The 69085-nt window shown below is 34.7% G+C and overlaps 9 protein-coding genes and 3 long non-coding RNA genes across 40 annotated transcripts; 4 read left to right on the forward strand and 8 right to left on the reverse strand.

Moving 5' to 3' along the window:
- The first annotated feature begins 752 nt into the window (after positions 1-752).
- On the forward strand, positions 753-1277 carry LOC104747797 (uncharacterized). Its single transcript, XM_019236971.2, has 2 exons — positions 753-1032; positions 1123-1277. The coding sequence occupies exons 1-2, from the start codon at positions 827-829 to the stop codon at positions 1169-1171; spliced, it is 255 nt and encodes an 84-aa protein (XP_019092516.1). The 5' UTR covers positions 753-826; the 3' UTR covers positions 1172-1277.
- Positions 1278-1812: 535 nt separating this feature from the next.
- On the reverse strand, positions 1813-4280 carry SUR1 (Tyrosine transaminase family protein). The gene is made up of 7 exons (XM_010469486.3): positions 3840-4280; positions 3206-3545; positions 2859-3077; positions 2711-2770; positions 2462-2617; positions 2184-2277; positions 1813-2094 (listed from the first exon to the last, which is right to left on the reverse strand). The coding sequence occupies exons 1-7, from the start codon at positions 4181-4183 to the stop codon at positions 1919-1921; spliced, it is 1389 nt and encodes a 462-aa protein (XP_010467788.2). The 5' UTR covers positions 4184-4280; the 3' UTR covers positions 1813-1918.
- Positions 4281-14239: 9959 nt separating this feature from the next.
- On the reverse strand, positions 14240-16166 carry PIA1 (PP2C induced by AVRRPM1). 2 transcript variants are annotated; one of them, XM_087488920.1, is made up of 5 exons: positions 15917-16166; positions 15229-15471; positions 14832-15108; positions 14593-14747; positions 14240-14500 (listed from the first exon to the last, which is right to left on the reverse strand). In XM_087488920.1, exons 1-5 carry the CDS (start codon positions 15947-15949, stop codon positions 14363-14365), a joined length of 846 nt encoding a protein of 281 aa, XP_087345046.1. In that variant the 5' UTR covers positions 15950-16166; the 3' UTR covers positions 14240-14362. The 2 variants fall into 2 exon arrangements, with proteins under 2 accessions (XP_087345046.1, XP_087345047.1); XM_087488921.1 differs by having other exon boundaries at positions 14832-15105; positions 15917-16077.
- A 3908-nt stretch (positions 16167-20074) lies between these two features.
- On the forward strand, positions 20075-23478 carry LOC104747792 (mitotic checkpoint serine/threonine-protein kinase BUB1). The gene is given in 15 exon segments (XM_010469484.3): positions 20075-20234; positions 20353-20440; positions 20442-20501; positions 20687-20844; positions 20962-21052; positions 21192-21287; positions 21384-21471; positions 21703-21806; positions 21903-21974; positions 22051-22140; positions 22227-22384; positions 22508-22562; positions 22644-22778; positions 22868-22989; positions 23092-23478. Coding segments are annotated over 15 exon segments (1581 nt in total). The 5' UTR covers positions 20075-20160; the 3' UTR covers positions 23282-23478.
- Positions 23479-23594: 116 nt separating this feature from the next.
- LOC147927438 (transmembrane E3 ubiquitin-protein ligase FLY2-like) lies at positions 23595-27534 on the reverse strand. Its single transcript, XM_087489125.1, has 13 exons — positions 26861-27534; positions 26490-26562; positions 26258-26385; positions 26049-26164; positions 25891-25951; positions 25695-25761; positions 25540-25617; positions 25270-25430; positions 25126-25185; positions 24941-25034; positions 24579-24746; positions 24162-24490; positions 23595-24065 (listed from the first exon to the last, which is right to left on the reverse strand). Exons 1-13 carry the CDS (start codon positions 26981-26983, stop codon positions 23847-23849), a joined length of 1677 nt encoding a protein of 558 aa, XP_087345251.1. The 5' UTR covers positions 26984-27534; the 3' UTR covers positions 23595-23846.
- A 422-nt stretch (positions 27535-27956) lies between these two features.
- Positions 27957-28828, forward strand: LOC147927439 (uncharacterized). Its single transcript, XR_015582576.1, has 2 exons — positions 27957-28061; positions 28423-28828. It is a non-coding gene; the product is annotated as an uncharacterized LOC147927439 (long non-coding RNA).
- A 1103-nt stretch (positions 28829-29931) lies between these two features.
- LOC104747790 (uncharacterized) lies at positions 29932-31625 on the reverse strand. Of its 4 annotated transcripts, none has more exons than XR_015581501.1 (4): positions 31270-31625; positions 30857-31054; positions 30561-30655; positions 29932-30416 (listed from the first exon to the last, which is right to left on the reverse strand). It is a non-coding gene; the product is annotated as an uncharacterized LOC104747790 (long non-coding RNA). The 4 variants fall into 4 exon arrangements; XR_015581500.1 differs by having other exon boundaries at positions 30857-31122; XR_015581502.1 differs by having other exon boundaries at positions 30554-30655; positions 30857-31122.
- A 340-nt stretch (positions 31626-31965) lies between these two features.
- On the reverse strand, positions 31966-35065 carry LOC104747789 (dihydroflavonol 4-reductase). 10 transcript variants are annotated; one of them, XR_761244.3, is made up of 7 exons: positions 34784-35063; positions 34589-34642; positions 34307-34439; positions 33783-33837; positions 33503-33651; positions 32785-32927; positions 31966-32379 (listed from the first exon to the last, which is right to left on the reverse strand). XR_761244.3 is itself a non-coding variant. In XM_087489127.1 (7 exons), exons 1-5 carry the CDS (start codon positions 34902-34904, stop codon positions 33631-33633), a joined length of 345 nt encoding a protein of 114 aa, XP_087345253.1. In that variant the 5' UTR covers positions 34905-35065; the 3' UTR covers positions 31966-32347; positions 32785-32927; positions 33503-33630. The 10 variants fall into 10 exon arrangements, 4 of the variants coding, with proteins under 4 accessions (XP_087345253.1, XP_087345254.1, XP_087345255.1 ...); XR_761243.3 differs by having other exon boundaries at positions 31966-32347; positions 34546-34642; XR_761242.3 differs by having other exon boundaries at positions 31966-32347; positions 34784-35041.
- A 639-nt stretch (positions 35066-35704) lies between these two features.
- On the forward strand, positions 35705-38619 carry LOC104748909 (phospholipase A2-beta-like). Its single transcript, XM_010470488.3, has 5 exons — positions 35705-35764; positions 35865-35901; positions 36012-36131; positions 36560-36764; positions 38568-38619. Exons 1-5 carry the CDS (start codon positions 35705-35707, stop codon positions 38617-38619), a joined length of 474 nt encoding a protein of 157 aa, XP_010468790.3.
- A 5110-nt stretch (positions 38620-43729) lies between these two features.
- LOC104747788 (uncharacterized) lies at positions 43730-45634 on the reverse strand. 16 transcript variants are annotated; one of them, XR_015581332.1, is made up of 8 exons: positions 45429-45634; positions 45258-45306; positions 45071-45148; positions 44715-44751; positions 44527-44565; positions 44303-44365; positions 44128-44214; positions 43730-44029 (listed from the first exon to the last, which is right to left on the reverse strand). It is a non-coding gene; the product is annotated as an uncharacterized LOC104747788 (long non-coding RNA). The 16 variants fall into 16 exon arrangements; XR_015581328.1 differs by having other exon boundaries at positions 43730-44046; positions 44527-44607; XR_015581324.1 differs by having other exon boundaries at positions 43730-44046; positions 44527-44611.
- Positions 45635-46302: 668 nt separating this feature from the next.
- On the reverse strand, positions 46303-48044 carry LOC104747787 (uncharacterized). Its single transcript, XM_010469480.2, has 3 exons — positions 47647-48044; positions 47274-47505; positions 46303-46926 (listed from the first exon to the last, which is right to left on the reverse strand). Exons 1-3 carry the CDS (start codon positions 47875-47877, stop codon positions 46499-46501), a joined length of 891 nt encoding a protein of 296 aa, XP_010467782.1. The 5' UTR covers positions 47878-48044; the 3' UTR covers positions 46303-46498.
- Positions 48045-55473: 7429 nt separating this feature from the next.
- Positions 55474-55794, reverse strand: LOC147927440 (uncharacterized). The gene has a single exon (XM_087487456.1). It carries the CDS (start codon positions 55792-55794, stop codon positions 55474-55476), a length of 321 nt encoding a protein of 106 aa, XP_087343582.1.
- Positions 55795-69085: the final 13291 nt, after the last annotated feature.

Consider the following 69085-nt stretch of genomic DNA (forward strand, 5'->3'; position numbering starts at 1 on the left):
AATTTGTGTAAAATTGGCACTTGTCATGATCTTATGAGTTAGTAACTTTTAAAATTGACATGTAATTGTTTTGTATAAATATAGTTATTGTATAAGGATTTTCTTTAGGAACTACTTCTTTATTGTAAGATTAGTTTTATAATTTATTTTATGATTAATAATTTTTTATTTCTTGATTTTTCTAAAGATTTTTTTTTCTTTTAAAAATAGAAATTTGTGTAATTGACACTTGTCATGATCTTATGAGTTAGTAACATTTAAAATTGACACGTGTCACAATATGTGAGTTAGTAACTTTTAAAACCATATTTTATATAATAAGATTAATTAAACTAACAAATCTCTAAATTAAATACTATTAAATTATATTGAAATGTTTTATATAAAAACATACAAATGATTAAATAAATAAAAAATGAAGTGATAAAATTGTAATTAATTAATAAGTCTATTTTATTTTCTTTTGTTAAAGGCTAACCATAAAAATGATTAAATATAAAAATGAAGTGATAATTGTAATTAATTACTAAATCTGTTTTTATTTTCTTTTGTATTAAAGGCTAAATTTATCTATATATAGTAAAAGGAAAAGGAAAAGAAAAGTGGAAAGGGTTAAACAAAGTGTTTTCATTTCACATCATTTTTATTAAATATGAAGGAAATTAATAGATTATATCAATTAAAGCTACAGCAAAAAAAATCTACTCAATTTTTTTTGAACATGTATTATAAATAGAGGTTATATTCTTGAAACATAATACAAGAGTCATAAGATTATTAAAAAAAAACAAATTTTTGCTTTTCTAGGATTCTAAGACGGTCAAAGATGGCAAAATGGAATGCCATTGTAGTGATAATGATGGTAGTGATTGTTGTGATGGCAGTAGAAGCAAAATGGAGTATAGAAGAATTTAAACGCTGTTTTCGCAATTGTTCAAAGTCGTGTCATGAACATGACGGTAATTGTTTCGAACGTTGCAAAATCAAATGTGGTGGCCCAAACCCTCCTGGCCCTCTCCATGGTTCCTCACGGTACTACAAGTTTATAACTTAACGTGTACTTGTACTTACGTATTGTTCTAATTTTATGATAATGTCTATCTGTATATGCATGGATCATAGAATCTCACATGGGGTTGCAGCTGTGGAACTTCGTGGAAGGGAAGAATGATACAAAATAATTTTCGTAGTAGATTTGTTGTTGATCATGTCTACCGTTTATTTAAGTTATGTTTATGTTAAAAAATTGAATAAAAAAAAAGACAATATTGATAAAACGAAGACACAGAAAACTTGTCTGTTTTTACAGGCTATCTAAAGTCTCAAAGACTAATAATAACTTTTGTTAAAAGGAAACAAACCTAGAAAGTTACATACAAAAATAATAATGAAATAATTTAATTATATTATAATACAAAACTAGTACCACTAATTAAATAATTGGTTTTAATAACTTTTAGAATGGTTTTTTTGGAGATTATGCGTTGACAAGCTTTTAGTCTACCTCTTATGTAACTTGTTACACGTTCTATTTATAAGAAATGTTACAAAACTTTAAAATATGAATGTATGAGATGTACAAAAATATGTGATATATTGTCTATATATGCATATACTCGTTTATTTTATAGCTTGTAAAATAGATGAGTTTTGGATCTATTTCAAGATGACGCAAAACTCAGTTTGTCATAATTTTCCGATTCTTAATTATATTCTTCAATAGAAATTGTAGTTTGACAAATTGACCATTAGCCTTATGAGAAGAGTTTGTGTCCAAATTAATACCAAATTTAACATCTGAACTTGCTAATCTGCACAAACGAGTAGCATAAATGTTAATATCAAGAAAATAGCATAAGAATATTGTTTTGGACATAGACCACACACACCCTCTTATGTTTTATTCATTGTATATGTCTTATATGTCGACATTATTATCACTCAGTTTCAAAGCTTGAAGTGAGTCAGTATCTGTCTCTGTCTTCTTGGTGTGACGTGTACAGAAACCCTTTAGTCTCTCAAGTGCATCCTCAAGCATATGAGCTTCGACTCCGATGGTTATCCTCATCCAGTTCTTCAAACCCAGAGCCTCTCCTACAAAACGTTCCCCCCACAAACCCCATTTCTCAGCATCAAAACAACTCAAATCAAGATTCATGCTGCTTGATTTCCATTTACTTTACCTGGAAGAAACAAGAGATTCTCCTCTCTGGCCAGCTTCATGCAGAAATCAGTGTCGTCCTTGATGTTATCCATCAATGACAGCTCCAGCTTTGTCTGCAGTATGTGAAAAATGTTAAAACGGATATATATATTTGAATAAAGAACTTGGAGTTTTATGTATGATAATGGCTACTATATTCATCAGATTGAAATACTAGTAACGGTCTGAAATGGATCAAGAATCACTAGTCTAATCTTAACTACGTTAATGGATGTATTTAGGTTACAGAAGTTTTACCAATAAGTAAGTGCAAGACTCAGGTTTCTTGGGACAGGAGACACATGGGATGTCCTTGAGCCTATCACACACCAAATCAACATTATGTTTGAGTATCTTGTTCTTCTTTGCAAAGAAGTTTTTATCCGCTTTCTCCAGGATCGCAGGAAGTGCAGCCTATATATCAAAGGAACAGACAGACAGTAGTGTGTCATGAACCCAAAGTCAAAAGACGAGTTATGTAAAACATTTCTGAAAACACACACAAACCTGAATTATAGTGGAAGGGTCAGGAGTTATGTCAAGACTCTGTCTGATGGATTGAGCCACCTATCCAGCAAACAAAATTTAGATTGCTTGTCACACAAGAGCAAGGGATGATCGATGATCTTAAAAAGGCAAGTAGCAGTAAAGAGACCTTGGTGGTTTCGAAAACGCCCTCCGGATCATTCAAAGCGATCCAGCCAATTTTCCATCCGGGAACAACCCATCCCTTAGAGATGCCTGCTAGTGTCAACACTGGGACGATCGATCCGAACTTCCCCATTGGAACGAATGGATTGTCTCCGAATATAGTTTGGTCATATACTTCGTCTGAGATCACCATTATCCCCAGCTTCCGAGCCGTCTCTGCAACCTAAAAACGCAAGCTTTAGCGAGCTAAGAAATCAAAACTGGCTCAAAGTTTCAAGCTTTGGCTCAGTTATGGATCAGAGAGATGAGCTTTTTTGTTTTTTTTGTGCGTAATGATACAAAAATACAAACCTTTTTGAGATGGTCGTGAGAGTAGACATTGCCACAGGGGTTGTTGGGGTTAATCACAACCACTGCCACAGTGTTCTCGTCCGCAATGGCTTCGATACCTTCAAGATCAATCTCCCACTCTTTCTCGGGAAGAAGATCAAACTTTCGAACCTCGAGACCACTGTAAGCAGCTCGAGCGTCGTAGTGAGGGAAGCCAGGACGTGGGAGCAAGATGTTTGCGTTCGGTCGGGCCAATGATTCGAACACGATCTCTATCCCTTGGTTGCATCCAGCAGTCAGGAATATATCCTCCGGCGTTAACTTGTTCGGAAGATCTCGGTTCAGGTAATCAGCAACGGCTCTGTTTCACAACAGAGCAATCAATATCAAACAAAATGTGGATCAATATAACACATTAAAAAGGTACGGGGTATAATTGGGAAAGATACTAAAATGTAGGGTCTAAACACAATTTTAAGATTTTACACGAGTGTGCGTGACTCTGAACTGAAGGAAAGCTTTAAAGTTGACATCTTGTAGAAATTGATCCGCCGTTGACTCGGAAAGGACTCCGATCACGATCAAATTCGAAGAACCCAGATCGTGAATTGGGTGATTAAATTGAAAGATCGATATTTTGAGTGATTAAAGTTACCGTCTTGCGGGGAGAATCCCAGCTCCGGGACCGTAAGAGTTGCATTTGCCGGAGCGGAGGGCGTCAACGACGGCGTCTTCGGCTTCGATACAGGTGCGGTAGCAAGGGTAGACGGAAGGGTCACCGTGGCCGAGGGGTAAAATAGTCTTTTTGACGTCTTTGTTGCAGTTGCCGAAGAGCATGTAGATGACACCTCTCAGCGTTACGGTGGAGGCTTTCGCCGCTTTATCGCTTCCGCTGAAACGCCAAACGCTACTTTGACCATTCTGTGTCTGCGTTTTGGGATCTTTCTCAGTTTTAAACGCGGGTACCACTAGGTTGGCGTGAGGTTGTTCTTCGCTCATCTCTTTTCTCTTTTGAGTTCTTTGTTCACAGTAAAAAGGCCAAACAAGCAAACAAAAGTATTTGAAAACAAACTTTGAATGCGATAGGAAATATTATAGTGCAAAGTTTTGAAATATGAAACGTGATAAAAATAAAAAAAATCTTGGTGAGACCTAACACAAACTTATATCACGTGTCACAAAAGTAGTCCAATTGGTGGGACTAGCATGGTTAGTATACCAAAATTAAAACCGGATCGGTTAGTTAACCGAGAAATGTATATGGTAGAGTACAATTATGTGTATAGTAACCAAATTAAGGAATATCACAATTTCTTTGTTTAAAATGTGTGTATCAATGAGTACAGTTTGAAATGTGTGTACTCAGATTTGTCTTATCATTACATTTAAACCCAATAACAAACTCAATATAAATGTCTTAACTATATATTAGGACATGTGCTGGACCACGGGTTGAAATTTCTTTTGTTTATATTATAATTTTAGAATAATATATAACTAGGGAAGAACTCCTTCTACAGCACGGGATTATATATTTTGTTAGTAATTTTGTAATTTGAATTTTTGTAATGTAGTTTTTGTTTTCTTGACTTATTGAGTTATTTTCTTTGTTTATATAGTGTTGATTTTTATATTTGGTGATATATGGTAAATTGGAAATCCAGATAGAGTAAATTGTTTAGAGAATGTAACTTTTCACGGAAACAGACACATCGCAATATCGAATAGTAGTTTTTAAAGAATATGTATTTTAAAGGAGTGAAAGAAAGGGGGTGAGCCATCATTTTGTTTTACTGATATAGAAATGTAGTTGTAATTTGAGACATTTCAATGGTTAAGAACTATTGTATTTATAAGATTAGGTATATTTAGATAAATATTTGATATCTCAAATCTTCAAAAAAATATCTTGTTTTTTTTTTTGTTATAACTAAAATATGAATATTAAATGTGTAAAATTATCTCATAAGATTGTTTTCGATATCCAGTTAATGAAATCTTGGCAATCAAGCAATTTTGGAAGATACAGAAATTAAAATATATGGTTTAAATTAAAACCATTGAAACAAATCAGTGGCCAAGATTTAATTTCATTTTGATAATCAACAGTGAATATTTGAAGAGAAAATCAGTGGCTACAGCACGGGATGACACATGTTGTAAATAATTTATGTACATTTCAAATGCATAAAATGTTTTGGTTTATGTGTTTTTTCTAATTTTGAAATTTTAAATAGAGTTGAGTAGTATATTTGGTTTACTTACATGGTAAAACCATATTTAGATAAGTACGTTATCTAGACATCGTTAATCCTTTGCATGGTAACAGATATACAATGATCGTTTTACAGTTTTTAAACGATAACGGTATGAGTGTTCAATCCAAATATCAGATTTTAATTTGGTTTTAGTTTGGATTATTGCACATATATAACCTACATGTAACTATTTTAGTCTGATAAAGACATCTCGTCCCATCTCGTCTTGTCATGTCCCGTCCTATTTCATCTCGTCCCTACCCGTAAATTTTTTTATGTCTCATAATTGTTCTCTATTATTTTTTTTTGGGCTTTCATCACATTTTTTACATATAATTTAATTCCTTCTGCAATAGAAGATTTGTTCATAGTAAATAAATTAAATATCTACTTATTAATATTCAATTTTGCATAAATATATAGTAATACAATATAGTCAACCAATTGTAATTATTAAATTTTAGAGTTTTAAATACTTATTTTTGGGTAATTACTATTTAGATATACAAATATAAATTGAAATTTCTTTGCTTCTTTTTTTTTTTGTTTTTTAAAAATGAATTTTTTATATTTTTTCTTAAACAACAAATGTAATCCGTGAAATAGTTTATTTTTATAAATATATATTATTTTTTTATGATTACAAAATATATTAGTTACATAAGATCTTTTTGAAGATATTTCTTGCATATCTTGTGTTTTAGAGAGTATTTACAAATAAGTTTATTTTAGATATATTTTATATATCCATTAAATTAAATTTGAATTGATTTTTACTAATTTTACATATCTTATATATTAATTAACTTTAAATTATTAAGGCTATCATGATTACTTTACTATTTAAAATACCTTGTAAAGTAATTTAATTTTTATTTTAAATTGTTTTTCAAAATTAAACTGGATTTTTTTTTTCTTTTTTTTTTCGTCGAAAGTGATGTTATATTGATGATTGAATAAAGTCACAATACAATTGGTTTTGGAGCCATTTTGGCGGTAAAAACAGTTAGAGTAGAACTGAGAAGAAATACAACCAAACTTTGCAAGTAAATGAGCTACATTATTACAACTTCTTCTTGTGAAATTAAACTTAACATCTTTAAACTTCTTAGCCCATTCTCTTATGTCTTGTAAAATGTTCTCTAATGAGAGATCTCCATCCTTGTTTGTTAAAATCCTTGTCAATATCTCTGAATCTCCTTCAAAACAGACTGTAGTGATTCCTCTTATCCATGTTTGCTGCATTGCTGTTAATAGTGCCTTTGCTACCGCTTCTAAGGGAGATGATGTTAGTCCAAGAGCTGTAGCACCCCAACCATTACTTATAGCATTCAAATCACGTAGAATCCATCCCGCCTTTGCCGTTGAAGTAATATAATCAAAAGCAGCATCATAGTTACATTTAACAGAAGTTGTAGTAGGACGACTTCATCTCTTGTTTGAGTTTTGAGGTAAATGTAACCGTTGATGATTTGTTTGGAATTCTGATTAATCCAGTCTGCAGCATCACCTTTGGCTCTTAATAATACTGTTATTGGTTTGTCTTGAATGGAGTTGAATGTGAAATTATTTCGAGTCTTCCAAATATGTCAAAGTATCCAAAAGGGTAATTGTTTAGTGACTGGGGGGATATCACTGTCATATGTTGAATCCAAGAATATTGAAATGAACTGTTCGCTAGTGAAAGTTGCAGGAAGCAATAAATGGATTGGTATGTTGGAGAGTTCCCAGATTGCTTTAGCATGCGTACATTGAAATAGAATATGATCGATAGTCTCATCTGCTTTGAAACATCTTAGACAAATAGGATCCAGATTCATACCACGAGTATTCAGTCTGGTAATTGATGGTAATGATTGGATTTGATTTATTATGTATTTAAATGTTTTCCTTATTTAATTCTGATGTATATGTTTTTCTTAACTAAATATTCTAACCGATTAAAATTTAGGTAAGATTATGTTGATTTAATACATATTAAATATATTTGAAGAGAAAATCGGGTCAAATAATCGGGTATTAAATGACCCACGCGAGATCCGACTTAATTTAACTGATTAGAGAATTTTAATGCCAAGATATACTAATGTATTAATAATTATTGAATACTAACTATTTTATTTAAAAACTAGCAAAACAAAGTTATGGTCCAAAAGTTAGTCCATGAGTATTACTGCTTTAATAGTATAGATTTATATGATTGTTTTAAAAAGTTTTTTTTGGATAAAACATTATGCAATAAAATCATATGCTAAATATGATGGCTTGAAAAAAATACATATTTTGTAAGTTTTATATTGTTAATTTTGTAATTTTATGTATAAGAAATGGTTATGTTTGTTTGTTTTTATTTTAATTTTTGAACATGTTTGGTGAAAGTTTTTTAATATGACCCGTGCTTAGGTAAGATTTTACTTTCAATTACACAATAAGATTTCGGAAATCATTATTAAATGTGATAAATTACCAAGATTTTATTCCTTTTTACGCTTAACAGTATATTTTAATGCCTAGAAGTATATATTATGTAACAATGCATGAAATACTAAAGATTTTATTTTAGAAATTGTATAAATCATTTGAATATTCTCTTTAAGAGAATTCTTTGGAATATTTTTAAGTGTATTCATATAGCCCACATATTGACCAATTAATCTGTAATCTTCTTTGTAACCAACATATATTTAATTTATAACTTATTTTGTAATCAACTTATAAAAATTATATAGGGGATTTCCATTTTATTATATAGGGGATAAAGACACTTTAGACCTAGTATCTCACATTCTTCAAAAACGTTACTTTACAATTTACTTCTTCTGTTCCTTAAAAATTGATATTCTGTAAATTCTTTTCATCCCACAAAAATTGATGTTTTACTAATTTTACTTAATTAATATTAAATTTTTGTAAATTTCAAAAAGTAATCATTAAAAAAACTTGAAAATTTGAATAGTCATTAGTTTATAAATATATTGTAATTTTTAGTAAGAAAATAATATTATATTTAAAGTTAATAATTATTATTTTTTAATTTGTGTAAAATCTCGGAAGAACAGAGGGAGTATGTCTTTTAACTTAAGACACTCTCTTAGATTTGTCTAATAGAGATGGTCATAGTGCGTGGTTGTTTTGTTTTCAAATTATAGTTATTACGGATGCATGCGGTTTCTCTAATGGGCAAGGTGACAAAAACGAGGAAAGTTATGTTCTTCCGAGATTAACCCATGTGATGATTTCAGAGAAAAAACCTACATAGAAATCTTGATTGATAATTTACATACATACACATGAACAAGTTGACTACGACACTAGGAAATATTTTCGCAAGCCAAGATTACTTGTAGAAGCATCTAGAATATTCTACAATCATTTTTGAATAAATTTCTAATAATTCTATCATTTATGTATTTTGTACGTATTAAGAATCTAGGTTAATCAGGTTTAACATTCTCCTCTCTGTCATCATCTAATACTTATAGGAAGGACGTTTAACTAACCAAGTTCAAGGGTTAGGAGATAAAAAGAAGATCTAAGACTATGAAGACGAGTAAGTAAGTTTCGTCACATTTAGCGTATGGTAAATTGAGACATAATAAAAAATTTGAGGATTGGTTAACGGAGAACTTTGGTGTATGGCACAAGTCCAAGTGTCCAACATATTTAACTTTTGCAAGAGATGCATGCACTAGTGGTCATTAATACTAACGGGTTTTTTGGGATATCAAACTTGCAACTGTTAATAGAGATTCTGACATAAAGGTCATCTCCAATGCAAAGAGACTTAGGCCTTGATTGGTAGTGTATATAAGTGAGCATATAGATTTTAGAAAGCCAATCACGTTTTGTTTAGAAAGTAAAAAGGGAGCATAAAAAGCTTTTAAATGCTCTACAGCTCAATGCTCATAAATGAAGCATTTCCCAAGCATAATGGTTTTAAAGTTATTAAAATACAATTTTACCCTCATTAATTATCTAGAGTTTACTATATTTGTATATTTAAAATGGCTAATTTTGTAATTTTATGTCTAAATGCTAACAGCTGTACCAATCACATATCATTGTTAATAAATAATACTCCCTCTGTCTCACAAAGATTGAAGTTTTAGAGAAATTTCTTTGTCTCCCAAAGATTGATGTTTTGAATATTTTTAATAATTTTTGTTTTAATGATTACTGATGTTGTAGAGTGTATGGAGTGTAAAAATGAGAAAGTGGAAAAGTGAAAATAATAAATTATAAATTAATCATATATTCCCTCTGTCTTAATATGTGTGTAAAATACTAAACTTCAATCTTTGTGAGACAGAGGGAGTAGCATACAGCTTATGCAGCATACTGCTCATGCTGCATAATGATAATGTTTCACTAACAGTTGTTCCAATCAAGGTCTTATATGATCTCTCAACATTATTTTAAATAAAACTTGTTTTTTTATAAGTTAAGAGATTCTTTAATATTAGAGAAATTCCCCACAATAGCACTAATCTAAATTTTTCTTCCAATTTTACCACACACTCTCCATTTTTTCCAAAAATATCGTTTATGTATATTAAGTTTATTATTTAATTTAAATAACAAAAATTAAATATAAAATTATCAAACTTACGTTTTGATAGGTTTCGTGAAGATTTCGACGAAGCTTGCGGTGAAACTTTCCGCGATGAACCTTCCGACAAAGCTTCTTCTTCTTCTTCTTCTTATTCTTCTTATTCTTCTTCTTCTTCTTCTTCTTCTTCTTCGTGTATTTCTTTTTAATCTCAGATTTTGAGATTTTCGGCAAGATCGTGATTCTTTATAGCTTTTAATTGAGGGATTAGGAAAATTTGTCATATTAAGGCTTCTGAATATAGTTAATTGTCATCACCAGTCTGATTCATAATTGGATTTGTAGCTCTGTTGTTTTTTCCTTGCCAAGTGTAATCAGATGAGCTACTATGGTCTGGGTTTATATCTGCGGAGAAGGAGATGAAGGGAAGAAGAAGAAGAAGAAGCTTTGGGTATTGAAATTGTTGAGTATTAAATGAAATCTTATTATGAAATATGAACTGTTGGGAATTGTTGGTTATTGAAATTGTTGGGTACTGTTAAATATTGGAACTGTTGGGAATTGTTAGGTAATAAAAGAAATTTGATTATGAGTGGTGGCTTGAATTGTTGGGTAGTGGAATTTGAACTGTAAATAAAATGGAAAAGCATGGGTAATCTTGAAGCTGGAATATGTATTTGAGTGCTATCTTCTCATCTTTGGACACCAAAATTGTTGCATACCAAGTGTTTGATAGAATGTCAATGAGAACAAAGAAGTTGGTAAATTGTAAAAAAATTAGTTAGTTTTGATGTCTTCGGCTTCTTCGGATTATACTTCGTCGATTATGGAGTTGGCTAGTAGTGTTGATAAGCCAAAGTACAATGGGGGAAGATCTTCTCGTTCTGGTCATAACCATTTTTGGAATTTATGAATATTCAGGAAAAGCTTCCTAAATTTCTGGATATTTAGGAAAAGCTTCCTAAAATTCAAGAAAGTCTTCCTAAATATTATGAAATACTTCCTAAACATTATGAAATTCTTCCTAATTTAGAAAAATGAGTTTTTTTTTTGTTTTCTATGTTTTTCTTTTATGTATGAGCTTGGTTCTCTTGTTATAAATAATGATTGGAATAAGAAGCTTCACATAATCTTTCAACCATTGTGTTTATGAAGACTATCCTGAATTTTAATGAGACGTTCATGAATATTAATTCTTCCAAAATTTGAATGAATGTGTTCCTAAATCTCTTTTTTTTTTTGTGGGTTTTGCTTCAATGTATCAAATATTAGAAGATTAATCCATTAGCAAGGGTGATGATTTCATTTTTGCGCATGTTCTGATATTAGGATATCTAAGCTTTTTTAAAAAAATTCAAAAAATCTTTCCTTGGTTTCATACAATCCTTCCCAAATTTCATTTAGTCCTTCCTTATTTTCATATAATCCTTCTTGAAGTTCAATCACATGACATTGTTATGATGCAGAAACATAATACAAGTACCAAAAGAATCTTAAAAAAAAGATACAACATGTTATTAGTAATAAGACAACCGAGTTTCTTTTAATAAAATGTTGTATTTGGGCAAGGTTCAAATCTTATGGTAAACATGCTTAAGATTTATAATTAGGTAGCATCTAAATCTAACAACATAAAAGATAAATGCTTAACTAATGGGGAATGCTAGGCCTAACTCAACAGAATCAACCACAGTCTCATAAACACCCAAAGCAGCCTCAATTTCTTTGTTACTCGAATAACCATCAAACAGAAGGTGAAAGCATCTGGTACAAACCTCTGATCCTTCATTTCCTTCAAACATTCTATGTATCTTCCACCTTCTCAGCTTTAAACAGTCCCACAAGTGTTGAATGGTTCAATGTCATTTGCTTTCATACTTTCACTCACCTTAAAACTCTTTTTCAGATTCCCAACTTTACAATCCATCAATCAACGTGTTATATGTTATCAGGGAGGGAAAAATCTTCTTACAAGCATTTTGTCGAACAACTGTTCTGTGTCCTTCATCCTATTCGCTTCACACAACCCATCGATAAGAAACATTGTAAGCAAACACATTAGGAGAGATCCGATCATGCTTCATCTGATTAAACAATTCTAAACCCTTACCTACATCGCTCAATTTCACGACTGCTTAAATTGCTTACTCATACATGAACTTGCTTGGACAAATCAACAAAGAGAGAACGCCACGAACTATTTCGATTTGATTATGCTGGAGAAAAAGTCTGAGATTTTGTAGCTTACCATGACTTTATATGAACTTCCCCCCTGAAATTAACCAAAATCTAGTACTCGTTAGTTCCAATAAACATCGAAAAAGTAGAAGAAAAGCTTACAAGAAAATTAAACATGGCGTAGGCTTACTAGTTTCAATCGGACAAAGCAATCAGACTTAAGAATTGAATCCAGATCCGATAATGGAGAATCGAGATTCACATCCATAATCCAAAATCAAGCATGATTTGTGTTTAAAATCTGAGATTGAAGAAGTGTTGCAACGAGAGAGGAGAAGCCGGGAAGGAAAGGGAAACTTTTTAGTTTTGTGTATAAGGAAGACGATGATTGCTGCGTTTTTTATATATTTCTCTGTTTTATTATTTTTAATAATAATTCTCCAAAATATTAAGTTGTGCTAATTTTGTCATATTAAAGAGTGTGTGCTAAGTTTGGAACAAAAACTAAAACTGGTGCTATTTTTGTCAATTGTCCTTAATAATAATATTAAGTACTTTTTTCTAACTTATATACTAGGTTAGGATCCGCTCATCGAGCGGATTTTTAAAATGTCTACTAAAATAAAATTTTAAAAGAATTTATTAACACTTTTTTAATGAAATATATTTTCCTGAAATAAATATATATATATTCTTAGTTAAAGATAAGTTTTTACTTTAATACACTAATTTATCTTTTTATATTTTAAAATTATTATATAATTATTGCAATAATTTAAAGTTATATTATCAGCCACCAACTTTTTTTAAACATTCATCATTACGAATATTATTATGGAAAGTCAAACCCAAAACAAAGTAGAGAAGTAGGTAGTCAACCAAAGACCAATATTGTCAAATTTCAAAAATGTTCCGCAACTTATTCATGTTTTACATGGATTTAACCCGTCAAAACGTCATCTTATTAGAATCCATGACAATTTTACTATATGTTTTACCACTAAAAATATGTTCTTACATCCAAAAATATTTTATTGTTAACGTTTGCTCTTTATCACCACCTATAAAATTACTTGTGAAAAAATTAAACCAATTTTTGTTCATTTACTTTCAATTTGACGTAGTTCTTTTTCACCACTAAAATTTGTTTGTGACAGTTTGTATAACCACAAAATATTTCTTTAAAATTTTTTACTCAAAACATATTGCGGATATAAAAAGAAAAATATCTACATGATTATAATGAGTTTATGATCAACCCAATAAAATTTGAGAAATTAAAAGATAGTTAATTTGACATAATAAAAATAAAAATTGAAAATTATAAGCACGATGATATATAAGTCTTAGATAACTTAGAGATATAAAATATAAACTAAAAAATTATTTAAAAACTGCAACATTTAAAAAAATAAAGAAAACCCAAACATTGATATTAAATATCCTTAACTAAAGAAAAAAATTCAAAATAATATAAAACGATATTTTAAAATCATCAAGAACTTCTAATAAGAAATCAAATTTAACTAAATAATATAACTAAAATCTAAAAATATTATAACATAACTAAATTAAAATATTTTTTAAAAAAGAATAAACAAATATTGATAGTTAGTATATTGGAGGATTTTCAAAAATACCTTTTCATATAGTCTATTTTAAAAAATATCTATTTTCTATGTATAAAATAACTAAATTTTAAGCCCTAAACTCCAAATACTAAAAATTCTAAACATTAATTTAACATGTTGTAATTGTGTAAAAGGGGAATTTCTAACAAATTCTCTAGTATATTTCCTGTTTACAATAGGTTTAGAAATTTTACTTTTTAATTTTTAGTTTTTTATAATGTTTTAGTAAATTTAGAATTGACACATGTTTTTTTAAATATTTTAGTAAATTTAGAATTGACACATGTCAACATCTGATCAATATAAGTAACATGTGTCACGATCTTGTTAATTAGTAATTTTGTCATTAAAGTTTATATAATAAGATCTCTAATCTCTTCTGTGTAAATAGACCCCCTTACTTTTAGCGCTTTCATACTATGAGGAGGACGATAGAGTATTTGGATCATGAACCAAGCATGGAACAACTCTTTCACTTTTGGCCATATGTTTTTACAAGAGCTCTTGGGCGTTTATATCTTTTGTTTCTCTCTCTCACACACTGGATTGGTAAAATTTAGACTCACTGGAACCTTACAACTATACAAGAGATGTCGTCTTTGCTTTTCTTAGAGACTGCTTCTTCTATCAACTCCTTGGCTGCCGCTTGTGGATCTTTTATGCTTTTGATCACGTCCACAGCTTCTTGGTTCGTTATCACCTGTTAAATACAATACTCGTCAAACAACATTGTATTAATCAATTCCATCACGTACTATGATGATAAGATGCAAAGAGATCGATCTTAAATACCTTCCAAATTCCATCACTCGCAAAAACGATGAACTCAGTCTCATCATCGATTGTCTGGTGTGTTATGTCTGGTTCTGAGCTAAGATGTATCTTTAAGCTCTTGTCACCAAACGCCCTCGCAACCGCTAGCTGTCCATCGACTCTTGGAACATCCCCTGATACATTCAAGAATCCTCTCTATCAAAATTCCTCTTCACATCTTCTTCTTTATATATTTCTCTTAATTCAAAGACACTTACCTGGAATATTTGAAACAAAGCCACCACGGCTCTCAATTTCCTTTTGTTCTTTGCTTGGTTCATGGTCAACAGAGAGTTGATAGGCAACACCATTCTTTGACATCACTGCCCGTGAGTCTCCAACATTAGCAACCACTAGCATCTTCCCATCTATCAGAATGCCTGTCACAGCCGTTGATCCGCCTTTGCCAAGTTTAAGTGACTGCTCTAGTATCACAGCATCGGTTGATATGTATGCATTCCTTATAGCGTTTTCCGTATCAGTCCAAAAATCCTTCTGAGAAAAAAGTGAAACAGCAAAAACATTTACACAACTAGCTAGCTAGAAATTAATTGACAAAAACCAAAAAAAACAGAATCATGCCTTAAAACATGAGAGTTATAACAAATTACGTACCTCTTTGAGAATGTTATCAAAGAGATTGGTCTGCAAGTACCTGGCCACATCATGCCCCAAGTGACCGTCAAAGATAGCAAACAACCCCAAATCATGGCCGTCTACTTTCTTGAACTCAGACACAACATAGTCCTCCATTGGATGGCATGCTTTGCCTTTCACAAACTCAAAACCGTGTGCGACGTTCTTCCACATCTTGCTCTTACCTCTTCCCGTCTCAGATCCACAGAATCCAGCTTTCAGCTATCCTCACACCAAAAAAAACAACAACAAGTTAAAGAGATCCATGGTACGCATGTTGTATAATAAACACTCTGGAGTACTCTTCAAACGAAAATCACATGCATAAATCCAAAGTTCTGTTGTACCTAAATATATAATATGTCTAACCAAAAGAGCTAGCATAATAGGAAATGCACAAATATCACGAGATTAACACAAGCTTTAGTAATTAACATGTCAAATGCTTGGAAATTTGGTTCCTTAAAGCGGCTCTACGTAGAAGTTAGAACAGAGAAGCAAAAACATATATAAATAGGTTGTGAAACAGAACAAGACATATATAGAAGTAGAAGGATCAGATCACAAAATCAAGATCCTTGAGTTGACCCCCTTGAAACTTTCTCAATTAAGTACGCTATTAAAAGAAAAATAGAAAAGACTTGTTAGAGTTGAGCTGAAGCAATACCTTCATCTTATGGAGAATCTCTCTGCCTGTCATTGTGAGAAGGATTTTGTTATTTCTCTGCGTTTGTGAGATTATGTTAATGATTCAAAAGACAGACAGAGAAAGAGAGATGAAGTTTATGTAATAAATGACTTGTGAGGTTGTGTCACATGTGAACCAGCCGATGACGCTATTATCTCATTATTGGCTGCTTGCTACCTTACTTTGGTCCGCCGACGACTTTTCTTTTTTTAATTAATCCATGTTAATCAATCCAGTAAATTAAACAAATTCTCTCTTCAATGATCTGTCTATTATTTTTATTATTTGATGGATTCTCTCACGTTGCCGACAAAAAAATAAAACATTGTTTTGACATAAAAAAATGTTAGTTGGTGAAGTGATCTTAGTGCAGTGGCAGGAGGTAAGTCCATTTGTAGAAGGCACAATCACACCAGGGATCGAGTCCCGCTTCCTACGAATGTAGGAATTTGGCTAATGGGCCGGCCAGTTGTGGCCCAATGGTTGACAAAAAAAAAAAAAAAAAAAAAAAAAAAAAATGTTAGTTCGTACACAACTTCATGTCATTCAAAATATTATTGATCGGAAAAAAACAAATCAGTTTGAGCTTTTCAAACTATGTATCCGTGTTTTCTATAAAATTTAAGTTTTTTTAAAATATTATTTTATTTATAATTATGATTATTGAAAATAGCAATATTATTATAATTATTTCTGAAACTAACACGAATTTATTGATTATTCATATTTGATTTAACTTTTAATTGTAAAATATACAATTATTTGAATCATTTCTTAAAAATGATATCATAATCTTAACATCAGCTATTTAGAATTGACATCAATATTTAACATCACTTACTATAGTCGAAACAAAATATTAAAATCATTTATACTAACTGATACAAAATTAGTATCATTTTTTAAAAAACTGATACATTATAACTTCAATTATAATAATCGATACATATATTTGTCTCAACCGATGCAAATTATTTGCATCAACAAAATGTAAATCATTTATTAAAGTGATGCAGATTATTTTAGCATCATTTAAAATAAATACATTAATCATTTATTAATGTAAATCTGATGCAAAAATATAAAATAAATGATGTAATACTACACTTTTTTTTGTAATGTCTGTTTTGCTTAATTTGGTTGCTAACCGTGGCATGGGTGGAGATACAGTGAAAATGGTTTGGGGTCAGGTTCCAGAAGAGAAGAAGAGGGAAATAATGGACCAATGGAGCATCTTGAAGGCCAAAGAGGATGAAGTTTTTTTACAAAAATTAACCTTTGTCGATGACATTGTGTATCTTATTTATCAACGTTGAAAAGCATCCTATTTGCTTGTAAAAATTTGGATTTGGTTTTATGGTTTTTGTGGTCATGAATTTGTTTTGGCAATGTTCATCATGTTCATCTTCAGCCACTTAGTGTCCTTTCTAAATTGATCTCTCTCTTAACTAAGTTTAATTAATGTTCATGAATAGAAGAGTTGTATGTGGAGTTACATACGGTTTAATTAATGCGCGCTTTAACAATTAGTAAAAACATTTATCATGATAAAGTTTTTCAATCCATTATGTATGATTTAATAAGTCAATACATCTTTATCTTTTTGTACTATAATGTTAAATTTGATATTTATTTTCTTTAGTAATGATATGATTAAATTCAATTAAAGAAAAAAAATGTATTTAGAATTAAGAAATAATACACATGTAAAAAGAAGGGACATGCAATCACTTGAACTTCTTATAAACATACTAACATGAAATCTATACAAACTAAAACCAACATTTGCTTTCAAATCTTCAAAAGTGATATACAAAAAATATTTGAAACACCATTAGTTATATTGAGAAATGATGTTATATATAGAATTTTAATTTTTATGAGAGATTTGTTATATGATGGTGATTAGTAGGTGTTTGCTATTTATAGGGAAATTGTTGATAACAAATGTGTAGGTCATGTACAATTTTGAGAGTAAGTTACAAAACTAATTTGATCTGATTGTGTAATGCATTTTGTTTTGTTATATAAGAACAGTATAGTTAGTGCAATGAGTTAATTGTACAATTAAGATGTTTGAAATTAGAAAGATTAATACGCCCTCCGTTTCAAAATATAGGATGTTTTAGAGAAGTTTGTTGTTTCATAATATAGGATGTTTTCAAATTTCAATGCAACTTTTAGATTAGTTTAGTAGTTTATATTATGCATTATTGTTTCTGATTGGTTAAACTTATTAAAAGTAAAGTCTTCTTAATCTGCGTGTTTTGCTTAAAACATCCTATATTTTGAAACGGAGGGAGTATATAACTTATAAATCACCAAACTACATATTCTAATATAACTCTCTATATATATATAAAGAATAAAAATTAAAACAAATTGTTCATAACAAATTACTTATATGTTATTTATGTAGGTAATTCACATCTAAGTGTGTTAATTGATTAGTCAACCATTAACATAGTGGAGATAATGTTACCAAAATAATTTAATTTAATTATGTTTAGAATGCATATAGCTAATGTGAATTACCAAACATATAAAATAAATGATGTAATACTACACTGATGGTGGAGATAATTAAATTATGTGGAGATAATTATGTGTATGACAAAATAAAAAATAAAAATAAAAAAAAAATCTTATATGTTTGGGAGTATTCATGGGTAAATCTGTTTGAAAGAGACAGAGAGAAACAATCAGAGATCAAGCCTAATTATGTGTTCAAACAAGAAGAACACAAAAGTATAACGCAAAGAAGAAGAAGAAGCTTTCTTACCAGTGGAGACACAGAAGTATAACCCAGAAGAAGAAGCTTTCTTACGGTGGCTGAGAGAGACTTACGGTGGCGGAGACATTGAATCGATTTTGGAATTTTAGGGGGGTGTATTCAAACCATGATTTTAGAGAATTTGATGGGATTTAGAAAATTTAGAATTTTGATAGATTTTAGGGAAGTTCATATGATTTTCTGTAAAACTCTTTCAAATCCCACCTAAAACCATGAGATTTGGATTTCTGTATTTTTAACTAAACAAATCCTCCAAAATCCTCCAGAATCCTAAAAGTTATTAAAATCCTAATCCACAAAACTGTTTTGAATAACAGTGGATTTTAAAGTAGATTTTTAAATCATCAGTTCAATAACAAATGATTTTAATGGATTTTAAAGTAGATTTTTAAATAATCAATTCAATAACAGTGGATTTTAATAGACTTTTTAAAATCCATGATTGAATAACATAGAATTTGTAAATTTCACACAAATCACTTAAAATGTCAAGTTGAATACACCCCCCTTTGTTTTAGGATTGAGTTAACTATCGAGTGTCGACTAAGGGGGGTGTATTGAAACCATGATTTTAGAAAGTTTGATGGAATTTAGAAAATTTGGAATTTTGAATGATTTTAGGGAAGTTGATATGATTTATTGTAAAATTCTTTCAAATCCCACCTAAAACCATGAGATTTGGATTTCTCTATTTTTAACTAAACAAATCCCACCTAAATCCTCCAGACTCTCAAAAATCATTAAAATCCAAATCCACAAACTATTTTGAATAACCGTGGATTTTAAAGTAGATTTTTAAATCATCAGTTCAATAACAGTGGATTTTAATAGACTTTTTAAAATACATGATTGAATAACATAGTATTTATAAGTTTCACACAAATCACTTAAAAATTCAAGTTGAATACACCCCCCTAAAAGAAGAGAAACGACATCGTTTATCACATATGATTTTTTTTTTTTAAATCTCATGGGTACCCATAACCCAATAAGATAAACCCAAATAAGACTCTCTAAATTGGGTACCCGAACCATTTAAAACCCATGAAATTTTAACATAAAAATCAGATCTTCGGGTTTCTTATTTTTCATGGGTCCCGAGTACCCATCGGGTAAAAACCCATTCTTAACATCCCTACCCTCCGATTTGGGTTTTTTTTTTTTTGCATAAAAATGAAAAAGACATGCAGCGCGTGGGTCGGGATTACTCATTTGTGTCTCACTTGATTGATACACGGGCCAATATAACACACAACAACACAGAGGCCCATTTACACTATTGGGCTATATAGAATCGATCCAACAAAAACAAATTTTGAATTTCGAAACTGATTTTTGAAAAAGCTTCACTCCCTCTTCTCTCTCTCTCTCTCTCTCTCTCTCTCTCTCTCTCTCTCTCTCTCTCTCTCTTTCTCTACGACTGCAAAAAATGACAATTGGTTACAGAGACACCGCCGGTGAATCCAACACCGCCGACGACGACCCGCTCTTCCCGTGGGTTTTGTAAAATACTACTTCACCTCTCTGCTTCTCATCTAATCAATTGTGAAATTATGTGTCAAAAAGGGTTTCTGATTAACTTTTGGGATGTTGTGTGTTGTTTTGGGGTTTGTTTTCACAGGAAGATTAAAAAGGCGACGGAGGATCTCTACTCTGGTAAAACTTCCGGAGAAGATCTCGATGAGCTTCTCCATGATTGTATCTCAACTTGTTAAGCAAGATGCTCGGTACCGAAACGACCTCAGATTCCTCAAGATCTGGTTCCTCTACGTAATTAATTTACTATTAAAACCCAAATTGTTTGAGCTTTTCTTCGAATTTGTTTTTGTTTTTGTTTTTTGATTTCGCATACTTAGGGTTTGGGATAATGGGATTGTTACTTAATATCCCCGAATCGCACTAATTGGTTGAATTTTTACTTCAATTTTGGTTGGTTGGTTGGTTGGTTTTTAAAGCTTGAGGGATGTGAAGATTTCGAGAGTGTTTATAGAGAAGTTGAAGAGAAGGAGATATGCACAGGGCATGCGTTGCTCTATGAATGGTATGCTATTTTTCTTGAGGTCAAAGGATTATGGCGAAGAGCGAATTCGGTTTATCAAACTGGTCTTTCAAGGTCTCTTTCTCCTTCTTCTTGTGGCCTCTTCCTCTTGTTTTTTTTTTTTTTATAGTTTCGTGTCTTTGTGCTGATCTGTTGCTCATTTCTGCTATCTGTCTTTTGGAGAAATTGTAGGAAAGCTGAACCATTTGACAGGTTAAAAGAGGCTCACTCTTTGTTCTTACAAAGAATCTCTAAGAGGACCAAAGCACCTTCCCTTGTAAAGGTTTGTTTAACATTAACTAGTAACATTTGGTTTCTCTGCTGCACTTTGTTAGCTTTTAGTTGAGAATTAAACGGAGTTCTCTTTTATGTATCTTACCTTTTCTTTCTGGCAAATTGATGATGATGATGATGATGACCAGGCCACTGACTTGGAGACGGCTTTTGTAAATCCATGGGAAACCTCCACTGTGGACAGCTTAATTCACAAGATAAAACCCCAGCTTGTGAAATATGATGTAAGGAAAATGGAAACTTATGATATTATTTACATGATTTTCACTTTTATAGGGAGGCGTCTCCGCTGAGTGTATTTCTTTATGTTTTTGCATCAGGGGTACCATGCAAGCAACAAAGTTTTCCCCGGAAAAGCCAACCTGTCTTCTTTGAAGAATTATTCCAGAAACAATATCATTGACATAGGTATACTCTTGTCATACCAATCTAGTCTATCACCTTTGCAGGATAAATAATGTTTTCTTTCAATGTTAAAGATGCATTGTTTCATATTAGAAAAGGGCTGAGCATGTATTTCATTTGTGTAATAGGAATTGATTCCCGCTTTGTTCTGACCTGGGACAATATTTCTTCTCTGTGACAAAAGAAATGTAACAATATATGACTTGAATACATTGGTCTCTTTCTGTTTGCTAGGTGGAAGGAAGTACCAGATCAAGGGCTGTGCTGGTAAAGGTTCTTTTGCTCAAGTGTTCAAAGCATACATTGACAGCAATCCTGATGAAGTAGTTGCTCTAAAGGTAGACCCTTCAAGTTTTTTCAAATACAGTATGATGCAAAATGGAACAATTGGCAGATAGCTCACATCACATATTGCATATACTACTTTCTCACAGGTACAAAAACCACCTTTTCCTTGGGAATTTCACATGTATCGCCAACTTGATTGCAGGATCCCAGAGAGCCAAGTATGTCCTTTTCCATTAATATTACCAGGTCACAGGTGTTTCACACCGTACTAATTGCTCTCATACTATGTTTTAGAGATCAAGTTTTGGATTGGCTCAGAGAGTGCAAGTGTATTCGGACTACAGTATACTTGTCTGCGATTATCTATCACATGGGACACTCCACGTAGGTTTCTGTGGACTCTTACGGACTGAATATACAAAACGGAAACATAATTCCCTGTTTAATTTACCTTCTTTTTGTGGTTTAAGGATGTCATAAACTCATATCTCGTTGTTGGCAAGTCCATGGAAGAAGTTTTGTGCATGTATTACACAATAGAAATGCTGTACATGCTAGAAACTTTGCACAGTGTTGGAATCATTCATGGTGATTTCAAGCCAGACAATCTGCTGATCCGATATCCTACGTAAGCTTATTCCGTTCCAATAGTGCTGATTAGATTGTAGATTAGACTTTTTGATCATGAAGCCATGTACTTGTATGTTTACGATCGTGGCAGAGACTGAGATACCTCACGAATTACTTGCAGAGAAAACCTAACTGAGACAGACTTCCATGAGAAAACAGGTTCTTCGAGCAATCAGGTATATCCCTTATGCGACCACTAGTTTTGATTTTTGTGCGTTATGTCCAGAATCTGATCCAATTTATCATTTCTGTCTCAGGGTCTCTGTCTTGTTGACTGGGGTAGAGGAATAGACTTGAGACTGTTTCCTAGAACCACTGAGTTTACAGGAGATTGTCGTACCTCAGGCTTCCGTTGCATGGAGATGAAGGAGAAAAAACCTTGGAAGTTCCAGGCAAGTCTTTTAAATCACACTGTTTCAGCAAGAATTATGTCTTTGCGTGATTAGACTTTAAACCATTCGAGGTCTCATGTGTTATATAGGTGGACACTTATGGACTCTGTGCAATCGTCCACTTGATGCTGCACAACACCTACATAAAGATCGATAAGAAACAATCGCTGGACGGTGGCCACATTAATCTGCCAAGAACTTCATTTAAAAGGTCTCAAAAATCAAAGAACATTGCTTATTTTGTCTTTCAGATAAAAAAAACATTACTGTGGTATAAAGATTTGGTATTCAGTTCACTAAGTTGTTTGCTCAGATACTGGAACGTGGATATGTGGAAGGAACTGTTCACGAAGCTGCTCAACAGAGAGACATGTGAAGATGACACAGAGACACTGAGGAATCTGAGAAAGTCAATGGAAGAGTATATATGCGCGGATCCTAAGCTCATGAAGAAGCTCAACGAGTTACTCTCCAAACAACGTGTCTCTTTATGCTCTTCGTAATCATCTTCACGCAGTAATTAAAGAGTCTCTGTATAGTGGGTAGTCTGTTAGTGAGAAAGAAAGAAAGAAACATTCAGAGACTTTGTTTGCCTCTCAAATTATTGAATGTATCTATCTAACACATCTATATTTCCTACTTTGTATTCTAAAATAGTCTGGGGTGATTTATTAAGGAGTAAATTAAGTTTCAAGTGCAAGTGATGGGGGATTTAAGAAAACATCCAAGGGATGTAAGTTTTAGAGTCATTCTTGACTTGTTGATTATAGTCGTCTGCTAGTGTTAAAGAAGATAGACTCTGGCGTTGCTAGAAAGTTTGAGTCAAAAATAATCTCTATTTATGTTGAAAGAATGACCAAATGATTAAAGAGACTTATTACACAATTCATACAAATGTCTACTCAGCCAGATTCTATCTATGCTCTGATTTCATCTAATATCTTTCCAAGGCCTGTCTGAAACCAAACAAGGAGCCAAAGCCTGGAACATCAATATTCGAGCAGCTTGTACCTACAACTAATGTGGGTGCAGTTCGTTAATAATAGCCAATTCTTAGGGAACCGAAGCTTAAGCTGGAGGAAGTGGGCGACGACATGTTGGGCACTCCATCTTTATATCCATCCATCTCTGTAAGCATCCCGAGTGGAATATATGCTCGCACGGCGTTACCATGCAATCATTAATACGTTGTCTGAGATCAATCGTGGCCATGCAGATTACGCAGTCCCTGCTTCGGTTTACATCATGATCGAATCTTCTGTAGTAGCTGTATTTCTCAGGTAGCATCTGCCAAATCAGAAGTAAACACATCAACTCTTGCCTGTAAAGACAATTTATTTTACTATCGATCTAAAAAAGAAGGCATCAGAAGAACCAACAAACCTTCCGAGGGACAAAGCAACGAGACCCGAAATAATGCTGAAGAAGAAGAAGAGCAGCTTGAGACCCAACGAATGCGCACAGGCCTACACACCAGGCCTTGCTGGGCCCTACACGCATGAAGTTCTTCGGGCATCCAAAAACATACAAGGGTATAGCAAGTCGTGTAACAGTCATCCCCATGATATAATAAGGGTGCAGAGACTTTCGAGAATCACGAACAACATTTGCAACTATCTGGGGAATCCAAAATGAATACATGAGTAGGAGGATCGGCCGCATGTAGTTGTGGAACTCGTACATTACCAATATGCCTCCAAGAAGGATTCCATCTGTTGAGAATCATTACGATGAGAGATACATCAAACATCTGTGAGCCTTTACTTTGATGAACAAACACAAAAGAAATCAAATACTCACAGAAACGGCTGTACAGAAAGGAGAGCTCACGCCTCATTGTTTCCCAGCCCTCACCACTGGTTGAAGGCCGGGTTGCTTTCCATATGGACAGAAGATATCTCATCTCAAATATCGAAAACACTACAAATTTGAAGAACGCAGCCGTTGCAAAAGCGTTAAAAAGGGATTCTGCATAAGAATAAAATGGAGTGGTTCAGAAAAGCATGACATGACATGGTCAAGACTCAAGAATGAGCATTTCTCAATCTTTCCTGTGAAAACCCACAAATTTGCTTACACAGACTATGAAATGCTATGAAGATTACCATCTATACTATACAAAGAGGAAACACAAGTGTGAGATTATTTTTAAAAATACATACCAACTAAAATCCCAGCTGTGAGATGTAAAAGGCATAAATAAGAATCCATGATGGCTTGTTGCCCGATCATTACTATAGAGACCTTTGCAGCACCCTTGCATACATACAAGAAGAGTTATTCCAAAGTTAGCATCCAGTCTCTTCTAAAAAAACAAATCAGATTAACAAAAAAGCAAGAATCTTACGGATTGTGTGTTACTGTGCTCCATTTGTCGGATCAACAAAAGAACCTGTAGGAAGGAGACCTAAGTACAATAACAAGTTAAGGAATTCGCTAAAAAGTGTGTCCATGTTATGATGGAATGGAAAGAGGTTAGAAAAAAGGATACAAAAGTGACCATCAATGTATAGTTCACAGCTTTGTTATAATAGACTTCAACGTTTACGGAGGTCGCATTCAGCGACAAGGGAGAAAAACAATCTTTGTCATCATCTACTGCAGGACTTTCCATCAATCCGTCGATATGATAATGATCTTTGTCCCCCCCATCTACCAAAATAAGTAAAAGTCAAGACTAAATTAAACTAAGAAGGCAAGAACTGAGCTAGCATCATCACTTCAACCTCAAATGTTAGAAGACAAAAGAAGGCATACATACTGTTTTCACTAGAAACGGTTTGGGAAATTTGAGCTGCTATTTCGATATTGCAGTGCTTCTCCATCTCATATATTGGAGCTGTGAATACAACACAAATGAAGGTCAAATGTAGCACAAGTGTAACATATATGGAAACAAATCCAGATCCTACTCACAAGTTTTCTTTTTCAATATTCTGTCTCTTGGAGATTCTTGAAACACTTGGGAGGAAAAAATTCCAAGCTGTCCAGACAGAAGGAAAGTTGACTCTAATAAGCTCTCCAAACGTTTTAACGCATCGAATAAAGGTAACGAAGAATCAGAAAAAACGATCCATAATCTTGCCGCAAAGTGGATCACATCATGAATTACCAGGTGATAGGGGTTGGAGAGAAGATAATCGTCTTCTAGTCCTGAATCACCCTTCTTTCCGCTGATGAATCATTAAACACTTACAGAACTTAACTAGAGAACCCTCCCAATACTGGATCTTTAAAAAGCAATAAGTAAATCAATAATCTTAGGTATACCTGTTAGCAACAAGACGGAGCTGTCTAAAGGGCCAAATATATACACCTTCCACTTTAATTTGGGCACCACCCACATTGTGTTCATTGTCAAACACATCATGGAAAACAACTGCACCCTGTTCCGCAATAAAAGTTAACAACCAAGTTCTGATTTTGCAAAGTTCTTTTTTTTTTTAAGATAAGCAGACTATAAATAAAGAGCTATTGACCTGAACATAATGTACACCAGTTATTTTTGTTGGACTTGTGACTAATTCAATGACAGAGTTACCGCTTTCTTTTCTGAAATCTGGGAACTTTGAAGAGCTATTTACAGTATCTAGAAACTTCCAGGTGCCTGAAACAGACATCACGGAAAATCAATGAGCTTCAACATCATCCATCCATCAGCATAGAATATGACGCAGAAGCAAAATGAAGGATGCAAATGTCACAAAAAACCTCTATATGTTCCTGTTATATTCCAAGCAGAAAAAGGTCCTGCTCCGCCTTTTTCTTTTTTGCCAAAGAGCCACTGCAAAAGATCACAAAAACAATCTCTCAGCCTTGAAACCCTTCCAGTCTCAGCCTCAAATACACAATTTCCTAAAACTGCAGTCTTATTTCCCATCCTAGATTCTGAGCTATCATAAGTTCACCTATTGCAACAGCTCTTCTCTCTCTCTCTCTCTCTCTCTCTCTCTCTCTCTCTCTAGTCTCTCCATAAATAAGGTAATCAAGTCAACGAGCACATTGAACAGAAAATGAATCACGGATACAAAATCAAGGAACATTGAAAAGCAAATGGAATCATCAATCAAATCAACACAAACCTCATCGCCCCAGGATCGAGCTGTCTCCCTAATGGGTCTCAGTCCATGAGCTTGTTGCAGCAAAACGGCAAACCAAATCGAAAAGCAGAGGAACCCTAATCCCCAAACCCCAAGCTTCCTCATATCACAACCCCAAAATCACAATGCCGACGATTCATCAAAGACATAAAAAGGAAGAGATCAATAAAAAGAAGGGAGGTTGCTTCAAGTGAAGTCAAACAACAAAGAAACGAAGAATCAAATCGGCTGAACAGAGAGAGAAAGTGAGAGCCCAACAAACAAACTGCCCAATACAAAGATTATATATTGTCGTCGTCTGCACCAAACACCACAACTAGAAGAGATTATGACAGAGAAACAAACTCTTGCAATTGTTCTGCTAACTTGTGGTATCAATCAATCAATCATCATAGAACAGCAAATTGACTTTGAAATAATGGTGGTTCTTTCCTATTGAGTAGATTCTCTCTGTATCGATTCCTCGTTTTTGGGTGAAATGAAAGTTGAAAACTTTTTATGTTTGGAGAGAAGAAAAAGATGGAAAGGAGTTTCCTTTGTAAAAAGTTTCACTCTTTGAAGATGGATGATCTCTCTGCAGAAGAATTGCTCTCTCTCTCTCTCTTTTTTTCTCAAGTCCCCCAAAACATTATAATAACTAGGTTAGAGCCGCGCGTGATACTTTTTGTAACTATTTTTTAGATATACTGAATTATTGAAAATATGATTTTTTTTGTTTTGAATTGGATTAATTGTAAAAACTATGGTTTATACAATGATAAGATACAAAATGCACTAACAAACTAAAAATAGAAATCTTAAAGTCAAATCTAGGATAGCTTATAAATGTTTACATTTAATTTTAGCAGAATTAATTGTATAAATAGTCTTATTAACCCTAATGTATGTTTTGTTTTATTTTCTTTATTTTTTGCGTGGAAGATATATTAGCGTAGTTTGAATTTGTGGTGTACTTTTTTGTAGTTTTTACAAATTTAATCACATAACTTTTATATAGTGTTTTTTTATTGTTAGAAAAGTTATTAATTGTCAAATTACATAGATATATTTTTACTTTAGTTTGGTTTTATTGTGATAGATTTGGAAGCTTTATTATTTTTGGGTGAGGTTGCAGGTAAGCTCATGGCAGTTGGTGAGCTTTCAAGAGATGAAAGATGGTGTTATATAGTGTTTGAGGTTGCAGGTAATTTTAGGTTTCTTTATTAAAACTGATATTAGTTTTTGTAGAAATTTGAGTCATGTGTTAGTGTTTCTCCACCATTGTTCATTCTGGCTTGAGCAGTTCATTTTAAAAAATCTAAGTTATTTACTGGAACACAAACTCTTTCATTGATTATTCTCGATTTATTGATTAAATACCACTCTTGATTTTGATAGTGAATGTCCTTTTGATATTCCATTTCCTTATTAGCAGTAGATATGTTGGGCCCTTACTTATTAAACATATGGAAGTTAGACTTGAGGACTACATGCCCATTAATTTTTGGCTAGAGTAATAAACAAAATCGAAAACAACAAGTAATTTCACTATGGTATGAATGCAGGGTATTACCTAAAAGATGTCATCCTTGGATTTTTTTTTTCTTTTGGTGAGAATCAAGATACGGACGGCGAGAATCAACGGGAGCATGAGCTAAAACTCACGTTGAGACAGAGTCATTAACCAAATTTGAGTTAGTTAGTGGATTATGACCCAGTTAGAGGTATATGCCCCATCATATGTTTCGGTCGGTTCTGAATTGAACCGATTAAGTAGTTAGGTTTAAAATGATTTGTTTTTTTTTTTTTCCTTTTGAAATGTTTGGTTCGGTTCACATAAACTATATGGTAGTCAAAGTGAAACCGATTTTTTTTTATCTTGATTGTAATTTTAGTTTATATACGATGACTTTGGTACATAATATTTCGCTTAACAAATTTTGGTTTAGACAAATAATTGCTCTACAATCATATAAGACATGGTGTTCCCTCAAAATGTCACTTGATGCCAAACAACTTAATCAAAAATGCTAAGCACACATTGGTTTGATGTCAAAATGCCACTTGATGCCAAACAATTTCTTCAAAAATGCTTGGCAAACATTTGTTTGATGTAATAATGATTTTAAACAATATGATTTATTACATATTATATTTCTACTAAAAAAAATTATCCAAAAAATATATCTCGCTATATGATATATTAGCGTAGTTTGAATTTGTGGTGTACTTTTTTGTAGTTTTTACAAATTTAATCACATAGCTTTTATATAGTGTTTTTTTATTGTTAGAAAAGTTATTAATTGTCAAATTACATAGACATATTTTTACTTTAGTTTGGTTTTGTGTATTATTTTAATATTATTATATTTATGTTGAATAGCATATGGATTAGGTTAATTGTCAAAGTAATTTTTAAGTTGTAGATGGTTGATTAGTTTTCACTGATTATAAACTATAATATAAAATCTTCAATTGTGGAACTTAAATATTGTTCAATTTGTCATTAGTTGGTATTTTTATATATAAAATCAGTATCAACGTTAATTTCAAATTTTATTTTATTTTATTTATTTTTTGTTGGAGATATATTAGTGTAGGTTGATTTTATGGTGTATTACTTTTGTAGTTTATAAAAATTTAATCACCTAAATTTTATATAGTTTTTTTTGTTGTTAGCGAAATTATTTTTGTAGTTTTTGTTTTCTTTCAGTGTATAAGTAGTCTTTTAGCATTTTCTTTTCACTATATAAATTTAATCTAAATATATATATATAATTCATATATTTTAACCCTGATTTTGCAAATTCAAATTAATTGGAATTATATATAATTTCTTTATTGTATAAATTATCAAAAACATTCATTACACATAACATACATAATCTAGATTACATGCATTAAAATAACTAATCTTCATAAAATGAGTTGTTAAGTAGAGAATAATCTTTGAAGGTTTTGGTTGGAGCATTTCCTGAAGGCCTGAAGGTGTCTCTGATTTTAAAACAATCTCTATTATTGTCTCTTCGATTTTTTCCAGTCTCTCTTTCATCTCCATTAGCTCATTGTGAGACTTTTTTTTTTGGAATGTTCTTTTTTCTTTTAATATTGTTTTAATTAATTAAAATTTAGCTTACAAGGCTTTAAAAGTCCAACATAACCATAGGCCCAAAAAAGCAAAGGATTGGTCGAACACCATCCTAACCGAACAAGAAAACAGCAGACCCTGCGAATACAACCGAACAGAAAGAAGGAAGTAATATAATAATACAAGGAGGTGAAATAGAGCTAATACTCTGGTTGGAACACTTCAAACCAAGTATGGAGGAGAGGGGGGCGCCATGATTGCGTGGGACGAGTAGACATCCCAAGAGAGTTGATCCGAGCTCTGATTACCATCTTGATAATCTGGGCCGATGAAGTAAAGGAAGAGGAATGCACACAGAGATTTCGTTCTTTCCAAATAAAATACACTGTTGCGTCTTATTCTAACGGCTTTTTATTCAGCTTCTACTTTCTCTTTCTTTTCTTCTTCTTTCCTTTTCTTCTCTCCATGTTTCTGAGAATATCATGAGGCATATGTTCAGAAGATATAAGAACCATAGTCATAATAAACAATGGTGGAAAAACACTAACACATGACTCAAAAATCTGCTAAAACTAATATCAGATTTTATTAACGAAATCTGAAATTACATGCAACCTCAAACACTATATAACACCATCTTCCATTAGTTGAAAGCACTATCTAACACCATCTTCCAACTGTCGAAATCTCACCAACTGCCATGAGCTTACCTGCAACCATTCAGCCAACAAACAGAAAAACATAAGCATAAAAAGATTAGAACAAGCCATTTGGTCTCCTTGACAAGAAGCTTGAGGTAGACATCAACGGACTTAGGAGCAGTACAAAAACACATCCATTTCACGTGTTTTTTCAAAATCTTTTCTTCTAAACCATTATGAAAAACAAATCTACTAAGAAGTGAAACTTACGCATCGACAAGGTGAAGGAGCTTTAAGTATAGTTGTTCATCCCGAAGACGATTGAATTTTGAAACTGTGGAGTCCATGGATCTCATATCAACTATGTATCTTGTATGCAAATGACTAACCACTAATGAATCCGAGTGACCGCGTCGTTTCTTCGCACAATCGATTTCAACATTTTTCTGGTACTCGATTTTTCATCGGCTTATGCCCAACAAAAGTTCATCCCAAAATCAGACTTCCAATAGAAACAAAATTTGAAGTCTCCATCCCTACCGTGAAACTAACATTGAATCATACCGACTTATACATTTGTAAACACTAATTTGTTCCTGGCTAAAGATAGGATGTACGAAGAATCTGAAGAAATTCAAAATCAGAGAGTGAAATCATAAGATTGAGAAGGTGATTAGACTTACCGAAGATACCAGCGGTGTAGAAATGAGAACGAAGATCATACCACCGAAAGGCCAAGCGATCCTTAGAATCCCGATGGAAGCACACATGCTCGGTGACCTCTTCACACCCATAACTGTCAAAACAGTGATGTACAGGAACCAAAACGTAGCAACAAACTTAGCGATTCCAATTTTTCAAATCCAAAATTGAGTGAGAGGAGTAATCGATTGAAAAATCGGGAAAAATGTTCGCAAGTCACACAAATCGGATTGGAAAAGTATCGTGAACAGATTAGAAGGAGAATTTTGATTTTGGTTATTGCAGTGGGATTAAAAGCTCTCTCTTTGGTTTTAGGTTTTGTTGTGTCCACCTACACAAAGAAAAAGCTGATCTGTATTATTTGTTATAATTTTATTGGCAAATGATTTTAACCGATGTATCAATACAAGGTTGAAAGTTGAGGCTGAGGTGTCAAGCCTGGAGATAAACGCATTCTGTTTTTATAGTATTGACTAGGATAGTTTTGTTATAACTATTCTGATTAATGTTGTTTGTAATCTGAATTCTGTTTTGTTTTTTTTAATGTCTTTTTATTATTATTATTATTCCTTTTGGTAATGGAATTGTATAATATAATGTTGTTTTTATATTTTAGGATGTATTGGAGATCCTTGTTTTTAGTTTTGTTGTTTTGTAATTATTTTGGCCAAAAGAGCTGAGAAGTATGTATTTGATAATATTAGTACAGTATTAGACTATTTAACAGGAGATGAACACTCTGGTAATCAAATGCCAAAAGAGCTACATTATACTCCTTAGAGTTTTTTCTCAGAAAAATCCTTTAAATGAAATTTTCTTTTTACTCTTCCAGTCCGTCCATCATCACTGTAAGTGAAATCATCATTTGAGGTGTGGCATTGGGTCCGACAGCTTCTGCTGCCTTTCCACCTCCTGGGACTCATGGGAAACAACAAATCATCAAAACCATAAGAGTCAGAAGTGTAAAACTCAGACTCAGGCCTATAATTGGATTTGTTTCTCCAATTCTTCTGCCTTCCACGTCTATCTCTCTTACTCATACCATGAGAATCCATATTTCTGTCAAACATAATATTTATCAGTCGCCCAACCTTCAAAAACAAAAAAAATTATTCGAAGAGTCCGTAAAAAATCTAAGAATATACCAAAACTAATGCATATAGACTTAGCAGAAATCAGTGAAAGAAGAAACACTCATGTGACATTCATACCACTGTACTTCGTTGAATCTACTGAAAGTTCTCGTCTAACTAAGATGAAATAAACATAGAGATGACGACATTGCCAACCGATCCAAACATTATGATCTCATAAGCATAACACATCAGCTTTTTCATTTAAGTGAATATCTTTCATGCATCACAATAAAGTATCTCAGCCACATATCAGTAACATGATGTTCCTTAAGCTTTTTGACTCGACCAGTCAACCTTATGCACAAAGTTATTAGCACGGAGAGAGAACAAAAGCTGGAAGAGGTAAGTTTAAAAGTGTACCATGTGTATCTAACAAGAAAATATTTGTTTTGGCCGGTAACCAAATCCATCTCTTAAACCCACACAACAACGACGTGTCAATTCAAATCACCGGAGAATTTAGTAACAAAGCCAGCGCATATAGTCTCCATACAACAACCGATCTAAAACAGCACAAACAAAGAGATGATCATTCAAAAATAAATTCAGAAATGCCTCCAGACATATAGACTTAATTAGACTGTGTAGTAGACATAAACATATGAGCACAAAAAGTGGACTATAAAGCAAACTGTGTATTTATTAACACCCAATCTAACCAAGAAGGTGAATATGTTTTAACTTTTACCAGATAATGTACGACTCTGGAATTTAAAAGCAGCGTAAAACTAAATCCAAGTTATCTAAGGCCTAGGACAAGGGCTACAAGCAACCGAGCATAACAATCTTGAGAAGCTAAAACCTACTATGACACAGATTCTTGAGGGATATCAGATATGAACGTTATACCTATCCCCCTACATTCTTGATTTAAAGAACATAGAAACAACACTAACATTACTTGGCAGCTGCAATGCAACAAGCTAAAATTTTCCTAATGTTCCATCATTTTATCCACTTGTCGATTTATTTCTTAGTGGCTTTCACAAGCTTCTTGGTACTAACAACAACTTCATCAATAAAAGAATTTTATCTTTCAAAAAAAAAAAAAAGATTGTATTGGTTTTATTGAATTTACCTTTGACTATGAAATTTGCAGAAGCACAGACATGAGTACAGCTAGATTCGACTTAGCTTTATCATCAAAGCTCATACAACCTATGCACAAATCACTGTTATAAAGTAATCATACCTGGAAAGCACTATCTAAGCCCACAAAAGCACTACCTAAAAAGCAATCAAGTTTGTAATCAGAAGGGGAGTTAAATTAATAAGCGAGAATTAGGACGAGGAGGTAGAAGAAGAATAAGAAGAAGAAGAAGAAGGAAAAGAAGAGAGTAGTAATATAATTATGTTACCTGGAAACGCAAAAAAAAAAGAAAGAAGAAATCCATCATCCCGGATACTTGGCCACTGCGATGAGAAAAGTATCATAGAAGAAACAGTTAGAGCAGTAAGGTATAATGAAAATTTTGCAGCAGCAGACAAGTGAGAGAGACGTGAAAGTTGTGCAGCAGCAGAGACATTCAAACATAAACAAGATTGAGGACGCATATGAGCTAAAAGGATATTCTGCAACATTAGACTCAAAGGAACATAGTAAATACAGAGCAATAATGTATACTGCCACTGCAAAACCTACACAGAAATGATGTAATCAGAATCTTAATTCAACTAAAAGGGTTTCATAAGAAAGTAAATGCTTAAGAGAAGATGTAGACACCAATGTTTAATATCTATCTTTATATATGTTAACTTGTAAAGTGTATGTTTTGAAGTCTAAAAGCATAAGAAAGTGTTGAACACGGCAAGGAAAAAGGAATGGACCACAAATTGAATTGAAATCAAAACCAGTGATGGATAAAATAGAGCTGATGCGAACCTCGACGATGTCCTATTGTGACAAAGGCAGAGAATTGCTCCACCGTACTTACTCAATCGCCGAGTTAATATCCATACCACTGTTTTCGGACCAGCTTCACAAAACCAAATTGCGAGTTAGAAGAAATTGTAACCTAAATTCATCATGAAACAAAAGAAACAATCAATTTCAACCCAACAGAAACAACCAATATTAACCCAACAGTAAGCAAAATTCAAACCGAGAAGACAAAATTTAACCAAAATCGAAACCAGTGATACATCAAACTGAGCTGAGACGAACCACTACGAAGCTGTAAGTGATAATCCACCATCGTCGGATCCATCATCATCGTTGCTAATTATGGTAGAGAAGAAGAAGAAAAGGTGAGATACAGATATTGGTGGATAAATAGTCCGATCAAATAGAGATGGGTGTGGAAAAAGGTGGAACTTTAAAAGAGGGATAGAGGAAAAGGCTCGGAGGAGTAGAGAGTACCAGGGTCTCTGACAGTGCCATGGACGAAGTAATCCCTAGAGAGGAGAAGATCGACGACCCACGAACCCAGAAAACCTCCGGCACCGGTAACACAAACCTTCTCTTTCTGCACAGCAACCATTTTCGATCTCTCGATACTACCGAGAGGAGAGCAGAGTCTTATTTAAAATCGACCGACGGAGATGGTTTTTGATTTTTCTTCTTCTGTAATATCACAACGATGAAGAAAAGAAATCGAGTAGTAGATTAAACGCTCCCGTTTTCCATTTGCTTTCTCCACATAAGGAAAAAAAAAATAACATGTATTAATTGTTATAATTTTATAGGTTGTTGATTTTTACTGAAGTATCAACACCTGCTTCAATACAGAAGTTGATGGAAAACAACACATTGTGTTTTTATTGTATTGATTTTAAAAATAAATTGATAACTAAACTGAGATTTATATGCAAATGTCAACTGTATAAATAATTTTATTATATACCGTCATAAAAAAAATCATTATATATTTTATTAAAACAAATAATACGGAGTATAATTATATACATGTTTTCTCATCTATAATTTTTACCAAAAGAACATAAAAAAGGATTGGAAAAATGTAAATTTGATGAATTTATGCTGAAATTAAAAACAGATATTCAGAAAAGTGAATATTCTTTTGAGTTATACTTTGTGTTTATTTTGTTTCAGAAACTGATATATCAAAATCATACTGTTGTAATTTTAATTTTTTTGCAGCTAGTAAAACTTTAAAAAATATATATTTAATACATTTATTTGAGTCTCTAGAAGAAAAAAGTAATAAAAAAAATTGGTATGTGCGACAAAATAGGAAGACCAACTAGAAACCTTGGCGAAAAAGATAACGACGACGATTTACCCTAAAAATCCACAAACATCTACGAGACGAAGACGGTGATGATTCGTTTCGCAGCGGCTTTCTTCATCACTGTCCTCGTTGGTGTCGTTCGCTGCAAGGTTCGATTTGATTCTCTGTGTTTAATTATTTCACTTCTCTTTATACACACATGCCTCTCCTGATTTCTGAGAGCTTTTTTCGAATCCAATTGTGTCACAGGAGTGTACAAGAACTTGCACTACACAGAATTGTGACAGTAAGATTACTTATTTCTCAAGTTTGATTATTTGGTTTTTTCTTTTTTTACGGGATCCTTGTTTTAATTAGCTTCTTTAACTACTCACTTTCTTATATTCTTTGTTTCAGCTATTTCTATTCGATATGGCAAGTATTGTGGGTTTGGACACTTTGGATGTCCTGGTGAAGAGCCTTGCGATGATCTTGATGCTTGTTGTATGGTCCATGACCATTGTGTTGGGTCAAAAGGTATATATATATCAGGGTTGCTATATATATGTCTATTAGTCCGATCCTCTGCTTGTTGTTTAAGAAGATAAACTAAAATTAACATATGAGAGTACAGATTCAGTATAAATGTAATTAACTTGACTTGATTAGACTTCGGATTTGAGAATGCAGTCAATCTGGTCTGCCACGTAAAATTGTGTAATCCAGAGTAGTGCTAGGATGTCGAGTATGATAATCTCTTAAGGCCATCTAGGCTCTGATATCTCAAGTTAATCATCTACTGTTTTTGGGATCTTATCATATCAGTCTTTATTTTCCATGTTGTTCTGATTCATCGTTCTCAAGCTATAGTTTACCACATTTAAATAAATGCAAAAAATGTGGTCCTATATATGTTGACACGCTTTACGCTTGAAACTTTTGCTTATTTGTTTACAATTTTGCAGGTATGACTAACATAAGCTGCCATAAGAAGTTCCAGCTATGCGTAAACAGTCTAAGCAACTCGATAAAACAATCCAAAGACGAAAAGGTCGGCTTCGCCAAACAGTGCCCTTATTCAGTAGTAATACCTACGGTGAATCAAGGAATGGATATCGGGATCTTATTCAGTCAGTTATGTAACGATATATATTTACTCTGGTCTTGGAGGTATCACATTTGTGTTGGAACTAAAGCGTACCTCGTAAATTTTTTTACTAATTGGTGATGACTTTTAATTATTGCAATTGCTCTTGTTTGTCCAAAAATACATATATATATATAATCATTGCAATTGCAATTCACTAGATTTAAATCAAACACCATTGAATGATTTAACATGCATGTAAATCTTGATACACATGTATGAAGCCATGGCATACCACGTGAATCTATGCTATATACAATGCAAGTCTTGATCGGAAACTCATCTCTATTCTTTTTGTTTTAGATATGATCTCTTGACTCTATCAAACTTTTTTTTTGGTTCAGGAATCACAAAAACTAAAACCCTAGTTTTGTATCCCCTATATATATGTATTAGGGGACTTGTGAATATAACACAACAAGAACTATTTCTAATCTATTTAATTTGTTCACAACAATATGCGAATTGACCATGGAGCAAAGCAAGTTCAGAGAATCAACATTATAATTTAATTACTGTAAGAAGACTACATTTTTTACTCATCAAAAAGAGGAAAACGAAAATAATGTATCAAATATCTGATGAACTAAGGAGTAAGAAAATAAAGAAACGAATACATGTTGCAACATAAAGTGACCCTAGAGTTATTTAAACGTAGACTAGAAAAATATATATTAAAAAAAAAACAATTATAAAACGGTAGAATAAAAATTGCTTAATTACAAAACCTCTAGTTAATCAGATCATTTACTCTCCATTTTGACCCTCTCGATCAAGAATGATACTATGAAGCTCTTAATCCTCTCCATATCATCTCCGTGGCTTTATTTCCAGCGTTGGTCCGATCTCGACAGATCGAATATAATGTGACCTGTTGAGTGGGAAATGCATCGACGGTGGACAGAAAGAGAAATCTTGAAAATGAGGTCATCAAATTTGGATGTGGTCAGCCTTAGGACTCTTCAAGCGTCGAGATATATAAGATACGATGCATTGAAGGACATTTTACAAGACAAGCGACATGGTCAACACTCAACCGGATCCAAATGGACGGGATCACCCATATCGAAGAGGTTGTCTTGTCTCTACAACTTGTCACCGGTTTACGTACGGATTAAAAAATGAACATCTAGATTCTAGAAAACGGTACTAGCGGCAATTAAAATGAAACGTGTTTATTATTACTAAATTGACTGTGTCATTTAGGGTACAAATTAATTCATATAAATATTTTTTTTCTTTGAATCAGTTTTATTATTTTATATATTGCATGTTGTCCTTTTCACAAATAGATTAACGAATCAGAATTGGTCACATTGTTGAGCCTTTTTTTTAATGCGGTCATTTATATTTTTGAATATAATCGATTATTGGATGGTAGAATACGATTGGAGGTTGACTTGAAATTAATTTTATAGTTAATTAATAAGACAGACGGTAGTTGAAAGCATATTAAATTAAACAAATATTCCTTCCATTTTATAAAGAGTGTCATTCTAACACATTTCACACAAATTAAAAAAGTTAGAATTATACATATTTACTTCTATTTAATAAGTATTTAATAAGTTAATTCAATGAAAATAGCTTTGGATTTAAAGGTAAAAAAGAAAATTTAGTATTAAAACACTCATTGTAAATGTAAAATGACACTCTTTGTGAAACAAAAAAATTTCTCTCAAATAACACTTTTTGTGAAACGGAGGGAGTAATAACGATGTGACTATTATTGCTTTGAAATGGTGTTCAAAAAGTTTCAATTTTTTTTAGTGATATGTAACGCTGTATATTTTATTGAATGTACTTAAAGGTGTATGTGTATTCAGTATGCGTAGGCCTGGGCATTTGGATGTTCGGGTCGGGGTTAGGTTCGGGTAATTCGGGTTCAGGTTTTTCGGGTTTACGAATATAGGATCCGCACAGGTGTTTATATAATTTCGGGTCGGGGTCAGGTTCGGTTCTTCTCGGGATCGGGTTATTTGGGTATTAACTTTAAGAAACCTGTAATGTATCCAAAATATATTCAGTTATAGGTAGTACCTACTCGAACATATCCAAAGTACCCACAAAAACCTGAAATGTACCCAGAAAACCCAAATAACCCGAAAAACAAATGAAACTGCATAACATGAAATCTTAAACAAATGAAACTGAGCATACCATGTCTCGCAAAATAACCATCCCAACAAAGAAAAGCATGTCTTAAAATCTTAAACATCCCAACAAAGCAAACGAAACTTAAACATCCCAGCAAAGAAAAGCATGTCTCGCAAATGAAAGAACGAAAGAAAGAAGAATCATCCCAGCATGTCAGTCTTTAACACATTATCCATAGATCATGACCTCTTACATCAAACCAAATAGCGGAATTAGGTTTTGGAGATCCCATTTGAGAGTTTTGGTTTATAAAAGCCAAAGATTCTTGAAATCGGACAAAAATTGGCAACTTCGACATGTTTATGCAAAGTAAAGAAGATTCACAAGTATTCAAGGAGAGGAGATTAAGGCAAACGGAAATATGGCAATATATGTGATATCATGTATGTATAAATGTGTTCTCGGGTTCAAACAGATATCGTCGGTTCCTCGGGTTCGGTTCGGGTAATACCCGATACCCGTGGGTATTTGAAAACGAAACCCGAGTGGTTATTTATACAGAAGCGGGTCGGAGTCGGGTCGGGTTTTTGCGGGTCAGGGTCGGGTCGGTTCTTCGGGTTCGGTTTATTTGCCCAGGCCTAAGTATGCGTGTGGATAAATAATTTACTGGTAACATTTATTAGGTTAAATAAATAAAGAGAAATACCCTAAACTAGCACCATTATAAGTTTTTCTTCCAAAGTTAGCACACACGCTCAATTTTTCCAAAACTAGCATTTTTCTAAAATTAATTATTATATTAATTAATGACAAAAAAGAAAAAAAAGTCAGAATCTTACAAGAAGCTTAGGGTCGTACTAACGCAAAATCTCCGACGAATCCACAAGCTCTGTTTTTGAGGAAGGAGTATGTGTTTGGAGCTTGGGTTTTCACAACAAAAGTTAGATTTGGAGGGAAGAACCGATAGATTTCGATTTGATTGTGGTGTTGATGAAGACGACGAACTCGATTTTTTGCATACATCAAATCTATCGCCACCGTCGTTTCAGTCCCGCGAATTCTCACGGCCATGAAAACGGACTCAGCGACGGCGAGCTTCAGTGAGAGAATCTTGTTCGCTCTTCTCGAATCTGTTAATCGAGGTAAGGATTGAAGTAAGGATTGAGTTTTTAGAATTTTCATTGTTAGATGATGAAATTGTTCTTTGTAAATTCTGACTTGTTGTTGTAAGGAACATGAGAGAGAGAGAGTTACCAATGATGAATGAGATCAAATAAGATATCAAATCAATTGGAGTTTTGGACTCTGGAATTTTGTTCATAAGCTCTCTTTATTCTTGCTTCCCGTTTTAAATCATTGCAAGTCAGTTAACTAACAAAAAACACCAATCTTTAAACTTTTTTTTGTATGTTATTGTAAGTTTGAGTGAGCTTTTTGTTTGTCAAAAACAGATGATGTGTAGAGCATATTTTTTAGAAATGGGGAAAGATAAGCATAAGAAACTGATGAATCAAGGCTTTGAAGCTTTATAAGTTTGTTATAGTGAAGCTTGTAAGGAGATGGAGATTAGAAGGACTGATTTGAATTGGTAGGTACCTAGCTTGCTATGAGTTTTTGAATTGTTTTGCTAATAGCATAGATCAACTTGGTAGTGTTTCTTGGGGTTTTAAAGTTAATCAATCTGGTAGTGCTGCAGAACTAGTTTAAATGTAGGGTGATATATAAGATATCTCTTGAAGTAATGTTAAAACAAAAATTGAATTAATGGATTGATCATGTTGTTGAATAAGGTTTTCAGCTCTAACTCAAGTGATTGATGATATACATGATGACAAATATTTCAAGAACAAAGCAGAGAGTTGATGATGAAGATGGGAAAATGGACACTTGAGTGGAAGTTTGAGTTCGTCATTATGGAATGTCTTCCTAAAATTCAAGAGCACCTTCCTAAAAGCTATGGAATCCTTCCTAAATTTTTTAAAAATGTGTTTTTAAATCTCTTTATATGTGTTTTACTTTATTGTATCACATATTACTTCATTAGTGATGTATAATGATTTGATTATGTGCACATATTGATGTTTCATAATAAAGGTAGCAAATAGAAATATCCAACATGATGTTTTAGGAAGATCTTCCTAAACATCAATGACTTCTTCCTAAATTTCAAAGAGTTCTTCCTAAACGTCAATGGCTCCTTCCTAATGCTCTTTTTTTTTCTTATCATGACGGTCTTCCTGAAATTTAAGAAATCATTCATAAATATATGAGAATCCTTCTTGAATGTTACATTCAAATCCTTCTTATATGTTTACTGGTGAAAACATAGCTATCTACCAAAATATCGAGATAATTAATACAAAACCTTCCTGAATATATTTTAAAACAAGTCTTGTGGCGAAAACCATTCAAACTATCTTTCATAACCAAAATCATAATGCTAAAACAAAGACCATGTGAATACAAAGAATCAAACTGTAGATACTTCGATCTCATATGGCAACTGAAGCCTTCAATCTTGTATGAGCACCGTTCGTCTTTGATTTTGAGTGTTATTGCAACTCCAATTCTTCCTAAACCTTTTATGAAGGTCATCCTGAAGTTTAAGGAAACTTTATTGAATTTCGTTCAATCCTTCCTGAATTTTCATAAGATGGAAGTAAGAACCTATGTATCTTAGAGCATACATGAAAACTAAAAAAGAGCAGAACATATTAACAAACAACAATATGTGCAAGACCATCCCAGAAAAAAGCATAAGATAATAACAAAGAGATCAAGAATCTAAGAAAACATAAGATTAGGGTAAAACATGTGAGAATGTTATACATCAGACAAGTACCAAAAAAACTAAAAAAATTTCTCAAGCATCATATATGTCTAAACAACAAATAGAGTAAAATTAGATAAAGGGACATATCCAAAGCATACTTGCATCTTGTGTCATCTGCAGATACATCACGTAGCTTAGAGAAACTTTCAACCCAATTTCATGCGATAAAAATTGAAATCAGTTAATAATTTCAGGAAAGTCTTCATGAATTCTCAACAATGCTTCCTTAATCTTCACATGTGACAAAGAAACACATCAATACACAAACAACAAACAACACTCTTTGCTACACGAATCATTTGTACCAGCCAACCTGAAAGTTAGACTAACTAATCAAACTCTAATGCAAAAAATCACACAACCATCAACAATCAATTTGCTACATGAATCATTTGTACCAATCACATCTTAACCTTCACCGACAAGCTCAAATTACAACAAAAAAAAAACACTTTCACTCCATTAAACTTCATCAAACTAGCAAACAAATGAAACACCTAAAACCCCCAACTGAATAAAAAACGCCCAATTTTACAAGCTAGGTTTTAGAATAAGAAGAAGGATTCAAACACAAAGCGCTTCAATTAACCAGATGGTGATGGAGGAGAGAGAGAAAGAGGTGAAAGCGGTGGCAATTTTTGATCTCCTGCGGGTGTCACCGATCTCATGTGGGTGTCACCGATCTTCTGTGGATGTCATCAGTCTCTTGTAGATCGCCGGCGATTTCATCAAACTCCGATCTCCTGTAAGCAATCAACAACGAGACGATGTCGGTTAGTGGAGGAGATATGCGTGATTATACTTTACCCAGGAAAGAGAATTAAAAATTTTATTCTTTTAATATGTAATTAGAGCATATGTGCTAGTTTTGGAATTTAAGATAATGTGTGCTAAATTTGGAACAAAAACTTAAATTGGTGCTATTTTTGAGAATCTCCCATAAATAAATTAAAATTTTAAATATTATTCACAAACATATGAAAGAAATGTAAATTTGGTGGATAAGGTCTATATAAACACATGTAAACAAACAAACAAAAAACCACGCATTCTGATTTGTACATAGTCAAGTGACAAAAGTTGAACTATCTTAAACTTGTGTAACAGGTTAATACAGTGTTGGTCTTGGATTATTAGCTACCTCATCAAGCCTGTGCTTGGTCTTGAGGATGATTATTTGGACTAGGCCATTGGTTCGATTAGTTTAAGCCTTTAAGGCATGCATGTGATTCTGAATCCTAGGTCCTAGGTTCAACTCATCGACTGCATACTTTTAATTCTTCATGCTTCTAACTTTTTTAAACTCAAACCGGTTCAAAAAACTATTTATGTTGTTATTCTGGCTTATGAAGTTGCAAACTATGAGATTAACAAATACAGTCTTTTAGTTGCATTACAACATATGCACACCCAGTTTTAAGATATCTCTTAATATGAATGAAAATTTCCAAAATGTATAATATTTATGTAAAAAGTTTATTTTAGTTACTCGTACACTAGTAGAGTTGTTCTGTATAGTTACGATTTAATTTGTAGGTATTACATATTATTCGTAGCAAAAAAATATTTGTTACTATTTTGCTACAAATTTAATTAGTAATTATTTGGTCGTAGCAAATTTTATCTCTGTCACTAATTGTGGTAATTTGCTACCAATTAGATACTAGTTACTTAGTAGCAAATAGCTACTATTTGTGACTTATATCTGTCACAATTTGCTACAGAAAAGTAACGAACAAAAATGTAACAAATTGATACAACCTTCTTCTAGCACTCTATGTAACAAATTTATGATTATGGTTGAATTGTATTTTTTTTTTTTTTTTCAACATTTCTGCATTATGGGCCACAACTGGCCGGCCCATTAGCCAAATTCCTACATGCGTAGGAGCCGGGACTCGATCCCGGGTGTGATAGTGCCTTGTGCATTAAGGACTTACTTTTGGCCACTGCACCAACGTCACTTCACAGTTGAATTGTATTTATACAAATTATTTTTATTTTTAGTAATTATTTTTTAAATTATGAATAATGTTTTACTTTTGGAATGAAATAATATTTAAATAAAAATACTGTATTTATTATTATGAAACCATCATTTAAAAAAAACTGTATTACAAAATAAAATTAAAACATAATTAAAAATAAGTAGATGAACACACTATCCTTCCTCTTTGATAATTGATACTCACTATCACTCCAACCCCCAAAGAAAATTACAAGCGTGAGTTTAATAAACTAAGTCCAGTTGCATCCACTATAGGAAACTGTAATCTCTTTAGAATACTCAAACCAATAGAGAAGCTCAACCAATTATCCACCTTGAAGCAAGATTTGAATCATCCTCGTGAGTTCCCTCTTAGAACCATCAAGGTCTTAGAGAATATGTTAGTCAAGCTCAATTTATGTGTGGCCAAACACAATTCCTGAGCTACCAACAAATGTACTGTCCGTACCTGAGTTGTAAACTAGCAGCAACACAATCTTGTGATATGCCTAACTTCCATTGACTCTCTTGATTCCTTCATAGCCTTGTACAACAGCTGAGATACACTTCTCAAAATAACTCATTAACAAGTATGAAATCCATTAAACATGTTAACATAACAAAAACTTCATAAGCTAAACCACCTAGAGACTAAACAGTCGCACAGTTTCTTCCATGAACCTGTCCTTGAAATCCGTGATTCAAACCTGAAACAAAAATTTCAACAACCAGATAGCAAATTCAAGATTCGAGAATCAAAGAATCTGTGACTTTGAAGAAGATCTAAAAACGAGAGGTTTTCTTGGTGAAGATCAATCTCAGAACCAGAATATAAATTATAGTCAAACGCCTTAAGGCTTAAGCTTACCTGCTAGACCATCAAGTCTATGGAACTTTAGTTAGCAGTCTGCAAAAAAAAACTCAGATCACCAAGGAAAACAGCTTAGATCTATCTGCAAGAAAATTATATGAGGCTATTAAAAAGGTCAAATACTCATGAAGAATAATTGTCACCCTGTAGTTGCATCAAGTGAAATTCAAAGAAGAGAAACTTACTTATAAAGTGAATCCTGACAAATAGACAACTACAAAGCTACCTGTCCATGAAGCTCAATTAGCAAAACTAACTCGTTCACCACAACACAACACAACACAAGACTCGTTCACAACACCACACCACAACACAACACAACACACAACCTCTAAGGCACTAACATTAATCTTAAGTTAATACTCGTTCACCACACCACACCACAACACAAGACTCGTTCACCCCACCACAACACAACACTAAAACTGAGAAACAAGAGAAAGAGGTGAACTTTCGGGTTGGAAACTATCAAATAGACATACCCATTAAAAACAATCAAATCTCAATCCGTGTTAAAACAGAGATCAAGAGAAGAGCTTACGAAGATGAGAGTAGGGAGAAGACAAAGAGAATCTGCTCCTTGTCGCTTTGTTCTTCTTCTCTTCCTCGAAGTGACAAACTAAGTTCAAGCAAACGAACAACACCAAAGTAAGAGAATTGACTTAGTGAGGATACAAAAAAATCAAAGAAGAAAAAACAAAAGTGAGTGATTAACCAGAGAAACTAACCTCTGCATCTGCCTCTGTACTTCTTCATCCTCTGTAAATCAACAAAACCCTAGATAGAGAGGGAGATCAATTATGAGAGCCCAAAAAGAACTTCTTTGACACTTTCTGATCCCTAGAACAGGGTAACAAAGCGGAAAGTGAAAGGAGTGAGGAACAAGAGGCGAGATTTACCTTTACCGATGTTTGCGGCGGCGATATGACGTGATGGACGGCGACATGATACCACAATCCTCAGTTTGCTTCCGATTCCATGAATTCTCGTCGGACAGAGGGATCACCGTGATGCGAGAAAGAGAGAGAGATACACGGGCTCGCTCTTCGTTTAGATAAATTAGGTCAATGAGTTTTTTGATTTTTTCTAAGTGTTGAGGTGAAACGAGTAATATTTTAACAAATTTTATATTTAGAAGCAAAGTTAACATCATTTTGAGAATTGATGTTAACTTTTAACATCGTTTTTAAAGATCGATGTTAACTCAATATTTAACATCGTTTCTATTTTGTGATACTAACGAAATATTTGATATCATTTATTAAGTGATGCTAAAATTAATATAAATTAATATAAATGATACTAGTCAAAAATAAATGATGCTAAAAATAATCATCACATCATTTAATAAAGTGATATTAAATATTTAGTTTTATTGGATTTAAAATTAAAAGTATTTCTACATAGTAATTAGTAATTATACTATTTCTACATTAAAACCCACGTTATTAATAACAAAAGTATTATACTATTAATCTCTTATTATTATTATTTTTAAATTATTAACTACACATAGTAACGATGTCTATTGTGGATAATGGCGCTACAATATGGTGTGTCACAAATTATGTAGCAATTTTACTACAAAATGTTTTAGTAACTATCCGATACTATATATCTACGTTTACCCACACAATAGTCACAAATTAAATTATTTCATATATTGTCACTAATTTGTCACATTTTGTAGCTATATTTTGCTACAATTACTACAGTAAGTAACTATTTGAACGGTTTTTACTAGTGGTACGTATACATTATATATACAAAAACTTTATAAAAAAAAATTCACAAAGATCTCATTTCTTCTTGCACCAATGATTCAAACCAGCCTTTTGTCACTTACTAGTCAGCCTAATGTCAGGTACCGGTCCAGAGTCGCTGAGACCATTTCAAATCCGAAACTCGTAATTAACACTCACCCTAATCAATTAATAATTACAAGCCATATCTTAAGAAATACAAAATATCACACGACGGATACAGCGGTCGGACCGGCGGAGAAGAGACCACCGTAGTTCAACATAGAAACCCTAGGCTTCGCCACCGGCACCCAATTCTCCGGCTCCATCGCCTCGGACGTCGCTTCCAAGGAGCTAGATCGGTCGCACGTGCCAAGCCACTTGGCTTGCATGTACTTGTGTTTTCTCCAAGGAGCCATATGCATTTTCTTGTCTCTCAAGCATTTTTTGGCAGCAATGCACAATATCTTGATCAGAGATCGAAGCCTTTCGGTTTTTCCGACGTAAACCTCCGGCAATCGGCTGACTAGTCTTTTGTACTCTTCACTGCCTTTTGCAATCTCGAACTCAGCCCTAAATGATAACTCGATCACCACTCTCATCTCGCCTTTCTTCGAACCCGATCGGTCTACGATCTCCAAAAATTCGTGTTCCCCTGATATTAATAAAAACAAAATACTGTATGAGTACTCACTCCAAAATATTCATACAATTTAATTAACTATATGGTCCAAGAAAAAACATTCATAATAAATGTAGTGTGTTGTTGACAAAATCCGCTTTTTGCTTGATACATAATAAAGTAACACATTAAAAAGAACGGGTCTGGAAAAATCTTTCGTGTTCGTCTTGTGGACATAATCATCTTCTTCCAATTTTTAAAATAATTATCTTAGATATTCCCTTTGAAGAAATGAAAACGATGGCTGAATAATTCAGAACCAGTCTTTTTTTTTTTTTAATAAAAAAAAAAAACATGTTTGCATGTGTGTATGGTTGTACCTGCAGGGATGTCTTGAGAGCTTCTCCATTTAGATTTGGAGATGACGCAATCGTAGCCGGCAACATCTCTGAGGTGTCTAGAGATCTCACCACGTAAGCAACTCCGGCAACCGCCGTCCACTGGTCGCCGGCAGACACAATAAAAAGGACCCTTAGATTTAACTTGTTTCAAGGCTTCTTTCGTCGCTTGTCTAATCTTCGTCTCAATCGTACTTGTCCTATACAGTGTCCCCTACACAATTCCCAAAAAAGAAAAAAACATATTTAGACACCAAATAAATTGGCTAAAAAATGACCAAAATAATTTGTTTACAAAATTTTAGTTTTGTTTGGTAATTAAAATATATATATTTTTTTGGGTAAAAAAAGTTACCTGAAGAAGTTGTTCTTGTTCCTGCCAAAAAGCTTTGTTTTCTTCAGAATTGCAATTGTTGATGTTATTATTGTCGTCGTCTTCATCGTCTCCACCGCCGTTAAGGTTACCGGAGTCAGAGAAATCCTCGGGTGACTGGTTTCCTTCGTCGAGAAAACCGAAAAGAACGTCGTCGGAGCTAGCCATTCCATCAAGAAACCTCATGATGTCATCAGAATTTTGCCGATCCATCGGAGTTTTTTTTTTGTTTTTGTTTTTGTTTTTCTTTCTTTCTTAAAGAATAGAGCAAATAATATTTGTTGTTTTTAGAGTTGGACAAAAAAGAAGAAGAAAATAGGAGGAGATTATATAATGGGTGGGGAGAGAATCAGAGAAACAGATACATGGCGCCGCGGAAGGTGACGCGTCGAGTTGTGGTTGGAGGAGGTGTCTGATCTCTGAGATGAATGATTGCTCAAGACAGCTAGTTTCCATGTCAGCATGACTAATCTCGTGAGGACCCTTCCTCAGTACATATCCGGATGCCGATGGATATACTCTCAATATGAATTGTTTCCTATTTATATAAAACAAAATATTCTCTTTAAAAAGTGAAAATGGATAATACTAACCAAAAGTTTTATCTTACTACAGAAACAAAAAAAAACAAAAGTTCATTTTGGAAATTCGGGAAAAATAAATATAATTTAGGACATTCAAACTTTCCGTTGTACACTTATAATTTTCATACGCTCATCCATGCATGTAATGTTTCTTAATTCTTACTCTTGAATAGATTCGAAAAAATTTGACTATAAATGAAATATATTTACTATAAATATGTATAAAAACAAAGGGCGGTCAAAATGAGTATTTTCTGTTGTTGTAAAGTGATGTCAAAATGAGTCAATCCCACACATTATCCGGTGGAATCTACTTTTAAAACCAGATTAGGAGCTTAGACGAGTCCCTTTTTTTATAATATGCATGTATACATATTTTAGTCATACAAAGATTCGAATAAATTGATAGGTAAACACCACAGTCGACATGTGATTAACTCATGGTCTACTAGATCGATATGAAAAAAATTTACTCGTGAATGATCACATGATTTAACTGATGCATGAATAAACGGGAAACCACCTAGCTAGCCCACTATTTTTTATATTCAATCTATTTCCATTTCTATGCTATTCATAATAAGATAAAAATCATCTCAACATTTTCTCTATAGAAACGTACGAAAAAAGAAATGTAAAGCACAAACCTCATATACGAACTCTAAGAAGTAAGAACAATCGTCGTCGTACGTGTAAATGTGCGGTTTTGGAATTTACATTTTAAACATCTTACGCAAACGAACGAGACAAGGGAACCAACTTCATTTAGGAAATGCTTAAGAATTTGATGATCAACTCATCGATCTCTCGGTGTACAACTTCTCTTGGTTGTGTTTTATTCCATACCTAATTACGTCACAGTCACACGTTTGTTTTTTAATTAAAAAAAAATATAGGAAAGATATGAATGAGTTAGTCCTATACTCCGATATTCAAATCTACACATCATTTGATAGTTACTTGCATTGCAAGTGTCAACACTTGGCAATACCTTGTCATTTTTGTTGCTTTGTTATTGATCAAGTCTGCAATATTTGATGACAAGCAAATTGAAATTGTAAGCGCTGAAAATTCTTTGTTATAAAATGAGTATATTCAATTAATTAGTTAATTGTCACAAGATTCAGGAAATATCTAAAATTCGTTGAATAAGCTTCTTTGATTCTTTCACATTGTTTAAGAAAAAAAAAAAGAAGAAGAAGAAGAAGAAGAAGAGGATAAGCTTCCCTTTGCCATTATTTTTGCTTTACAAGTTTTTTTTTTATAAATATTGGAATTAAGATTATACAAACATAGTTTTCTTATACAGGTCCAGAAATAATTTTTTCTGGTTAAGTAGGAAAACTCGACTAAAGATTCCTCGAATCACCTGAGTTGATCAATGATCATCCTAGATTTTGATTATTCATATTGTTAAAAATTGTATATGCACTCTCTCCCTTCTCTCTAGAACCTCTTTTTCTCCGCCTTCATTTGCCTCTCCGGTTGCCTTTCCAACATCGGAGAGGACTTTTCTTCCTATCCTTAGTAACTTATTGGTGACCTCTCCTCAGCATTTCCCTTTCCGGATGTTGCAGCATCATTCGCTCCGTTTCTGGATTCTAAGATTGCATCAGTTAAAAGAAGTATCGGCTGTTGCAGCAATCTTCCTATCACAATACTCTTTTACATATGTCGTGGCTATTGTTTTACTTTCAACTAGGATATATCCCGTGCTTAAAGCACAAGTCAACATTTTAAAAAAAATATAAAATACTCTCTCTGTTTCACAAAGAGTGTCATTTTAGCTTGATTTTTTTGTTTCAAAATAAATGTCATTTTAGTTTTTCAATGTAAAATTAAGCATAAATTTCCAACTTTAACCTCATATTCATTGAAGAAAATCAAGAGTCAATTTCAATTTTAAGGGTATAAGAGATATTTTAATATGTTTTCTTAATCTATGTGCAAAGTGTCAAAATGACACTTATTATAAAACAGAGGGAGTAGTAATTTTAATATTATAATTGTGAGCAAATAAAAATTATTAATTTATCATCTATATAAATTTACTTTTACCAACCCGCCAATGTGGAAATTAAAACACACATTTTCATACATTGAGAAATATATCTTCGTTTTAAAAAAATTCAAATCACAACATATGCAGAAAAAAATAGAGAATTTGTTAAAAATACTCTTTTTAGTATACCCCTTTTCAAAAATACCCCCTTTTTTGGCCATTTTTATTTTTGCCCTCTTTTTAGACCATTTTACCCTTAGATGAAAAATATTTTAATAAATAAAAAAAAAAACAAAATTTTCCCGCCAAAAAAATTTCCGACATATTTTCTCGCCAAAAATTTTCGAAAAAAATTTCCCGCCAAAAAAATTTTGTCAAAAAAAATTTGATAAAAATTTTCGACAAAAAAATTTCCCGCCAAAATTTTTCCCGCCAAAAAAAATTTACAAGGTTTTTAAAAGGTTTATAAGGTTTCTACCTTATAAAAGCCTTATAAACACCTTGTAAAGACTTTTACAAGATTTTTTAAAGAGTTTTAAAAGGTTTTTTAAACACCTTGTAAAAGCGTTTACAAGAAGGTTTTTAAAAGGTTTTCAAATGGTTTTTAAAAAGATTTTTAAAAGGTTTTTAAACACCTTGTAAACGCTTTTACAATGTTTTTAAAAACCTTATAAAAACGTTTACAAGGTTTTTATAAGGTTTTAAAAAGGGTTTTAAAAGGTTTTTAAACACCTTGTAAACGCTTTTAAAAGCTTTTAAAAGCTTTTTAAAAGCATTTACGAGCTTTTTAAAAGCATTTACAAGCTTTTTAAAAGCATTTACAAGGTTTATAAAATATTTTTAAATACATTGTAAACGCTTTTAAAAGGTTTTTAAAAGTGTTTACAAAGTTTTTATAAGGTATAAATTTCAATATTTTTGGGCGGGAAAAATTTTTGATTTTGGCGGGAAAAAAAATTTGGCCGGAAATTTTTTTTTATTTTTGGAGGTTCTATTTTGATGATTGTACATATTTGCTGTCACTCAAAAAAGGGTAATTTGGTCATTTTGTATATAAAGAGGGGTAGTTTTAAAAATGGTCACATGAAAGGGTATTTTTAAAAAGGAGTATAGAAAAAGAGGCATTTTTGAGAATGCCCCAAAAAAATATGCATTTTATTAATTATAAGTATTATATGAAAATTCCAAACAATTTGTAAATAAAATAAAATAAATATGATAGGAGAATCATTATTTGAAATCTTAACAATTTTTTTTGAATTTAGTTATTAAAAATAATTGTATTGTATACTTGGATATACAATCTTAGTTTTTAAAATTCTGATTGGTTTATATATTTAAAAAAACAAAGAATTAGTAATTTCGTCCATAATTTATTAGAAAGAGAAAATATAGTTTTAGATTTTTTTAGATATTTTAATATATGATCTGTGAGTGTTTTTATTTTTAATTAATTATATTTATTTAAATTAGTTAATTAAGCTTAATTAATTTTTTCTAATGGCAATTGAATGTAACTTTTTACACATTTTAAAGTTAGTTTCATATTTTTACTTCTCAATTAATATAGTAGGATTGTTTTAAATGGAAATTCACCTTTTTTTGGTAGCAAAAGTTTCTTTCTATTTCATGCATCATTTATTGGAAATAGGTGATTGGACAACCAAAGTAATTCAAAATTTTCACCATCAATTTTTTAAAAGAAAAAATTATAAGTTCATTTTTATTCTCGGTTTTTTCTTCCTCTTCATCAAAAAGTGGATATGTAGAAGACAAGAGATTACTTCAATATAGAAAAAATTAGGCATAAATATATCTATGGTCTAGATATAATTAAAACACAAAAGAAAATTATGAAATTAATTTAAAATTAAATAATACTAATTAATATTATTCATTAAGATTGAAATGGGAATTATTTGGGAGCCTTCTAAGAGCTTAAACAAAATAATAAAATATACAAAACTACCAATAGTAGGTTATAAAGATATTTAAAGATAAGAAACAGAAAATGTATTAGTTTCTTAGAAAATATGATAAAATTAAAATAGATATCAAAATTTACCGCTATACCATATTTGAATCACTTGAAATTCTTATAAACATACTAACATGAAATCTATACAAACTAAAACCAACATTTGCTTTCAAATCTTCAAAAGTGACATTCATAAAATATTTGAAACACCATTAGTTATATTGAGAAATGATGTTATATAATTTTAATTTTTATGAGGGATTTGTTATATGATGGTGATAAGTAAGGTGTTTGCTATTTATAGGCAAATTGTTGATAACAAATGTATAGGTCATTTACAATTGAGAGTAAGTTACAAAACTAATTTGACTTGATTGTGATATTAATGCATTCTGAATAATTTTTTTTCAACATCTTCAAATCTGATAGTGACAATTGGTTGAATAATTGTTTTCCAATCTCTTCAATCTCTTCAAATAGTAAAAATTGGATGAATAAATTTAGTTGTTTTATTGTGTTTTCAATTTGAACTTCATTGTTGTATTACATAAATTTGTTACTTTTACTAACTAATTTATAATTTATTTATAGACTGACTATAATCTTATAATAAAATATTAGATACAACTATAAAAAATTAACTATTATACATATACATTGTTCTATCTAATATGATGATAGAGTTATTTTTTTGGTTGGTAAGAGAGACCATTTTCTATTAAATACAAATTTGTTCTTTTATCGAAATAGTTTTTTTTAATTTATATTTATGTAAGATATTTTATGATAATGATTTAGTTATTTTATTTTCTTTTTATATTTTTTGTATGTTTTCTTCATGAATAAAAGAGTTGTATGTGGAGTTACATACGGTTTAATTAATGCGAGATTTAACAATTAGTAAAAACATTTCTCATGATATAATTTTTCAATCTATTATGTATGATTTAATAAGTCAATACATCTTTATCTTTTTGTACTATAATGTTAAATTTGATATTTATTTTCTTTAGTAATGATATGATGAAATCCAATTAAAGAAAAAAATGTATTTAGAATTAAAAAATAATATACATGTAAAAAGAAGGGACATGAAATCACTTGAACTTCTAATAAACATACTAACATGAAATCTATACAAACTAAAACCAACATTTGCTTTCAAATCTTCAAAAGTGACATACATAAAATATTTGAAACACCATTAGTTATATTGAGAAATGATGTTATAGAATTTTAATTTTTATGAGAGATTTGTTATATGATGGTGATTAGTAAGATGTTTGCTATTTATAGGGAAATTGTTGAAAACAAATGTGTAAGTCATGTACAATTGAAAGTAAGTTACAAAACTAATTTGATCTGATTGTAATTTAATGCATTTTGTTTTGTTATATAAGAATAGTATAGTTAGTGGGTTAAATGAATTAATTGTACAATTAAGATGTTTGAAATTAGAAAGATTTTTTTTTGTCAACAAAAGATTAGTTCAAAAGAGCCAATTGGATGAGAAATTGTTTACAAACAAGACCTGATGCGGATAACTACGCGCTTTGCGTGCCAATGAATCCACACTAACATTTGCATTTCTAGAAAAAATAGAAAGATTAATATATAACTTATTAATCACCAAACTACATATTCTAATATAACTATATATATATATATATATTATACATATATAAAGAATAAAAATTAAAACCAATTGTTCATAACAAATTACTTATATGTTATTTATGTAGGTAATTCACATTTAAGTGTGTTAATTGATTAGTCAACCATTAACATAGTGGAAAAAATGTTACCAAAATCATTTAATGTTAGCCAAGGTTTCCGCCAAGTCTACAAAGGGACAATCTCAGTCCGAGGAGAATGAGGAGAAGATCTCCTCGTCTGAGGAGGAAGAAGAGAGCGATGAGGAGGATGAACCAATATCTACTACAGTAGAGGAGAAGAGAGCTCTGAGCACCAAGCAACAAAAAGAGAGCTCCAAGGAGGCTTCCGCCAAGAAGGTCTCCTCGTCTGAGGAGGAAGAAGAGAGCTTTGAGGAGGATGAGGAAGTTCTCTCCAAAGCTGAGGAGAAGGAAATATGTGTTTCCGGAAACTCAAGGAAGCGTTTGAGTGAAGGTCCGCTTGAAGTCATGATTGCGGCAAAGAAACTGAAACTGAAAACAAGTGGGAATGGGAAAAAGGTTGTCCCTCAAAATGCTGCTCAAGATTCAAGAAGGAGTGATTGGATTCAGAAGCTGGAAGGTGATCATAATGATGTGGATGTGATGAATCAAGGAGGAGATTGGTTTAGCAACTCTCACTACAAAGAAAAGCTTAAATTAAATTACTTAAATTGAATCACAAAACTAAGTGATACAATTTTAAATTACTTATTATAATTGATACAAAAATTAAAAATGCAGCATCATTTGCAATAACCGATGCCGTTTAAATTTGTGTTGCATCAATTGATTAAAAGTGATGTAAATAAAAATCAATTTGTATCACTATTACATATTGATATAAATGTATAAATTTACATCACTTAAATAATTTATTTATTTATAAATTTATATTAATATCACTTAAGAAAATGATATATGATTTACATCACTAAAAAGTGATGCTGATAAATATACTAATAACATAAGAAAAAAAAAATTGTATCGGTTCTTATAAAACTGGTAATTTAGCATCATTTTTATGGCTTTAAATAACCTTTTTTATAATTGTCGAACAAAAAAAATATCCTTTTCTTTCTATTTTTTTTAATTTTTATCTCCCTAATTTACTATTTTGTTGGAAACATAATATCTATTTCCCACGATTAAGTAAATCAAATTACAAATTTTCCTAAAAAATAGAATCCTAACTTCTCTAAATATCTCTAGAAATCTATGCTACCTTTGCACTATCTAATTCTAACAGTTTTTTTATTCCTTTTTAATAACTTCTTCAGTTTTTTTTTTTTTTTTTTTTTTTTTTTTTTTTTTAACATCTGAATACTTTATTACCAGAAAGTGTGATCCTCATTGAGGAATGTTACAATATAATCAGGAATAAAATAGAAGCTTTCAAAAGAAATATTGTCTGGTAGTGGTTGTTTAGCTAGTCGATCAGCAACTGCATTATTTTGCGGTCGTGCCCAAATATATAGAACTTTTGAAAATTTCTCTTCCCAGTACTTGACTTCTTGTATCCAGTTGTGAACTTGGAAATTATGTGTTTCACCTCTAGCTAGTTTGTTGACTGTGTTAGTTGTCTCCTTCAAAGATGACATTCTTGTTACCCCTTATCCTTGCTTGTTGCATTCCCATAATCAAAGCTTGAAATTCTGCCTCCAATGCATTGTTGCATAACATTCCTTTACTATGTCCTGATCCCATGTAGAAACCTCTTTGGTCTCGAAATATCCAACCTGATTGTGGTTCTTCACCATCTTGTGTTAATCGACAATCGTAGTTGCATTTAATGAAGCCAGTGTGCGGTCTTGTCCATCTTGATGTGCTATGGTGTTGTTGGTAGTTTGTCTGACCTGCTGATGATGTGTCTGAGGAACAATGCTTCTTCTTCATTTCTTATTATAACTTTGTAGTGATTTGCAATCCAAGCGCACCCAAGAAGAACAAAACCCCAAAACAATAGAACATAAAACCATGCCACAATCCTTAGAGCGTCAATCGTTCATGTCTACGTTTGTGAAGAAGTCGGAGTCGCCAGTTCTCGGTTTTGCCCCTAATTAAGAAAATTTCTACATCGCAAACAAATGTCAACGGTGTAAAATTCTCAGGCTAAGGTGTTCCATTTCATACAGCTTTTGTTATCGAGTTGAAGGATGGTGAGAGAGACGTTTGAAGGATATAAACATAAAGAACAATGTAAATATTTTTTCGATGATGTCAATTAATATTTCTAGGATTAGGAGGCTTAGAAGGAGCTGAGCGGGCATGATGGAGATTATAGAGACATGTCTATGTGATTCACCATTGATGGAAAGGATCCAAAGGATTTTCAACATGAGATTCAAGGCTATGATGAATTAGAAACAAAATTAGGTTATTGTGGGATTTGTTTTTTTTTTTTTTTTTTTTTTTTTCAACCAAACTATATTAAAATTAAAAGAGAACTCCATGATTGGTTGCCCAAACAGGAGGATACGAGTTTACAAAGGTAGAAACTGAAGGTATGGTTCGTGAAGATCGAGCGAGGCAATCGGCCCTGACATTGTCATCGCGAGGAATCCTGGAGAGGGAGAAGGAGGGAAAGGAACTTCGAAGCAATGAGAAATCCTCCAGCAGATTAGAGAAAGCCGGCCAGTCTTCCGGTGCCTGCACCATCGCCGTTAGCTCCACACTATCCGTCTCAAAAACCTGACAATCGACTCCAGCCACCAGTAAAGACTCCATAGCCCAGATCAACGCTTGTAGTTCTGCATGTAGAGGAGAAGGACTCCGACGATGACTCCGTGCTCCCAACAGGATTGTTGTAAGCTCTCCACTGCAGCACCACCAGCCCAAACCCTGGTAGGGGTCTGTACTTTTCCAAGAACCATCCACTTGGCATCGGGGAGAGGATCCCCTATCCTCCGTAAAAGACGGGGGACCAGATAATTCACTGAGTAAGATTTGGCCTCCTCCCACAATAATTTATCCGTAGTCGCCTGATTCAAAATCCCTAGAGGTTCACCCTCAATACCCTGGAAAACCTTTTTATTCCTATCTTTCCAAATGGACCAAATAATCCAGGGAAGTTGAATGCCCACATCCGAAGCCCCAGATTGCGAAGATGCCCGCCAAAAAATGAAATCTAAATTCGCATAAATCGATGTGTATGGAAAGCCCCCTTGATCCAGCCGTAAAGGCGACACCTCCCAAATACATCGAGACCTAGGGCACTCAAAGAGCGCATGGTTTATAGTTTCCACCGCCGAATCGCATCTCTTACACACGGTATCACACCGAACACCCCGATATGTGAGACGCTCCAACACAGGTAGAGTACCCGAGCCAATCTGCCAGAAAAAATGTTGGATTTTGGAGGGTACATCAAGTTTCCAAGAATGAGCCCGTAAAGCCGTACACGTCGGCCCAAATTCAACATCCTTTAATAATTCCCTAGCCAATCGGTATCCCGATCTGACTGAATATTTCCCCGATTTAGTATAATGCCATATTAATCTATCCGGTTGAGTAGTTCTACTAACCGGCATACTCCGAATTAGTTGAATATCCCCCGGATCGAAAAACTCCTCCAAAGTAGGTAAATGCCAATCCTTAGTCTCCGGATTAATTAAATGATTAACCATTAAACTGGAGAGCCATAACCTCCCTCGACCATTCGCCGGTCTAGGGCAAACATCCGGTATCCATGGATCTCGCAAAACCGAAATGGAATGGCCAGAGCCTACCGCCCAACGAGCCCCCTGCTCCACCAAACCCTTAATGGAATAAATACTTCTCCAAGCAAAGGACGGATTATATGGTTTTTGTGCCATAAGAGGGTGTTTGTTCCTGAAATATCGACTTTTCATCACCCGAGCCATTAAAGACTGTGGGTAGTGAATGAGACGCCAAAATTGTTTGGCCAACATAGCCTCATTAAATTGTTCTAGAGCTCGGAAACCCAGTCCCCCTTCAGCTTTATCTGCACATAATTTATCCCACGCAAACCAATGCATACCACGAGCTTTATCATTTGATTTCCACCAGAAAGTGGAAATTGCACTTGTCAATTTAGATGTTAGTTCCTGAGGAAGCTTATAACACGACATAACATGGGTAGGTAAAGCCAACGCCACGGATTTAATCATAATTTCCTTGCCACCCTTCGACAAACATTTGGCAGACCAGCCATTTACACGATCATCTAGCCGATCTTAACATAGCTAAAAACCTTAGTTTTCGAACCTTGAAGGTTCTCAGGAATACCCAAGTAAGAGCCCATACCACCCTCCGTAGAAATCCCAATAACTGACTTTATCCGGGAGCGAATCTCCGGAGTAACCTTTTTGCCAAACATAATAGATGATTTTGCCAGATTGACCTCTTGACCTGAGGCTCTGCCATAAGACCCCATTATCTCCATAACCGTCCTACATTCCTGATCAGTAGCTTTGCAGAAGAACAGACTATCATCCGCAAACAGCAGGTGCGAGATAGTAGGACTACCACGGGCAATGGTAATACCCGTCAACTTTTCCGCTCTTTCAGCCTGCTTTATATTAGCAATCAAAACCTCCGTGCAAAGAATGAATAAGTATGGTGAAAGAGGGTCCCCTTGTCGTAACCCCCTCTGTGGTCTAATAAAACCTCTTGGCTGTCCATTCAGAAGAACTTGATATGACACTGATGATACACACCACATAATCCACGAAATCCATCTCCTATCGAAACCTAACTTGTCCAAAACTGCCTCCAGAAAGTCCCATTCTACCCGATCATATGCCTTACTCATATCCGTTTTAAAAGCCAAAAATTCCGAATTACACCTTTTATTTGTATTTAAACCGTGAAACATCTCTTGAGCCACTAGAATATTATCAGTAATTAATCGTCCAGATACAAATGCTGATTGAGTTTCAGAGACCAAACGGGACAAAAGACGTTTTAGACGGAAGCACAACACTTTAGAAATAATCTTATAGCTCACATTACATAGACTTATAGGTCTAAACTCCGCCATCCGCTGTGGCCGATCTACTTTAGGAATGAGGCAAATACTGGTCTCATTTAAAAGCGGATCAAACCTGCCTGTGCGAAAAAAATCTTTAATTAAAGCCACTAAGTCCCCTTTGAGAGAAGACCAGAATCTTTGGAAGAACAAAGCCGTCATTCCGTCAGGACCTGGACATTTCTCCGGATGCATAGCAAATAGGTGTAATTCGTCAGGACATTTCCGTCAGGATTTGTTTTTTATTCTCAATGAAAATCTAATTTTGTTTCTAATTCACCATATTTTATTAGCCTAATCGCTCAAATCCTTTAAATAAAATAATATTTAAATAAATTCAAGGCTATGAAATTTAAGTTTTTTTAAATATTATTTTATTTATAATTATTGATTATTGAAAATAGCAAAATTATTATAACTATTTCTGAAACTAACACGAATTTATCGATTATTCATATTTGATTTAATTTTTAATTATAAAATATACAATTATTTGAATCATTTCTTAAAACAGATATCATAGTCTTAACATCAGCTATTTAGAATTGACATAAATATTTAACATCACCTACTATAGTCAAAACAAAATATTAAAATAATTTATACTAAGTGATGCAAAATTAGTATCATTTTTTAAAAATATTGATACATTATAACTTCAATTATAATAATCGATACAAATATTTGTCTCAACCTGTAACATCCGCGAACCAACTTTTTAAGGTTTTGGTGTGGGTGTCGATCGACACCCTTGGTGTATCGATCGACACGATGTTTTCTGGTTTGGTCCGGTTCGTTTTAATTGCTGTTTGGTTCGGTTTGGTTCAATTAAAATCCCTAATCGTGGTTTTAAGGGCTAAAAACGAATTAAGGGTTTGAGAGTCTCATTTTTGGTCGCCGTTGAGTGAAAAGAAAGAGAGAAAAGAGAGAAAAACGTTTTTGTGATTTTTTGGCTTGTTCTTGGAGATTTTGGAGAGATCTGAGGCTGTAGAAGTGATAACTGTTGCTGGGAACGAAGGAGAAGCTTCTGGAGGTGTTGATTCCATCGATTTCTCAACCCCAATCTTCTGTTCTTGAGGTGAGTGCTTGACCATGGTTGATCTAAGCATGAGATCTCTTTTGTTTGGCTGTTTCCTTGTCTTTCTGTGGTGTTTGTTGCTTGGGTATGTTGTTTTCGAGTTTCCCATAGGTTTGTGTGTCATTTGGGTGAGTTTGGGGACGAAATCGGGATGATTGGAATCGGGATTCGTCGTTCGTGTTCGTGCAGTTTGCGTCTGCAGGTATGGCATCGATCGACACCATTAGAGCATCGGTCGACACTGTTTGTGTCAGCATCGATCGACACCTTTCAAGCATCGGTCGACACCATGGCTCACAGCATCGATCGACACCGGTTTAAGCGTCGGTCGACACTTGTCTCATCCGAGACTTGTTTTCCTGGTTTGATGTATTGCTTGCGTTTTGTTTGCTTGCTTAACTTGAGGGTCTCATATGCTTGTGTGTATAACCTAGTAGATGGGAGTACGGCCTCACTAAGTATTTATGATAATACTTACGCATCTCAATTGTTGTTTGTGGTGTGCAGGTAAAGGAAAAGTGTGAGCGTGGAATCAAAGGCGATGAGGAGGAGGATGTTCTAGAGGCTTGCTTGATTGTGGTCTAGCTATTGTTAGGTTGCTAGTATGGAGTTGATAGAGCATTGTAGGATGTTGGAACCTTGCTATTTCATTGTTGGTTTGGTTTATTGCATTATTGAATATTGGTTTATTTATGTTGGAATTTTATTGGATTAAATGGAAACTGTTTTATTGGTTATCCGCGGTTATTGATTATTGTTAGGATGTTAGTGGGTATGGGACCACTAGTAAATTAAGGTATTAAAAAAAAAAAAAAACGGGAAGGGTTGTTTCATTTTGGTATCAGAGCCCTTACGGTTCTAGGTCTAGGGTTCATTGTGCTTTTGCTGTTGATGTTTAGGATTCCATGCTATGATTGATTGTGTGAGTTGGTCAATTGTGTGTGGCATGAAGTCCTTGAACATCCTCTTCGAGCCTGTTTTGTGATTCCACGATAAGTTGTGTTTTTGTGTATTAGAATTATTGTTTGCTTAGTCTTCTGTTCTTGGATGACACAGATGGTTAGAGGTGAGGATGCTGTTGGTCGCGGGCGTGGTCATGGTCGGGGTCGTGGACGTGGTCGTGGTCGTGGTCGAGGACGAGGTCAGGTTCCTGAGGCCAGTGAGAGTGTGACCCAGAGCATGGCCAGTGAGGGGGTAGCGGAGTCATAGGGTGATCCTAGTGTGTCTGGAGACCAGGCTGGTTTGGGTGACGGTGTTGGTCACGGTGTTGCCCCGGGTGTGGGGGTTGCAGCAGGAGGTGCTCTAGGCAGGGAGGATGTCTTGATGGACTTGCTAGCTCAGGTTTTGCAGCGACTTCCAGCAGTAGTGCCGCTAGTGGTTGGTGGGCAGGATCCAGTGGTGCCGCCAGTGGTTGGTGGGCAGGTTCCAGTAGTGCCGCCAGTGGTTGGTGGGCAGGTTCCAGCGGTGCAGCCTGTGGTGGGTTTTCAGGCAGGTGTGCAGTCGGGGGCCGAGGTAGTGGATGCTCAGTATGTGCGGATGATGGAGCAGCTGCGGTATGTGGGAGCAGGGTATTTCTCAGGAAGTACCGATCCGAGTGTAGCGGATGAGTGGAGAGAGCGGATTGAGGATATTTTCCTTTCGCTTAGGTGTCCCGACCAGTTCAGGGTGGATCTGGCAGTGTTTTACTTGTCAGGAGATGCACGTGCGTGGTGGAGGTCGGTGACAGCACGGAGGGTGCAGCGGGGTATGTCTTGGGGAGATTTTGTGAGGGAGTTTAACTCCAAGTATTTTCCTCAGGAGGCTCTTGATCGTATGGAGGCACGGTTCTTAGGGTTGACTCAGGGGGACCGTACAGTGCGGGAGCTGGATGCAGAGTTCAGTCGGCTTGTTGGGGTATGCAGGCCGGACATGGGAGCCAGAGTCGGCTCAGGTGCGGAGGTTCTTGTTGGCTCTGCGGGATGATCTGAGGACTCGGTGCAGAGTGAGGAGCTATGCTACGAGAGCGGAGCTGGTTTAGGTTGCAGCTGGGATAGAGGATGACTTGAGGTCACAGGTGGTTGTGGTCAATTCTTCGGTGCAGCCACAACGGTCTCAGCCGCCTTCTGTTCCTAGCAAGGGCGGCAAGCCTGCGCAGGGGCAGAAGCGGAAGTTTGATCTTATGCAGAGATCAAGGCACGGGGGTGCGAGATGCTTTGGGTGTGGTAGCAGGGACCACAAGGTGACTAGCTGTCCACAAAGAGGTGAGCAGCGGGCAGTGACAGAGCAGCGGGCGGTGACGGAGCCGCGGACAGATACTCGAGTGTGTTACTACTGCAGAGAGACGGGGCATATCAAGCCTCATTGTCCCAAGTTGCAGCAGATGGCAGTAGCAGCGGTGCAGGCTGGTGGTCAGTCAGGTGTGCAGCACGGTGTGCAGCCGGTGGGTTGGATCGAGCTGACATCTCAGGTGTACTCGACTAGGGAGACCGGTGGCACTAGTGCGGGAGCGATCACATGTACAACTTCTGAGATTCGAACTTAGTCAATTTAATAGTTCAGATTATGTTTGTTTTTGCTTGTGATCGAATGTTAGGTTCTCAACACATGGGATTTGTGTAGGGACCTTGTTGGTGGGCGGGTTAAAGTCCCATGTTATGTTTGATTCTGGAGCTTCTCATAGCTTCATTACTCCGGAGTGTGCCGAGAGTGCGGGGATCAGAGGGGATTCTGGAGAGTGTTCAGGAGTTGTCAGAGTTGCGGGAGGCAAGTTCCTGAGGGATATTGGACGAGCTGGAGGAGTTGATATTCAGATCGCAGGAGAGTCGTGGCCAGCGGATTTGCTTATCAGTCCAGTAGAGTTGTATGATGTTATTTTTGGCATGGATTGGTTGCATCGGTATAAGGTGCATTTGGATTGCTATCGGGGTAGAGTGGAGTTTGAGCGTCCAGGAGGGAAGTTGGTTTTTCAGGGTATTAGACCAACTTCGGGGAGTCTCGTGATCTCAGCCGTTCAGGCTGGGAAGATGATCGAGAAGGGCCGTGAGGCTTATCTGGTTACTATATCTATGCCAGAGTCAGTGGGGAAGTCTACGGTTAGCGGCATTCCAGTAGTGGAGGACTTTGAGGATGTGTTTCAGTCATTGCAGGGATTACCACCATCTCGGTCGAATCCTTTTACTATTAAGCTGGAACCGGGGACGATGCCGCTATCCAAGGCTCCTTACAGGATGGCTCCAGCAGAGATGGCAGAGCTGAAGAAGCAGCTGGAGGATTTGTTGAGTAAGGGTTTTATCCATCCTAGTTGTTCACCGTGGGGAGCTTCGGTGCTGTTTGTTAAGAAGAAGGACGGGAGTTTTCGGTTGTGTATCGACTATCGGGGTTTGAACCGAGTTACTGTGAAGAACAAGTACCCTCTCCCGAGGATTGATGAGTTGTTGGATCAGTTGAGGGGTGCTACTTGGTTCTCCAAGATCGACTTGGCTTCAGGTTATCACCAGATTCCGATACATGAGGCAGATGTGAGGAAGACGGCTTTCAGAACGAGATATGGGCATTATGAGTTTGTGGTGATGCCTTTCGGATTGACTAACGCACCAGCTGCGTTTATGAGATTGATGAACAGCGTGTTTCAGGAGTTTCTGGACGAGTCAATCATCATTTTCATCGATGACATCCTGGTATTTTCCAAGAGTTCTGAGGAGCATGCAGTACATCTGAGAGCAGTTCTGGAGAAGCTGCGGGAGCAGAAGTTGTTTGCCAAGCTGAGTAAGTGCAGTTTCTGGCAGCGTGAGATGGGATTCTTGGGTCATATTGTTTCAGCTGAGGGAGTTTCAGTGGATCCAGAGAAGATTCAGTCCATCAGGGAGTGGCCGAGGCCGCAGAGTGCCACTGAGATTCGGAGTTTCCTGGGGTTAGCAGGTTACTACAGGAGGTTTGTTCGGGGTTTTGCAAGTATAGCACAGCCAATGACTAAGCTTACAGGGAAGGATGTTCCATTTGTATGGTCACCGGAGTGTGAGGCGAGTTTTGCAAGCCTCAAGCAGATGTTGACTACCACGCCGGTGTTAGCACTGTCTGAGCAGAATGAGCCTTATGTTGTGTATACAGATGCTTCTGGAGTGGGGTTGGGTTGTGTACTTATGCAGCAGGGGAAGGTTATAGCCTATGCTTCGCGGCAGTTGCGGAAGCATGAAGCTAATTATCCTACTCATGATTTGCAGATGGCAGCAGTGATCTTTGCACTGAAGATTTGGAGATCTTATCTGTATGGTGGGAAGGTACAGGTATTTACAGATCACAAGAGTCTGAAGTACATTTTTACTCAGCCTGAGCTGAATTTGAGGCAGAGGCGTTGGATGGAGTTAGTAGCGGATTATGATTTGGACATAGCTTACCATCCTGGTAAAGCTAACCTGGTTGCAGATGCCTTGAGTCGGAAGCGGGCGGCTTCGGCTCAGGAGCAGGATATGGAGGCGTTGGTAGGGGAGATTAGTGCATTGAGTTTGTGTGCTATCTCACAGGAGCCTTTGGGTTTGGAGGCAGCTGATCGAGTGGATTTGTTGAGCAGAGTGCGGATAGCTCAGGAGAGCGATGAGGGGCTGGTGAATGCCTCTAGAGCTGCGGGTTCAGAGTATCAGGTTTCTGCTAATGGTACTATCCTTGTGCATGGTCGAGTTTGTGTGCCCAAGGGTGAGGAGTTGAGGCAGGAGATACTGAGGGAGGCTCATTCGAGCAAGTTCTCTATTCATCCAGGGGCGACTAAGATGTACCGTGACCTCAAGCGGTATTATCACTGGGTCGGGATGAAGAAGGACGTAGCTGACTGGGTGGCGAAGTGTGACACTTGCCAATTAGTGAAGGCGGAGCATCAGGTTCCTGGTGGATTATTACAGAGTTTACCCATTCCAGAGTGGAAGTGGGATTTCATCACGATGGACTTCGTGGTGGGTTTGCCTGTGTCGAGGACGTTTGATGCGATTTGGGTCATTGTGGACCGTTTGACTAAGTCTGCGCATTTTCTGGCCATCAAGAAAACTGATGGAGCAGCGGTTTTGGCCAAGAAGTACGTGAGGGAGATAGTCAGATTGCATGGTGTGCCTGCTAGTATTGTGTCTGATAGAGATTCCAAGTTCACTTCGGTGTTCTGGAGGGAGTTTCAGGCAGAGATGGGCACGAAGGTGCATATGAGTACAGCCTACCATCCTCAGACAGATGGTCAGTCAGAGAGGACGATCCAGATTCTGGAGGATTTACTGAGGATGTGCGTGTTGGACTGGGGTGGTCATTGGGCAGATCATTTGAGCTTGGTGGAGTTTGCTTACAACAACAGCTACCAGGCTAGTATTGGGATGGCTCCTTATGAGGCTTTGTATGGGAGGCCGGGTCGTACACCATTATGTTGGACTCAGGTGGGGGAGAGGAGCATATATGGTGCAGATTTTGTTTAAGAGACCTCGGAGAAGATCCGGGTTCTGAGGCTGAACATGAAGGAGGCTCAGGATCGGCAGAAGAGTTATGCTGATAGGAGGAGAAAGGATCTTGAGTTTCAGGTTAGTGATAGAGTGTACCTCAAGATGGCCATGTTGCAGGGTCCGAACAGGTCACTGACAGAGACTAAGTTGAGTCCGAGGTACATGGGTCCGTTCAGAGTGGTTGAGCGGGTGGGGCCAGTGGCATACCGGCTGGAGTTGCCTGAGGTTATGCGTGCGTTCCACAAGGTATTTCATGTGTCGATGCTGAGGAAGTGTCTTCACGAGGGTGATCGGTTGTTACCTAAGATTCCTGAGGATCTTCAGCCCAACTTGACGTTGGAGGCGAGACCTTTGAGGGTACTCGGGAGGAGAGTCAAGGAACTTCGGAAGAAGAAGATTCCTTTGATGAGAGTCCTGTGGGACTGTGATGGAGTAGAGGAGCAGACTTGGGAGCCCGAGGCGAGGATGAAGGCAAGGTTTAAGAAGTGGTTCGAGAAGCAGGCCGCGACTTGAGCTTGTCTAGCCGGGTCCGAGTTGTAGTCCGTGGCTGGAGCGGGTACGGAGTATTCCAGCCCATCTCTCTTGATACTTGGTCGCTTAGGGGTGGTTGGTTGTGCGACTAAGTACCAAGATGAGGTGGTGCTCGGGATGCGGGTTGATGAATTGGATTGTTGTATCTTATTTTTCTATTGTATTTTCGTTGAGGTTGTAACGATTATGACATTTTTGAGATTAATAAGATGAGTATTTTTCTTTATGATTGACTGTTGTTGTCATGGGAAGAAGAGAAATAGCTCGGGTTTCTATTTTTGGAAGTTTCCATAAATAGAAAGTTTCCACAAAAGGAAGGTTTCCAGAATTAGAAAGTTTCTAAAAAGGGAATTTTTGTGGGAAGTGTTGTGGTAGATCTAGCCGGGAGATACTCAATGGCATCAAATTTGTTTTGCTCAAGGCCGTGTGGGCCCAACTCATGTGATACCGATAGCTCGATGGACTTTGTGGCCAGAGAGTGGGAGTGGTATGAGGCTTCGGATGACGATCCGAGAGCGCGCTCGAGGGTGACGACACAAGAGCGGGATATGTGAGACTCCCTGGATACCGTAGCTGTGAGCCAAGGCTTGGCAGTGAGCCGGTATGTCTCGAGGGTTGCGACCCGAGAGCGGGGGGAGTGTGTTGTGAGTGACTTCCTGGATGCCGTAGCTTAAGGCGGATGGCCTAATAGCGAGCCGGCATGATTTGTTGGTTGCGACCACGGACGGGGGAAGCACTGAGTTGTGAGCAAATAGTGTTTTTGATGCGAGTATATTGGCTAGAGGGAGACCTCATGGTTCAGTCGGAGGTGTGCGGGCTGTTGCGACAGTGCACGGGAAACCTTGGCTGATGGTATTTAGTCTGGTCGGGGACGTGCGGGCCGTGTTGATGGTGGCACGGAGGTCCTTGACGGATGGACGGTGTTGCGGGATTCGAGGACGAATCCTTAATGGTGGGGGAGAATTGTAACATCCGCGAACCAATTTTTTAAGGTTTTGGTGTGGGTGTCAATCGACACCCTTGGTGTATCGATCGACACAATGTTTTCCGGTTTGGTCCGATTCGTTTTAATTGCTGTTTGGTTCGGTTTGGTTCAATTAAAATCCCTAATCATGGTTTTAAGGGCTAAAAACGAATTAAGGGTTTGAGAGTCTCATTTTTGGTCGCCGTTGAGTGAAAAGAAAGAGAGAAAAGAGAGAAAAACGTTTTTGTGATTTTTTGGCTTGTTCTTGGAGATTTTGGAGAGATCTGAGGCTGTAGAAGTGATAGCTGTTGCTGGGAACGAAGGAGAAGCTTCTGGAGGTGTTGATTCCATCGATTTCTCAACCCCAATCTTCTGTTCTTAGGTGAGTGCTTGACCATGGTTGATCTAAGCATGAGATCTCTTTTGTTTGGCTGTTTCCTTGTCTTTCTGTGGTGTTTGTTGCTTGGGTATGTTGTTTTCGAGTTTCCCATAGGTTTGTGTGTCATTTGGGTGAGTTTGGGGGCGAAATCGGGATGATTGGAATCGGGATTCGTCGTTCGTGTTCGTTCAGTTCGCGTCTGCAGGTATGGCATCGATCGACACCATTAGAGCATCGGTCGACACTGTTTGTGTCAGCATCGATCGACACCTTTCAAGCATCGATCGACACCATGGCTCACATCATCGATCGACACCGGTTTAAGCGTCGGTCGACACTGGTCTCATCCGAGACTTGTTTTCCTGGTTTGATGTATTGCTTGCGTTTTGTTTGCTTGCTTAACTTGAGGGTCTCATATGCTTGTGTGTATAACCTAGTAGATGGGGGACGGCCTCACTAAGTATTTATGATAATACTTACGCATCTCAATTGTTGTTTGTGGTGTGCAGGTAAAGGAAAAGTGTGAGCGTGGAATCAAAAGCGATGAGGAAGAGGATGTTCTAGAGGCTTGATTGATTGTGGTCTAGCTATTGTTAGGTTGCTAGTATGGAGTTGATAGAGCATTGTAGGATGTTGGAACCTTGCTATTTCATTGTTGGTTTGGTTTATTGCATTATTGAATATTGGTTTATTTATGTTGGAATTTTATTGGATTAAATGGAAACTGTTTTATTGGTTATCCGCGGTTATTGATTGTTGTTAGGATGTTAGTGGGTATGGGACCACTAGTAAATTAAGGTATTAAAAAAAAAAAAAAAAAACGGGAAGGATTGTTTCACAACCGATGCAAATTATTTGCATCAACAAAATGTAAATCATTTATTAAAGTGATGCAGATTATTTTTGTATCATTTAAATGTAATGCAAAAATATAAAATAAATGATGTTATAATACATTTTTTTCTAGTGTCTGTTTTGCTTCCTTTGGTTGCTAATCGTGGTATGGGTGGAGATGCAGTGAAAATGGTTTGGGGTCAGGTTCCAGAAGAGAAGAAGAAGGAAATGATGGACCGATGGAGCATCTTGAAGGCCAAAGAGGATGAAGTTTTTTTACAAAATTTAACCTTTGTCGATGACATTGTGTCTCTTATTTATCAACGTTGAAAAGCATCCTCTTTGCTTTAAAAATTTGGATTTGGTTTTATGGTTTTTTTGGTCATGACTTTGTTTTGGCAATGTTCATCATGTTCATCTTCAGCCACTTAGTGTCCTTTCTAAACTGATCTCTCTCTTAACAAAGTTTAATTAATGTTCATGAGTAGAAGAGTTGTATGTGGAGTTACATACGTTTAATTAATGCAAGCTTTAACAATTAGTAAAAATATTTCTCATGATATAGTTTTCCAATTCATTATGTATGATTTAATAAGTCAATACATCTTTATCTTTTTGTACTATAATGTTAAATTTGATATTTATTTATTTTAGTAATGATATGATTAAATTCAACTAAAGAAAAAAATGTATTTAGAATTAAGAAATAATACACATGTAAAATGAAGGGACATGAAATCACTTGAACTTCTTATAAACATACTAACATGAAATCTATACAAACTAAAACCAACATTTGCTTTAAAATCTTCAAAAGTGACATACATAAAATATTTGAAACACCATTAGTTATATTGAGAAATGATGTTATATAATTTTAATTTTTATGAGGGATTTGTTATATGATGGTGATTAGTAAGATGTTTACTATTTATAGGGAAATTGTTGATAACAAATGTGT

The sequence above is a fragment of the Camelina sativa genome, chromosome 15 (genome assembly GCF_030686135.1).
Source record: "Camelina sativa cultivar CO46 ecotype springtype chromosome 15, ASM3068613v1".
NCBI lineage: Eukaryota > Viridiplantae > Streptophyta > Magnoliopsida > Brassicales > Brassicaceae > Camelina > Camelina sativa.

Excerpts from the sequence above, each read along its gene's own strand:
- LOC104747797 (XM_019236971.2), top strand. The coding sequence starts at position 827 with ATGGCAAAATGGAATGCCATTGTAGTGATAATGATGGTAGTGATTGTT. Across the intron at positions 1,033-1,122 it reads CCTCTCCATGGTTCCTCACG|AATCTCACATGGGGTTGCAG; the intron begins GTACTACAAGTT and ends CATGGATCATAG.
- SUR1 (XM_010469486.3), bottom strand. The coding sequence starts at position 4,183 with ATGAGCGAAGAACAACCTCACGCCAACCTAGTGGTACCCGCGTTTAAA. Across the intron at positions 3,546-3,839 it reads GGGATTCTCCCCGCAAGACG|AGCCGTTGCTGATTACCTGA; the intron begins GTAACTTTAATC and ends GTTGTGAAACAG. Across the intron at positions 3,078-3,205 it reads CTCACGACCATCTCAAAAAG|GTTGCAGAGACGGCTCGGAA; the intron begins GTTTGTATTTTT and ends TTGCGTTTTTAG.
- PIA1 (XM_087488920.1), bottom strand. The coding sequence starts at position 15,949 with ATGACAGGCAGAGAGATTCTCCATAAGATGAAG. Across the intron at positions 15,472-15,916 it reads AGATTCTCCATAAGATGAAG|CTGAAAGCTGGATTCTGTGG; the intron begins GTATTGCTTCAG and ends GTGTGAGGATAG. Across the intron at positions 14,748-14,831 it reads CTTTGTTTCAAATATTCCAG|GGGATGTTCCAAGAGTCGAT; the intron begins GTAAGTGTCTTT and ends TGAATGTATCAG.
- LOC147927438 (XM_087489125.1), bottom strand. The coding sequence starts at position 26,983 with ATGAGGAAGCTTGGGGTTTGGGGATTAGGGTTCCTCTGCTTTTCGATT. Across the intron at positions 26,563-26,860 it reads CTCGATCCTGGGGCGATGAG|TGGCTCTTTGGCAAAAAAGA; the intron begins GTTTGTGTTGAT and ends GATCTTTTGCAG. Across the intron at positions 25,618-25,694 it reads AATATTGAAAAAGAAAACTT|CTCCAATATATGAGATGGAG; the intron begins GTGAGTAGGATC and ends TTGTATTCACAG.
- LOC104747789 (XM_087489127.1), bottom strand. The coding sequence starts at position 34,904 with ATGGTTGCTGTGCAGAAAGAGAAGGTTTGTGTTACCGGTGCCGGAGGT. Across the intron at positions 34,643-34,783 it reads TGGCACTGTCAGAGACCCTG|CAACGATGATGATGGATCCG; the intron begins GTACTCTCTACT and ends TACCATAATTAG. Across the intron at positions 33,838-34,306 it reads CACAATAGGACATCGTCGAG|TGGCCAAGTATCCGGGATGA; the intron begins GTTCGCATCAGC and ends TTCTCATCGCAG.
- LOC104748909 (XM_010470488.3), top strand. The coding sequence starts at position 35,705 with ATGATTCGTTTCGCAGCGGCTTTCTTCATCACTGTCCTCGTTGGTGTC. Across the intron at positions 35,765-35,864 it reads TTGGTGTCGTTCGCTGCAAG|GAGTGTACAAGAACTTGCAC; the intron begins GTTCGATTTGAT and ends ATTGTGTCACAG. Across the intron at positions 35,902-36,011 it reads CACTACACAGAATTGTGACA|CTATTTCTATTCGATATGGC; the intron begins GTAAGATTACTT and ends TCTTTGTTTCAG.
- LOC104747787 (XM_010469480.2), bottom strand. The coding sequence starts at position 47,877 with ATGGATCGGCAAAATTCTGATGACATCATGAGGTTTCTTGATGGAATG. Across the intron at positions 47,506-47,646 it reads AACAAGAACAACTTCTTCAG|GGGACACTGTATAGGACAAG; the intron begins GTAACTTTTTTT and ends GGAATTGTGTAG. Across the intron at positions 46,927-47,273 it reads CTCTCAAGACATCCCTGCAG|GGGAACACGAATTTTTGGAG; the intron begins GTACAACCATAC and ends TATTAATATCAG.
- LOC147927440 (XM_087487456.1), bottom strand. The coding sequence starts at position 55,794 with ATGAAGAAGAAGCATTGTTCCTCAGACACATCATCAGCAGGTCAGACA.